The 57,500-nt window shown below is 36.5% G+C and overlaps 1 protein-coding gene across 1 annotated transcript; it reads right to left on the bottom strand.

The window, feature by feature from the left end:
- Positions 1–15,125: 15,125 nt before the first annotated feature.
- KIAA1715 (KIAA1715 ortholog) lies at positions 15,126–54,008 on the bottom strand. Its single transcript, XM_009706097.1, has 12 exons — positions 53,982–54,008; positions 52,683–52,724; positions 51,294–51,481; positions 47,855–47,913; positions 44,586–44,626; positions 37,604–37,684; positions 37,464–37,515; positions 29,908–30,126; positions 24,670–24,775; positions 23,890–23,960; positions 22,451–22,621; positions 15,126–15,319 (listed from the first exon to the last, which is right to left on the bottom strand). The coding sequence occupies exons 1-12, from the start codon at positions 54,006–54,008 to the stop codon at positions 15,126–15,128; spliced, it is 1,251 nt and encodes a 416-aa protein (XP_009704399.1).
- Positions 54,009–57,500: the final 3,492 nt, after the last annotated feature.

Genomic DNA, 57,500 nt, shown 5'->3' with positions numbered 1-57,500 from the left:
CAACACGTTTGCTACTCAAGGCTGAGGTGAGCACAAGGGAGATGTCAATTTGTTTAGGCACTCTCATTGTTTAAGCCCAAGTCCAAACCAAGAGAAACCTAAGGGAACAAGCCTTCGGAGTGCTGTGTGTGCCCTACCGAAAGGGCACACACTCAGCACCAGGCTTAGCCACTTGCTCCTGAAAAGCAGAGGACTCCCAGATGGCTGGGCATGGCCTGCCTCTGCTGCAAAGAGGGCACAAGCACCGTGCAACAGCGAAGTCTGTGTGTGTCCTTACAACGCCCAGCTGTCCACTCTTAAGACCTAAAGACAGCTCCTGCCATTTCACAGCATTATTTATAAGTACTCCTGCAAAGTAATGAAAAGAGCAGAGGTGTGATAGCCTGGAATTGGGCACTGGCCAAGCCTCAGGAGTCAAAATTGGCACACCTTCCTCTTGGGGATTTTTTGTTTCACGCTACTGAGGCAACACTGCCAGCAGTAGCTGCTGTCAGTAGCCCACAGCTTCCTCAGATGTGCTCCACCTTGCACAGACAGGCATTGGAGGTCTCCACAGTGCAGAGAAGTCCAAGTCTGACACAGCATTGATTTTGCTGTTAACAGTCTTCAGAGATTTACTTGCTCGTTTGTTTTTGTTTAAATGTTCCAACAAAAAGTAGTAATTTAGTTATGTGAAGTGCAAAACAAGAGCCAAGCCCTGCATTTTCCCACTGCAAGATAAGAAACTTGTCTTTGTCCAGTGCAAACACTTTCTCATACCAGAATAGCCACCACAAATACCATGTAATTGTTGACATATGAGAGCTGCTTCCTCCAGTAACTGCATTTCCCAGAGATTCCTGTGATTTCTTAGCTAAAATACTCTCAGTAACTTTTACACAGATTGTATTTTTTCTCCAAACAGAAGTTTGCCAGCTGACTTGAAATGATGGGCGGCAATCAACCTTCTCCAGTCAGATGCTGTCTCCATATTTAACCTTTGGAGAATACCCAAATTAATTCAAAAAGACCTGTATACGGTCCAGCAGGGATGGCGTTAACTTTTTTCATAGCAGCCCCTCTGGTACTGTGCTCTGGATTTGTGGCTAAAACAGCATTGATAACACAGCAATGTTTTGGCTGTTGCTGAACAGTGCTTGCTCAGCCCTAAGGCTCTTTCTCGGCCCTACTCTGCTCCCCCTGCCAGTAAGCTAAGGGTGGGCAAGAAGAAATATTCTAGAAGATTTATCTGCTTTTGACAGATTACGAGCAAATGGGACCCACCAAAACCCTTTGCAGATTCTCCACTGCCACTCAGCTCTTCAACCATTTGTAGTTCCTCAGCTTGTTACTTGAGCCACCAAGGAGATCCGGGATTAAGTATAGGTCAGGTTGTGTGTAAAAGTTTACAAGTATTATTGATAGACACTTTAATAAGTTAATCAAGTCTCAGACAGTAGTGGCTTTGGCTACAGAGTTACCACTTCATTTCTTCCAATAGTGCATATCACTTTATATTTTACCTTACAGACATCTTATTAACTCTTTATTAATCATAACTGGAACTTGACTATCAAGCATGGCCAACCCTGCCTGTGACAGACGAGTGACACGTTCTGCAACAGCCAGTTCAAATCCCAGAGGACTGCCTGCCCCAGCACGAAGAGCTTCCAGGAGAACCACCACAGACCCCTACATTCACGGGGTTCCCTCTACCCGGGGGGACATAGCCCTAGAGACTGGTTGGGGGTTGTTTTGGTGCCTTGTTCTTCTTTTCCTGTCATCATCCCCACCCCCCCCAGTATTTTTTTCATTCAGTGAAAACAAATTCATTCAATTACATTCTCTAGAGACACTCCTTGGAACTCCAGTGAGTAATAATTTAAAAAATAATTTACTTACAGTCCTAGCATACTTTCAGCATAACAGACAGTAAGCAAGCAACTGAAAAGTGCCTTTTCTCTCTAAGATCTCCTGGTCTCCTAGCTTACATGGAAATTGCACCCATTGCCCATAACCAAGGAACTTTCAACTAAGCATTACAGAAACCATTAAATGTTTTATAAAAAATGCTAAACAAGTAATTCAATTCATAATTACTTGGACAAATACCACATTAGGACAAGATTTCTGAAGAAATAAATGATGCAATAAAGTCAGGCTCAATAAAATCATGGTGATATCCCTCCATGGCTATAAATAATGTCCCTGTCATTAAAAAAATGAAAAATTACTGGTAGACAAATCATGCTGTATTGAAGCACTTGAGCCTTTTACCAAAGAAAAACTTGAAATGAATCTTGGGTGGATTAGTAATGCTTGAATTTTTTAGGACTTAATATTACCATGTTCATTCCTTCTTGTATTTGCTATACAGAAATATCCATTTGGATTATTCAAAGAGTGTCATGTTCTCAGTTATCACCACCATCATTACACACGGCAGTGAACACATACAACCATAACACAAAAATTAACTTTTCTAGAATTCCAGCCCTGACCCTGACAAAAACTCCTTACCCAAGACTTTTTTTATTCAACGGAGAGATCCACTCAATTAAATGCTATTAGTCTAGTAAACCCCATCTTTTGTTCAGGTATTAAAATAAAATACCAGGTAATAAGCTCAGAGAGAAGATTTTATTAAATCATTATTTTTGTAAAGGCTGAAAAATAAAGACAAATGTATTTTGTACTCTGTGGGTGTACCACAGAACTTAGCCTCAGATGGAGTTCATTGACTGAGAATCCTTACAAAAATATTAAAGTTGGTTTTAACCAGCTCTGTGGAGAACAGAAGTCCAAAGCATAACAAGAGAGCCTTGAAGACATACATTTCCCAAATGCAGCTGAAGGGCCTCTCCCTCGACAAGCAATGCTTTGGGAGATGTACAGACACACACTTCCTTGGCCAGCCTTGGGCAACAGGGCATTTGTAGAGCCGTGACATCAGATTTCTCAGCCCTGCTGCCCAGAGAATTTTTTTTCCAATCTCAGCTTTTACATTGATGAAGGAAATCAGAGTGGCATCAGCATCCTAACACTGAAGAGTGCGCTTCTGGAAGCCACAAGACCCCGAGGAACTTCCCTTCATCCTCCATGTGCCAGCCTTTGGCAGAACCTGCAGAAAGCAACAGCCAGGCAAGGCGCTTGTGTCCTTTACACCCCCTGACCATAGGTGCATCACCTGTGGAAGGCTCCCACAACCCTTAAGCTTAGTTTTCAGTGGGGCCCTAATGGCTGAGGGGGAAATCTAAGGCTTTAACAAGGATACACTGTTCCAAAACGGGTAGCTGGATGCCCCACTATCAACGTGAGTGTTCAGCTATTTAGCACCTTATAAACACATCTGTGTTTAGCAACTGAGCTTTTTGATAATTTTATCAAGCTACCTTCGGAGCCCAGAAGCAAAGATAATGGAGAATCAGCATGAGTTTCTTTGAGGGAAGGCAGAAGCAGAGCAAGATATATTCTTGTACATTTGTTATGCATATTTTTGGGAGTTAGACAACTTTAGTTTTGCAAAGCAATTTTCTGAACTTTCACTGACAAACAAATCTGATCTGAAAAATCTTACATCAGCAGGGTTGGCTTGCAGATGTTATTTGCACCATTTATTTATCAAAAATAACTAGAAAATGTTTTTAAAACATCATTCCAGACTGTACAAATAGGAATGTGACACGGGCTGTCTGTTTTACTTATACTGTTTTACTGCTTCATATTCTGAGCAAACAGAGAGGCTATTTTCCCCAGGGGTTCAGGAGGGCATACTATTTCATTTCTTCAGAAAATTGTTTCTCTGGATTTCAATCTTTTTAGCTAGATATGACAAAATATAATATCAAGAACACTTATGCTTTTTATCAGCTCTATTTTCAAAGCATAAATAATAGATCAGTATATATTTAAGTCAGGTGACCAAGTCTTATTTCAGAAATCAAATAAGCATTTCGCAATTTTTAAATGATGCTGTACATTTTCACTACAGTATCATTATGCCTTTAAAATGCTTTCAAAAGACCAATTTATAAGCATGGAGCAATTTTGAAGATATTTCACTTGTGTTAATAATACCTCACTCAGGTGACATTCAATTTTCTGAATCCTTGGGTTAATGAGGCAAATAAATCAAAATTAAATTGGCCTTGGAAAAAAAAAAATCAAACAAAATTGCATCTATCACATTATACATCCTGAGACTCCTTCAGTAGTGTTCACAATGGCTAACAATATTCCAGCTCTCAGAATCATTACACTTACTCATAACACAATCTGAGATTTTAAAATCAAATAGATCAGACTTCTGATTAAATGAACATAACACCTTATTATATCAGGAATATTCACAATAAGTTGCACAGTCTTAGTTGCATACTTTCCATTAAGTGTCCCCAAATTTCAGCTGCCCACCATTTGTTCAATAATCCAACAAACTTCTTCCAGGAGGATTCCACCATTGCAAACCAGTAAATTTTAAGATAAGCCTTAAAAAGCAAATACATTCTGTAAACAGGCTGTCATTTACCACCTCTTTTAAAAAGCCCCAGCAACACACAGATGTAGCCAAATAACTGAAACAAAAATCCTAGCATTTTTGAAAAATAAATACTTCTAGTCATATTGCTGTAGTAGAAATAGTAGGAAAAAATACTACTTTCACTCCGTTCTCTAAAATATGAGAGAAAGGAAGTATTTTCCAGATGCTATGAAAGAGAATCTACTGGGGAATACCAGTGTTGTCAGTTCTTTAAAAAACAGTTAATAATACAGAATACAGAGAACTAAAGATGTCCAAGTTGTTACCAGAAGTAATAAATTCAGCATGAGCAAACAACAATCAACAGATACTGACATGCAATGACACAGCGATTGCCATTGTTTTGCCATTGTTACTTGCAGAATTTGTTGTTACAAATGCACTTCTCTACCCATGAAGTCACCTACCTGCACAAGGGCATCCTTTCACGATAAGAAACTTCCTACAAACACAGAGCTCTAGTTGAAAAACAAACCTCCACACCGAGTTGTTGTAACCACCTTCATCTGCTAAATCGCCAGCATAGATCCAGGATTTCCCCATATACAATTTACATTTTTTAATGGAAAACACTGCACAGAAGTAGGTTGGGTATTTTTTCCAAAATAAGTTAGTACTATTAACTTTTAAAACTTAATGAAAGCATGCAAAAAAGCTCAAGGGTGGGTTTTTTTTTTTATTTTGAAGGCGTTAAGGGTCCAAGTGCCTTTCCGTGGCACAGGTTGAAAGCAACAAGAAACAGCACAGAAACATGTTTGCACAATTTCTCCAGGCAGCACCTTCCTTGTGGCTTTGCAAAATAGTTTGTATGGCCAAGAGCTTGATTAGGAGTAATTTATATGATGATCTAATGTATTTGTTTTGCTTTTCCTCCCAGAGAACAAACCACACCACAGATAGTCAAGAATTTTCTAACTGTTGCTAGAAAAAAAAAAAAGCGAGAAAATCTGTGAGAGAGACCCTTCCATGAAACTTGCATTAGAAAAGTTTTTAGGTTTATTATCAATCTATAACTAATGTGTATCTACAGCAAGCAAGCAATCTCCACAGCCAGGAGTTCAAAAGAGAAAGCTACTCTAGAGAAAGCACCCTTCTGCTCAGTGCAGATTTGGGAGAGATGAGCTCCATTCAGTCCCCATCCCACATCAGTCACTTGGGTCAGCTGCCTCCTGCACCAGAGTCCCAGACCAGCCTAACGTTACTGGGGACTAGGGGTTCAGATTTTTAACAGTTTAAAGAAAACCATTCCAAAAGGTGTTGATTTCACCTCAGTATAGAACAAAATAAGCATTTTCCCAGCTCCTGAATTAAAGTTCAATGGCTAACTCCAGCACGTCGACACCGTTCAGTGCTCAGCTGCTGACGAAGCAGCTATTTTAGAAGAAGAACAAGTTCTACTTCAAGTTAGTCCTTCAAGTTTTGGTTGTGACAGACAGCATTGATAGAAAGTCACCAATCAATGGTTACTCAATTGCTTGCTCAGAATGACACAGTAATTTTATTCTCATTTTCAGTCCACAGAACAGAAGTCACAACTGCTATTGGTCCTTTCAAGACTTTATGCTCTTTGGCAAGGAGTATTGATTTGTGTTTTTATAGTGCCTACCAGGTAGCAGTTGTGCACTATTATTATCCAAATAATTTGTAACAACAGGTGAGAAAGAAGACTTGGAAACTAAACCAAGTGTATCTTGATCTGCTCAGGAAAAAGACAAAACATTGCTGGAACAGCTAAAACAGCCTTTTAAATCCATACGTGGCAGAGGTCTCAGATGCTCTCATGTGTTCTGAAAGGCACTTAAAGGCATGTAAACTTGCATTATTGTCATGCACATAACCAATTCTTATGAGTATTACCATGGGAGCAACATGAACACAGTGACATGTCAACTGCTTGCAGGATCAGGCTTTGCCCATAAATCAGAATATGAAACTTAGATTACACTGGAACACAACAAAAAGGGTTAAGGAAACTCTCCCAGAAAAAAGTATTGTAAAAGAAGCCAACGGCACAAGACTCCTTTTTACCACACAAACAATGTTAATTTAAAAGCCAAGATTCATTTTAAAACATTCACCTGTAAATCAAGAAGTCCCCAAAGATTAATTTCCACATTTACACTATTTGCAAAATATATTTAACTTCGAGGCATCCTTTTTTTTCTGAAATAATTGCTTACCAGATGAGAACTAAAACACAATCTCAAGTGTAGTAAAGGTAATTGCTGCACTTACTGCTTGTGTCATGTTGATGTATTACTACGTATCAAAGGTCACAGTTCTGTACTCATACATTATCAAATTTGAAAGAGCAATATTCGATTCTGACCAACCTTTAAACTGCCCAGAATGTGTGTGAAAATGGATGTCGGGCTAACTTGGGTTTTAAAAAAAATGAATGCATGTTTCGGAAGCTGAGGGGTCAATCAAGCCAGACTGACAGGGTTAGGTGTCACTTCTGTGCGTCTAATACCCTCTTAGATTATCAATGAGGTGCAGTACACTGATCACAAGCTAAAACAGCTGTACTAATGAAAATGAAACAGTCTGAAAAAATTAGGTAATACAGGCCTGTGACACAGGGCAGTACCTTGTGGACAATAATGCAGGAATAAGGACATAAATCACCATTTAGATACAATAAAACCTGTAATACCCACCCCGACGTGTCTATGGAATCACAGGCCAAAGTTAGCATCTTCACAACTCCACAGTCCCCTCTGAAGTTGCCACACAATTATTTTTCATACTGAGTCAAGGCAGGTTTTCCATGCCTTTACTTCAGTGCGCACACAAAATTTTGCAGTCATATGCCAGCCTGCCCTTTGAGAGTGGGTAGCTGGCTGTTTATGCCATGAGCCAGGATTTCTCACAATTGGTTGTAGCACAGATAAATGGGTCTTATCAGAACCTACTCAACCTTGAACAACTTTCTTTTCCTACATATGCCAGTCCAACTCAGGGGCGTGAGCTGCACTGAAGAAGCTAGGGCACCCTCATCTTTGTTTTGGTAACATATAAAGTCCTTTAAAGAAACCAAAAAAAAAAAAAAAAAAAGAAATCTATGAAACCCAAGCTGACTGAGTACAGCCAGCACAAAATGAACTACTAGCCAGAATTATCACCTTAAAACTGTAAATAACTACTATGTAAAAAGCAACCTGACTCTTATCCCAGCCATTATCATAATCCAGGTCAGATTAATATTCAATAGCTTATTCAGAATCACGTTTTTCCTCAAGAAAACATACACCACAAAGGCAGCATATATTCAAACAACAAGCTATACAATTTAATTTCATACTCTTTAAAATTTGCTTCATTTGGTAAAATACTAAATTTCAAAAGGGAAGCACAAGTTTAAATATTTTCTCAGTTACAAGCACAAAAGCTAGGATAGACATTTCATGAAGTCTATCAGACCCTAAGAATTTACACTAATTAATATCTTTGCCATTGATTTTAATGGAGTTTCAACTGCAGGTGATGTAGCTACTGGCCAAGGCCACAGCTAGGATTACAACCATACTTCTGATTAAAGGTACTATTTATAGTACATAAACACACATACCCTTTAGTAATGCAACAACAAGGCTATTACAACAATAAAAACTTAAATATACCGGTTCTCCTGTTTAAATAAAAGCTCAATATACAAAAAATATAACTTCAAACATTCCTTATGAAATACCAGCTTTAACATTTCTTCTAAAACATAATTTAAAATAGTTTTCTTAAAATGAATTTTCTTGGTGGTTTTGTAAAATGTTTTTCTTTGTATGCTGAACAAGTCAAAATTAAGTTTCGTCAACTGAGTAGAACTTGAAGCGACGCAAGGAATTAGAGGGCAGACCATTTCAGGAGAGCTGGAAGGTCTTTGTTGCTTGAGTTTTCTACAAATCCAGCATCTCTATTTTCATTTAGGCAGCAAAATGGAAAGAGAAAGAAAGAAAGAATTATTTCAATATAAGTTACAAATTTAGAATTGAATTTGAATTTACAAATTGAACACCCAAAACTGCCAGATCTCCAGCATTTGCACCCCTTGTTTTCTCCTATATCTGCTTATTTCAGGACTTTGCTGCATGTATTTCTCTCTGGCAGTTGCAATCTCCCTATTGTAAATGATTCTTGTCACAAAATGAAAGGAGAATACATGATTTCACAGTGGCAAAGGCTTACGAAGCCCTCCTGAAAAACATTAGTAATTGTTTACTGAGAGTTCTAGCAGTGCAGTGCTGGGTACATACAGCAGCAGTCCTGAGGTAGGTTTGCTCTCACAGTGACTACAGCGAGAAATAACTAGTATTAGGGGAATTGGTCAAGACCCTCTCTGTTATGCAAAAATTAAGCCATGATCAAATTGATTTTACACAGCCTTGAAAGGGTTATATTATGAATCAGTGCTTTAGATTTTGCACTGTTGCCAAGTTAATCTATCAAGAATCTTAGACATGTTTGCTTTAATCTCAAAGCCTCATGGTTTGGGAGCAAATTATTGTATAATCAATACATTTCATTTTAAAACCCTTCTCTTTTATCCTGCCCATCATACACCTCTCTAGGTCTTATTCTTGCAGAGAAAAGATTGAATGTGACCTGACAGGACCCTACAGAGGTTCACAAATCAAAAGCAATGGTGAAGATAAGTCAAATTCCTTGAGACTCACAATCTTAAGGGACAACTCAATTTATTTTATTATTTTTTTTTAAATGCTGGAGGGGAGCAGTTCCTATTGTTAAAAGTTATTATAACATTTCTTGTGTAAGCCAATTCCCAGTAAAGACCAAGCGCTGAGAAATTCCCACCTACTCAGGATGCCACCTTTTCCCTCCAAAGAGGCAGAATTCAGAGCATGAATCACTGAGTTTCAGACTAGCAGATACAATCTCAAGTACAGCGCACTTCTGATGGAAGTTTACAGTTTGTCCTCTGACAGAAGCTGTGATGCATTACTATGCACCAAGACGTGGAAGGCAACAGCCCTATGCCAATCAGCCCTCTAGGAGCATTAGCATTAGAGGAGTTGGTTGTAATTCCTCACCTTCATCACCCTCATAAACTTCAGACCTGTGAACTCCACCTAAAGACCACATGTTGCAAGAGAGGAGCACTGCTATAGATCAGTAATAAACAGTTTCACAAACACTTTCCTCTCAGTGAATCAAAACATTTGAATAAGCCAAAAATCTCTTCCATGAACTATCACAAAGATCCTGTCATTTAATACATTATTAAATAAACAAGAAAGGCACACACCATCAGAAAGAATCCACTGTTCACCAAGCAATCTCCTATTGCCTTCTCCTTCTCAAACTTCATTTTAAACCTAATGCCTCCTGCAAGGCTATTTGTCTAAATCATTAGGACAGACTTCCAGTCCGAGTTTATTCATTAAAAACTTATGTTATTCCAAGTGTATATGCACTCAACGTGTTTGTAGACTTCTCAAATTTTTTTATTAGGGATGCGTCTTCTATACAGTATCCTATAGGCTACAAATATGTATGTGAAACTTCAGAGGCTCACTATACCAGAAATCTGGACAGGTTTGCATTCAATATTTCAAGAAAATAACTGAAACATGAGATGATGAGATCTGAGGCCCTAACTTTTAACCACATGACTGGATATTAAAGAACGACTTAGAAATATTAGAAAAAAAACAATCCACAAGACATGGAAGGACATGAGGGCCTGAAAATTTTGCTCGAGAACACTCAATGAACAGGTCAAATGACGATTTGCCATCAAAGATGCAAAACGAATCTTCAAGGTTATTGTTCTAGTGAAACATTCAGAAAGGGCATTCTTTACCCCATGGATAGTCTTCCTCATTGTGGAAGATCTAACAAATCTCACTCCAGAAGCAGCTTATTTTTAAGAACTTCATTTACATCCAGTACTCTTGTATGGAATATGTTCAGACTTTATGAACATTAAGACTTTTGAGTTTTAATAACACAAAACTATTGAACAATGAACAACTCCCTCTATGCTACTCACTTATCCATCACCACAGATTCACAGGTGTAGAAATACTGCTAAGAAACTACAGTTCAGAACCATACATGAAATAGGGAGAAGTGTTTCTCCTAGCCTTTGAAGGTAAATAATCTGTTATAAAAAGTAATTACCATTACAGTTTCACTAACCCTAGAAGTAGAAAATAATTTATAAACTTAGAAACTCAGAAAACATAAATGCCTAAATAAAAAGTGTAAGAGCAACTTGCTACTGTTGTCTCTACTAATAGCTGGACAGTCTTAGTCTACCAAGTTATCTTTGTCATCTGCTTAATTCTGGAATTAATTCTAAAAAGCAAACAAGTTTCTCCAATATGATTTGTTGTCAATTGCATCATTATTTCTGACATAAGAACATGATATTAACTCGGGATACGTACTGCCATGTAGTAGCAGGGTTTGGCTGTTATGTTTTCTGAAAAAAATGTTTTCAAGCTCTTTCATCTCTTAAGACCTTGTTCCAACAGTCAAAACCACTCTCCCTTCTCCCCTTCTCAATCTGTTTCACTGTGTCATTCTTTTCTTTAAATCCTTCCATTGGCTTCTACTCATGCTCTACATGGAGTTCAACCTTCTTGTTCTTGACTTCAAGGCAAGCGTACATGCTCCTAGTTACACGCTTTTGATAACCTCTAGATCAGTCCATAAATGAAGTCAGCTTCCACAACATCTTTGTTCACCTTTCCTTGCGAGCTTCTGCTTTTCCTGTCTGTAGGCTCAACAGCTTTCTTGAAACAAATCATCTTCATACCAAGATTCCACTAAATGATCTACTTCTGTCAAAATGTCTAAGGGTAATCAATTGTCTTCTCCTTTAGAATAAGCATTAGAATTTCAAGTAGCATTACCTCATTTCCCTGTTCTACAAGCTTCTTAGTAAAACTTAAATTTGACCAACTGACTCATTTCAATTTATTTTGAACTAGAATGCTCATTTGTCTTTGATGGTAAATTTTACACAGCCCAGATAATTCCTGCCTGAAATATAAACTACATTTGGATAAAAGGAGACCTCTGCAATTACTCACAATATTTCAGAAGCAATAAAAACATGGCACAAGCTTGCCAAGTATTACTTTAGTATCCCACTCAATTTTGCTTTTCATCCAGGCCATAGGAAGAAAACAGGCTTGCATAACTGTGGCACTTAATGCCATGGTCTAGTTGACACGGTGGTGTTAGGGCAAAGGTTAGACTCGATCCCAGAGGTCGCTTCCAACTAAATCGATTCTGTGATTTCTCAGAAGCAAGATTTTCACCGGACCAGACTTTTAAGTACTTTTGGAAAAAAAAAAAAAATTAAGATTCATGTACATCCTAGGAAGTCAGAAGACAAAACATGGAACCACAGCATTTGTTGTATTTTTTCCCCCCTTACTTTCTTCCATCTCCTCATCTGTTGAGAGTCAGTCTGTAATAGCATTAAATATCTCTGATAATCGCTGTACCTTTTTTGCTCTACATACTCCTACTTCCAAGTTTTTGGGGGTTATAAAGACATGACTAAGTGTGGTTACTGCTGTTCACTGACAGGTATTTTTGGATTTCAATCCAATTCCTGTTGGACAGGCATATTTTACTATTGCCACACTTGCAGAAGCCAAGAAGCAACTGCTGCAGTAACAGAATCTTCTTCTCACATTCATAGCAGGAGTAACATGTGAATGCTTACTGTAAATTGAAGACAGAGGAGAGTCTATTACTCTCTCTAAGCCTGAATTCACTTACAAATTAATTAACCCTCTACCCTCATTTACTATAGCTGCCCTAAAACCCTAAAAAAAAAAAAATGATAACGTTAACAGATCTTTCTCTACCAAAATACCAGGACACTCTTGACATCTTTTTCAAGACTTCCGAAGCAAATAATGCAACGATTGTCTGGACACTTTTTTTAGTATGAAAGTCTTCCAGGAAAACTCTGTCATGTGCTTAAAACTCAGTTATTCTTTCCCTCCTCCAAAATTTTAGGTAGTCTTAGGTCTCATAAAGCTAGGTTTTCACATTTTAACAAACATTTGTCTTCACATCAGGTTGACTGTCTCTACTTGATCCTTCAGTGACATATTAAACAGAAACTATCAATCATTCCTGCAGCAAGTTGCTAATGTCACATTTAAGAACGTTGCGAGAAATAACACCCCACATCAGATACTGAATCTCCTTTTTCAAAAAAATTCAGATTCCCAACAACCTAAGAAGCATCAGTTTCCCTGACAAAAGTAGGACATCTGAAAATAGACATCTTCCAGGCCAATGAAAAAAATTTAATCTATAGCTCCAATATCAACAGTTATTTTCTCAGTCATTTCAATAGATATTATATGCATTACAGCTCAGCAGTTGTTTGTCATGGGAAGGACCTAAAACTACTCTACAAAAAACTTGACACTTAAGATACAAATTTTTAAAAGGAAATAATACATAGGCCTAGAGTAATCTTAACTTCTGAAGTGACAGTAATTCATGCATTCACATCCCATATGAGGGATCATAACATCAAATTTTACTTGTTTTCAGTGTAAGTCCATCCAACAACTTACTGTGCTGAATTACTGAAGTATTCTGTGACTTGTTTTTTCCCCAAGAAATCAGCCTTTAAACAGATAAATGAGTGAGGTACAAAATGGAATGTATACATTAACATCTGAAAGTCTTACAGAATAATGAGTAAGCTTTGTCACCTTTCAGGTAAAGTTATTTCTATTTTAAAGAAGTTCTGGAAAATAAAATACATTCTTTTAAAATATTAAAGAATTCATTCCTTTATCACTTTGTACATGGTATTTTTCTCATACCACAAGATACGTTTGGAAAAGGGACTGTTTTCTTCGTATTCCCAACTAAGATAGTCAGGCACAAGATTTTTCACTAATTGTTTATACAAATATAGCCAAACACTTACAAGTACTCCTTTAATCACATGCCTACATTCTGTCTATTAAGACTACTAATTAAAATATGAATTGCAATTTAGTTAGTGAACCAGAAAAAAATATCTTCATTTATCAAAATACAGACCAAATTTGATTCTGACTGATGTAAGGGTTGAGCTTCTAAACTAACCCCAAAGAATCAGAAAACAAAGCATATATTTGGAAAAGAAAATTAATCATTGTTGTTCACATAATAATTATGCCTCTCAAAGACATGGATACTAAGGTCACATTTAGAACCGTGTTTTTCTTGTAGAGGCCTTTTGAGCTACTAAGATTTAGCTTTTTGCTGCCTTTACACTGTAAAACCAGTTCACTTTGGGACCAAGATAACGGATAAAAAAAATAGTTCTGAAGTTTCTCCTTCCCTCCATATAGTGAGGTACACAGAGAACTTCACACACAATAAAACTTTTATCAGAACTGCTACCAAATCAACCAAGTTACACATCATCAGCATTTATTTCTAAAAAATCTGATTGATTTAGGTACCTTACTTCCAGACACTAGAAAAGCCTAGTCCAGGTTCCCAGTTGTTTAAATTTAACAGGAAATGTGTAACAAGTATAGCTTTTCAAGCTAAGGACACAAAAAAAAAAGGATAGTTTCAGGAATTCCGCAGCAAATATTCATTGTAATTTTAACAATAAATAGTACCAACAGACTTTAGGCACAGTTAGGAAAGTCTTCTGACAAATACACATGCACTTTGCCTATTGATCTGGGATCTATTTCCATTCTATCAAAGCCACCTTAGCTACATATAGACATGCTCCTTTTAAGGTGTCATATTCCTTCTGAACTTCCACAAACTAACTGTAGAATAGCTGCATACAGCAGAACAGAAATTCTCCTCAGTTTTAGGAATCACAAAGCAAGTATTGCTGCTAGATGTCTTTATTTTCCTTTAACAAAATACACAAAGGCACAAAATTCACTTATATGTTGTCATTATTGTACAGGTATAAATAGTGCTCTGTATTCAAGTACAATCAAGTGCAGAGACTTTCTATATTTTATGTAAACACAAAACAGTTTTGTATGTACGTGCCTTTGGTTCATCTGCAATGCAAGTACCAAAGGAGATGCCATTTAACTGAGTGCCATTTAACTGAATTCTGTCCAAAAGTTAGAAAATGAGTAACATTCACACCACTATAATGACACTTTCGTACGCTTAAGTCAAATGTCGGATGACACTTTAGCTTGTAAACATCTGTGTACTTAAAATGTACTCAATTCATTTTAACAGGGAAGCATTAGAAAGTATCTTAAGTTCATTAGACCAAACTTACTAGGTCAGTTGCTGCCAGTAATTGCTCTTTATGTGTGAGAGCTAAAGAGATGTCAAATTATAGGTCACCCTTAAAAGCTTATAATTCTAAGTTTTTAAATACGCAAACTGAACAATGGCTACAATTGTCAGACTTCAACCAACTATACATTCTGAGTTAACTTATTTAAAGACACATGCTTAATTTACAATACTGACTTTTACACATAGCTTTGACGTACTGTGGCAGTTGAGGCAGTTTAAGCTCAAGCGAGATTTTTAAGTTGTACCATTAAAAAAAGCTCACCTGAATAGTAACAACAGGCATGAACAAAGCTAAAAACTAGCTACAGAAGGCACTTGAAGTTCTTTATTCTGCTTTCATTAAAGATTCTTCACTTTGTTCAGCTGAAATAGACTCTGAAATAGAATCTTCAGTTGTTGAAATGTTTTCTGTTTCTTTTTCAACTTCTTCAGCTAGCTTATCATTTAGCTGCTCAGGACTTGGTGCTTTATCATCTGTCTCATTTGTCTCAATGATCTGGGCCTTGTCTTCTTCAGATTCTGCAAAAAGAAAAATGATGAAATAGCCATTCCCAGAAATTAAGATGTAGCTAATATTCTTAAAAAGCAAATGAAACAACATTTTGCCATCACACACAGGTTTTGACTAGTCACTGTATGAATTTCTCAACTGCTAAAAACTTTTATTTTTCTAACAAGATGGTCACAGGTAGAACCTGTAAAATTTAAGAAGAAAATACTACAGAAGAGAGTTCAGATACCACTATGAAAATATTATGTATTATTTGTATATTTTCACCATCAACAGAATCTTTCTATGATTGTTCATTAATGTGAGACAGTGTCAGAAATAAGATATGATAGTAATTCAGCTTCTTTGTGCTGGGTAATGGAAGTTTTACCAACTACATAGCTTTTTCTATAAGAGTTCAATCTGTACACAGAACCTAAACATTCTATTTGGTGGAAACTACTTTAAACATAAGGAGCCAGATAACCAGGAAAAAAAAAATATTAGAATAATCTAGTTCTCAACATCTCAAAACAGCCAATGAAAAGTACTGTGTATTCTCAATCCTCCCACAGGAAGTGTGGGAAGAATGCACAGGAGTATCTTTACTCTCAACCTCAGACGGGAGTTTCTTTGATAATAGGTATTTTTTGAAGATCAGTCAAAAAGTGCTCCAGCCCTCTGATCATCTTTGTGGTCCTCCTCTGGAACTGCTCCAACTGGTTGATGCCCTTCTTGTGTTGGGGGCCCCAGAGCTGAAGGCACTACTGCAGGGGGGGTCTCAGGAGAGCAGAGTAGAGGGGAAGAATCCCCATCCTTGACCTGCTGGTCACGTTGCTTTTGATGCAGGTTGGCTTTTTGGGCTGCAAGTGCACATTGCCAGGTCATGTTGAGCTTCTCGTCAACCAGCACCCCCAAGTCCTTCTCCTCAGGGCTGCTCTCAATCCATTCTCCACCCAGCCTGTATTTGTGCTTGGCATTGCCCCAACCCAGGTGCAGGACCTTGCACTTGGCCTTGCTGAACTTCATGAGACTCACACAGGCCCACCTCTCAAGCTTGTCAAGGTCCCTCTGGATGGCACTCCTTCCTTTGGTGTCGTCAAACAAACTTGCTGAGGGTGCACTCAATCCCACCATCCATGTCACCGACAAAGATGTTAAACAGCACCAGTCCCAATACCAACCCTTGGGGAATCCTGCTCATTCATATTTAGCAAAATATGTTGGGTGTCTGAAAGTATTTGGACTGCTTCAGGCTGATATTCACAGAATTAGAGGAGGGCTGAAATTTTTAGAACCACTGCTCTGGTTTCTCAGGTCACAACTGACAAGAGTAGCTGCCACACAACCTTGTCCAGCAGACATGGTACAACCGCTGTCTGTCACCAAGAACTCAAGACCCCTCCTCCCACACACAGCTCCACCTAGCTAGTTCCAGGTTTCACTTCAGACTGCTCAGTGCAGCCCAGCTTCTCCACTTCTCCCACTGACTTGATCATCCATCTTAGCAAGTTTGCAGCCAACTTACCTCCTGATTCAGCCTCCTTCCCTGCTTTCTCAATCACAGTCTGCTCAACACCTGCCCTGGCTTCTTCTTCCCAAATTTCTCTGAAGCCATCAGTCAGATGGTCAATCCTCCTATTTCTGCCCAAGCAAATTATGTTCCCAGTTTCTTTCCAGACTATCCTACTCTCCCTTCCTGCTCTTCAATTTCCATCTTGATCCCATACCAGCCTATGCTCAATCTTTATCTCCCAACTGTCAGTTTTCTTTGTCTGATCTCTGCATTTTTTTCTTCAGCCTCAAATTCTATGAATATGTTTGTGCCTTTCTCTGCTACAATCCCTCCACACTTGAGTTACATTCCTTATTTATTGCTGCTGTTCAGGCGCGAGTCAAAGAAAGTATAGGATGCGAGAAAGAGACAACTCCATGCCCTCGCAACTCATTTGTAGCATAGCCTAACCACCACTTATTTAGTTTCAGTCCTGCAGTCCTCAACTGAATGATACTTAGCACTCTGCAGAAATGACTCATTCTTAGACTGATTAAGGTAAAGAAACTATTCATTTAGTCTGATCAGGAGGGTGCAGAGCATCTACAACAGGACAGCTCCAGGGACAATCAGCCACTAGTAGAAGCAAGCTCCTAATGAAAAGGCAAAAACCTGATAGAGTGCATGTTCTCACTATCTATATTCAAAGGAACAGGAGAAGGATGCTGCTTGCCTTTTTATATTCTGCTAAAAGGTATGAAGACACTGCTTCTCTAAAACAAAATTGTCAGGTATTATATGACTTTTCCCTTCATGTTGTTTTTGATTAAACTTAGTGAAACTCTTGAAACTCTCCAGAATACATAGTTAAACTTACATGGAAAATTTTAGTCTAATAATTAAGTCTCACAAAGTTATAAGGAACTAAAGAGTAAGTCCTTTAAATGAGTAGTCATGGCAATCATAGTAAGTGGTGCTTCTAACTCCAACTATAAACATGACGAACTTTCACTAAACATATACAGTGATTCCATTTTAAATACAGCTTGCCTAAAGTCAACTTGATCTCAATATTACATGATTTAAGTTATTGTAAGAGCAGTAGCTAAGAAGAGAAAGTTCTGACCATAAACTTAAAGACGACAAAAGAAAGTTAGTGTCCTTGATGATTAATACTTAATCCACGATTTAACTGAAGAAAGTAGCTACACATACATGATCTCAACAGCAAACAGCCCTATGCTGGCCTGAGGCAAATTTAAGAGCTTTATCAATGCAACTTTAAGAAACCTGCTCCCGGCTAAAGCAGTTCCTTTTTTCCCCTCCAACACTCCTGCTTAATGCTTAGTAAGCATACGTACTTCACATTTTAAGTAGTCAGCTACTTCCCTTCTTGTTGCAGAGAATATTTCACTGTGTAACCAGTGAAATCACAATACTGCATCACTATTAAGTCGATGTCGTCCGTCTGTTATCCAGGAATTCACAAAAAATGGTAAAAAATAATTGCACTAAAATATAGCTACTTTACTTGTACGTTCAAGACCTTTGGGACAAGTTTTCTTCACTACTGCAGCTCTCCATTAGGACAGACTTCCACACAGTGCCATGTGTCTGAAATATCTTTAAGGAACATGTGCTTCACAGTAGTCTGTATTCATGGCTTTGGTATCACAGAAAGCTATTGTGAAGCCTTTGAAAAAGAAGCCTGATAATAGCATAGCCTTTGATTCCCTGTACCCTTTACATCCTACCAAAAAGGCAACCTATGTTGTTCAGCAAAACTGAACTGTAGTAAACTCGAAACATAATACATTTTTAAACCAAAAGAACATGTTTACAAGTCATTAAACTCAAGGTGAGTTAATTCATGTCTGCTTGAGAAATCATTGAATTCTAGCCATATTAGCTGAACTAAGGAAAGAGCACAGCAGGCAGAAACCCACATCTTTGAAAAGAAACAATGGGTTACCAAAAATACAGCAGGCTCATGCTGCCTTATGAAACTGGAGCATATTTGGTAAAAAGGCAAGCCAACCCTCTGAAACAGAAAATGCCTCCAGTCCAATTTTAAAAAACAAAAAAAAAAAACACACCAAAAAACAAAACAAAAAAACACCACACAAAACAAACCACTGAACTCAGACCATTTTGATCAGAACAAAAGCTTATTTCTTAGTCCTTTGTCCTAAACCAGTTTAATTCCTAGATAAAGTTTCTGCTCTATCTATAACATTTCCCCAAAGCCAAGCTCTACTTTTGGCAGAACTCCTAAATAAGCATGCACTTGAAGTGGCATTATTTCTGGAGGACAGCATTACTGTGAACCCTTCTGTTGAACAACAAATCAAGTTTCTGCATCTGCCTTGTAAATGGAAGTCCTTTCAAACATACTAGCTGTTACTGTATTCTAAATCTTTAAAAGTGACACAGCATTAAATCATCATAAAATATTTCATCAAGATGGTCAAGGAATTCCATAAAAATCTGGAGACACCACAGGAAGCTGTCTCCATAAAGTGCTGACCACTGTGGTGAAATCTGAAGTTTGAAGGCATCTAATGAAGACCTCCAAATGTCAACACCAGATATCTACCACAAAACACTGAAATAGTCAAATTTTGTTTCAACCTTCAAAACATTGCTAAATACTAAACCGGAACCAAGAAAGCAGCGTAACAGTAAAATATAGACAAGGCAAAATCAAGAGGATAAAAGTGGTTCCTGTTGGCTTTTTCAGTATGATCCAAACATCAGTATGTTTAAGAGAAGTACATAAGAGAACCAACTAGCCTTTGATGAAAAAAATTCAAGACCAAGCCACTTAAGAAAAATGCAGGGAAAGAACTGAAGTATACTGCTTCATTCTGGTACCGAAATTTCCCAAGTTACTCTGCTGAACAGGGAAGCAAGACGTTTGTGCCAGTGATCTGCATCAGACTGACAGCTGATGACCCCACACTTCCAGAGGATTAAAAAAATCCAAGGTTCAGTGCCAACAGCACTCCCCATAACAATTCTTCAGATCTCTTATCCACAGGAGTTGCATGTAACATGCTTGTCACTGCACGCGCACACAACTGAAAAAAGATTCAGCTTCATGCTTTACTCATTAGTAAAAGTAGCTGACTGGGAAAAAAATATTTATAGCACTTCTGTATCACATTAGCTTGCAGTTTCTTCGAGCTATACAGCTGTGGTTTAAATGAGTTACAGATAAGAGCTGGATCTCCCTGTGTTGTCAACATTGTGGTGAAGCTAGTTTCCCGATGTTGATGGTTGTCTGCAGCGGTAAGTGAAGATATTCTCTATTCTTGATATGGCAGCAGCTATATTATTGTAGCTAACAAAAGCCTTCCCCAGAGCTATACTTCAATGATAGCTTCATACCTTAAACTTACAATCAAGGAATATGTTCATTTATTAATAAAGCCCGACTGCCTTTAAGTAGTTATGTTTCAAATTAGGGTCCTGATGGAAAAAGTGATTTACTGAAAATGAGATTTTGCTCTTCATAAGACATTACTTTGTGGCAAGTCGTAGGCAGTTAATGCAGTGACAAACTGATAGGGTAGCATTGATGTCTTCTACATCAACACGACATTTCTCAGATATTAGTTATGTACAATATCAACACATATTCTATTTCTGTCTGCTTAGTAATTATCATAACAGAATGGTTTATATCATCTTGGAAACAAAATATTCAGAAAAAAATCAGATATTTAAGCTAGATTAAATCAAAAGTCAGTATACCATTTACTTATTTCTTATGCCTCTTCTGAAAAATTTCACCATACACTTCTGAGCAGGAAAAGAGAACTGGGGAATGAACCCCACAGTGGTTTCTTTTGTTGTTGTTTTAAATAAAGCAGCACATTAATACAAGACCACCCCAACAAAAAACAAGTAATTTTCAGCATTAAATTGGTAAAAACCACATTTAATGCATAAAACCATCCTATTTTTATCCTGAAATACTTGATAAAATTCTGCTTTCAAAAAAGCAAAAGTTATTTTGCAGAATTTTCACTCCTACATGTCAAGTGCCTAACAAAAATCCCACACTAATTCTTAAGGTTTTACATTTTTTACATCTATAAACTGACTCAGCATCTCAGACCCATTAAAGGCATAGTTTGATGAACATTTCCTTCAATGATAATACCAGTTTAATTAGCACACCCCTCTCCCAAAACCCCTAAGAACCTGCAGTTATGGATAATACTCAGACACCCTCAAGGCACATGGCTCCAAGAGCTGAATATCCATCTTTAAGGGCTTCCCCATTCGATTCACACAGAGGAAAATAAGCAGAGTTTTGAAGACCCCAGTAACAAATTATGTCCTTTCTATAAGAATCTTCTAACTTTAAAAGTAGCCAAGAAGACACTAACCTACCCTCCACTCACCGAAAAGATGATTAGATCATTTCAGGGTAAAGATGCCGTTTTCATCATCTTAGCTTCACGCATCTGATTTCAGTCCTACTTTCATGCTAGTAATAGTAAACAGTAATAGTAAAAACTTTTAATGAAGTAAGATGGCACTACAGCACAGGAAAAGATGCACCCGCATCAGACCACACCCAGAGATGGCTACAGTCATATCTGACTTCCCTACCAGTCTCACGCAGCCTTCTCATGCCAGAAAGAAAAGGTCAATGCCATTTTGCACTCCCTGTTAAAAATAACCAAGCAGAAACAGTCTTTCTGTTACATTCTGACAGTTTCCCACAGCTGGTGTGTTTCTAGCCTGAATCTCGGTACTGTACACTATTCAATAGCTTCCCCCCATGATCCCTGGGTAAACTAACATAAAATGCCATCAAGTACTCAATAGCACATCTAACTGGAGATTCTCTGGTTCGAAATTATAATTCCTGGAGTCTTTCAAAACACTACATCTTCCTGTTGGCTGTACACCAGATGCCTACTGTATCTGCAGACTATAAAATGTCTCAAAAGGAACTATGTTAAATTAAAATTGACAATTTGTCTTTGAACTCCCTGAAATTAACAAGGCAGTTTTACTAGATTTTCCTGCCCTGAGGAAAACAGCAAAAGGAACAAAGGCAGAAATTCCAACACACCTCAATCAAATGATTTGCTGAACACCATGAAAGTTAACCACTTCAGGACATATTCCCTTCTTAACTATTTCTGTAATTTACAGTGCTACTTTCTATCTGTTTATCAGTAATATTAGAGTGAAAAATTTTGTTATGCCATTGTTTGCATGAGACGTTGTATAATACAAAGAAATTCTAGGGTATAGGACAGAAGACAATAATATCAACAAGCTAAGCTAGAAGCAGAGACAAGAAGAATTGAAAAAAAAAAAAAAACATAAATTACACCCATAATGAAGTTAGAATAGACAAGATGATTTGAGCTGGAAGGGACCAACAACCATCTAGTCCAACTGCCTGACCAGTTCAGGGGTGACCAAAAGTTAAAGTATGTTATTAAGAGTATTGTCCAAATGCCTCAAACACTGACAGGCTTGCTGCATTTATCACCTCACCATGTAGTCTGTTCCAGCATTTGAGTCCCTCAATTCTTCTTATTCTTATAAAAAACCTCATCTAAACAGAGAGTGAGATGACGGGGGGGATTTCATTAGACATTAAAAAAAGAGCAGACTTCATGAGATCAGCACATACCTTCTGTCTGTTGAGTCTCCTGAGGCTTTCTCTCTCTAGGTTCTCGAGGCTCAGTTTCAGATCGCAATTCTGCAGATTGCTTTTTTTCAAAACTGAAGTCTGGAAGTCGTGGAGCCTGAGGCCTAGTTTTTCTTGCAGGATTCAGGAAAAAGCAGTAGGCACACCTAAATGCTACACAAAAGCATACCCAATAAGTAGCCTCACTAATTAATTTCATGTTTCACCTTTACTCTTACACTATATTCTGACTGTCCAAAAATACTAAAAACAGAGAACTAAGTAAGTGACTATCAGTATCTGAGAGTACCTCCACCAAATTTACACAAGTTGTTCCATATAGCTCCATTTTTAACTTCAGTATACGTTTGCCTCTTAAAAACCTGTTTGTTTTCAGCTCTGCTGCGCTTACGAGTACTTCCCACCACTGTGAAAGATTTGATCACAATGAACAAAATGCAATTCAGTACCACCAGATGTTGCCACATTTTCTTATGTTCCTTCCTACAAAAGAATTAAGTTAGCAGATGATTTTTTTTTTTTCCCCCCTTAAGATGCCACTTTCCAGTAAGGAGATGCTATGGATTCTGCAAGGTATGTGTGTCTGCTTTTTGAGGAGCATTCTGCTCCAGTGCTGCTTAATTAAGAAAAGGCAGTTTTGTTCTGGAGAAGTACTGGATACCACTTAATAGTTACATGCGTACTTCCCTCCCAAGACAAGGGGGAAGTGGCAATTTCTTGTACAGTTGAACTGTGAACTCACTTGAGCTAAGATGACACATAGACTACATATCTTTGGTTCCATAGGAAACATTCAGCTTATTCTTACAATGCTGTATATTTACTCATAAAATTAAACAAAACAAAATTAAATAGAAGATTTATCTAAGATTGCCTCATTTCTTAAGTGTCAGCCTTACACGTGTGGTAGAAAGGAAGCAAAATAAGACATCTGTGTTCAATAAAGAGCTGTGTCTGTCTTAAGTTATTGTCAGCCATAAATTCATATATAGACCCCAAGGGCTTGTTCCCACTTCTTTTCCAATACCTTCCCCAAGATCTTCTTGGCAAAGCAAAATTTTGTTTAAGTTCTGGTAAAAGAGGCACACTTTAATGTCAGATAGTTTCTCAATATAAAACTCTTCTGAGAACCACTCATAGCCAGTAGCAATTCTCAGGGATGTATTGGAGGACACTTATTTCTACTGAATAGTTTTCTACACATAAAATCCTTGGCCTGAAGGTTGCAATAAAGTACTTCCCTAAGTCTTGAAATTAATCTTAAGATACAGAGTAATAAGTTACCATAAAACTGTTCCCGTATGAAGTGGCATTTCACAGTGTCAGTTAAGTACTTAACTGCAACCAAAATGAAGTATGATGCATGTTAATTATGAAACGTAAGCCAACTAAGAGAGACTCCACCACAGATTAGCTCTTACCTATGTATTCAAACTCCTCCTTCAAAGCCATACCATTGTGAGAAAAACATTGCTGACATATAAGGGCGTACCTAGAAAACATGAATAATAGATAATTACATACCTTTAAGTAATAACACACTGAAGTGAGATGCATTTTACCTTAGATATTGACTAATAGCTTAGATATTTACTCTTAAAAGGTAATTTCCACAGTGAAGTTATCCTTTAAGGCAAACTAAATCTGTATATTCAATAACAGGTTTTAAAGTTGGTTTAAAAACTGTGACATGTTTTTAGCTACATTTTAAACCTCATGGTTCAACCTATTTTTAATATCATCATTGTCAGAAAGTAACATCCAAATTAAGGTTACATTTCATTACAATACAGTCAATATGAACAGTGACTGTGGTTAACATGGAAGTTCAGATATGTTTGGACAGTTCTGAAGGTAATCTGAAAGCATTTATAACAGACTACAAAGCTGAAGTGCTAAGATAACCAAATCATTTTTTTTTTTTTAGTTAAAAATATAATTCATTTACCCACTTGAGCACAGATTTTTCTCTTTGTATCACAGAGCTAATACCACCCAAAGCAGAGGTTAATTCAAAGTGTAAACATTTTTCCTACAAAAGATATTTCAGATGAAGCACTGAGAAAGGACCATTTCATTACGAAAATTTTGGACAAATTAATTTGCAATTCTTCTAACCTTGACATATCTGGCTTAAAAAGAAAAGTTAAGAAGCTTCCTATCACTTACGTGTTTAGGTGTTTCCTTTAGCAACATTTTACCTGTTCTGAGGACCATCGCCAACCAAATATTCAATAACTCTATCCACAACTCCTCTTTCTCGAGGAAGAATAGGTCTTGCTAAAGGAGGGCCTGGAGGATGAAGACCTAGGAAGACACAAACTATGTCAAAACTATTTTCGACTATATTATTATATATAATACGATATTTCACTGTGGTGCTAGTGTAATAAAATAATTGCACCTACTTAATATACATGGCCATATTTATTAGCCTACTAGGAAAGCTGTAAGATTTTTAAACCCACAATAGTTGAAAGTTCTTCTTCTGCTCCTTTAGCTTATCATCTTACTAAATCATTCTACTTTTACACTTTGGATATGTAATTAAATTTATAATTTCTCAAGAACTTAAGGCATCAATGGTATTTAACAAGTAATCACAAATAAAGGCTTTTTAAGCAAAGAAAAACTCCTTATTTGAGTTTTCTTCATATACTCTCAACTCTGCCTATTCAACACTTCAAGTTTATACCAATAATTCTGATAAAATCAATTCCAACAGTAGAAGAACTAAAGAAGCACCCACTGGTTTCTGTGTAATTACAATACCACATGAGCTTGCCCTCAGCATGCATTCAGTCTACACATTAAACCTGTCTAGCCATTTGGCATTTTGGTAATCTCAGGTTTAATGGAAAGTTGGATACTTTCAGATTTATGCTTACTGAAAGAAGCCAGAAGGTCACTACTAAGATATCACTTTTCATATCCCACATGTTTAACAAACTACTATCAAAATAAAACTCCATTAAGTACAGGGAACAGCAATAGATCGTAACACCTTTTTCACCTCTGTTTACATATGGCAGTTAAAGTCAACCAGTAGTACAAACTTGTCTTTCCACAAAGTTTTAAAACAAGACCACCACAAGCTGCCAATTTCCATTTATGTAGCTTTGAGTTCCTATGTCTACCTTCCTTTCCAGCCTTAAAGCAGAAAATTCCAGGCATGACGAGCAAAACACGATTTGGTAAGAAAGTAAGTCTGAATCATTCAGATGTGACCATTCAAATAACTAAGTATCTGAAACTTCCTCCCAAGGCCACACTCCTGGCCAAGAGACATTTTACACAGGCACAGGAGGTATTAAGTTACAGTACTTTCAACAAGCAGATAACTACATCTCACATTCAAGATTACATGAGTACTTGGAGCAGGGGGGAGACTTAAAATGTATTTCCATAAGACCTTCATGAATTACATTCAAAGGCCACAAAAAACAATGTTTGAGTAGGACAATGAACCAGTCCTTTCAGAACTCCCTCTGAAACTAGGACAAAATGGTCAGCTTCAAGCTACCTGAAGACAAAATTATGAAATCTGACAGATAAGACTCAGTTTAACCCAACAGAATTATTTGCAATAATGCAAAAGTTCTATTCCAGCTCAAGATTATTAAGCTTAGACAAAAAAAAAAATCAACTAATATTAGCAGGTTTCGTACTGAGATAAGCATATGGTAACCTGAAGCCATGCAAGAACTAAGTACATTTAATTCACAGAAGTAAAATTCTCTAGGCGCAAACACTGACCAGTGGTTTCTCATGAAAGAGTTCTGACTTGTAGCTATTCTCTCTATATCCAGTAAAAACAGATATACAGAAGGCATGGCTTCAAAGAAAGGCTTTTAGTGGCCACAGATTCAGTCTTCAATTCTCTTTTCAATTTGCTGTATGTTTCTAGTATTTTTCTTGGGAAGGTGTTTCACAGAATCCCTCATAGTGCCCAAAAAACAAAGAGGAAGCTAAAGGGTAAAACAGATTAAACTCACTGTCTGAAGATGCAAAAATGATTTAAAAAAATCCAAATAAAGGACTACCAAGATAGCAGAGTTTGTTACCAAGTTGATCTATTTCAGAAGGACATTTAATTGAAATATACCATGGAAAAAAAAACAGTGGACTTCAAGCTTCTCAGAAGACAGATTTAGCTTTCTTGTAGCACCTTAGCTGGGAACAGCACCAGGACATGCAGTCACAGCTTCCAACACAACTGATACCCTTCCATAAACATACACACAGAAGTAACATGTACCTCTTAAGTAGAGTATATACAGGCAAAGACAACACAGCAAGTCTTACTATTTGATAAGTTGACCCAAGATGGGCTTTACGTTTAAATACAACATTAAATGCAACTGCCAGCAACTACTATCTCAAGTCTCCCACATTTTAACCTTCACAGGTTGGAACAAAGGAAAAAAAACAGCAACTTAGGGCAGAATGTGCTATGTTGTAGTACCCTCAAGCTGAATGCCATGTACCTCCATACTCTATGGCAAACGTCAGAAATATTGTAGGAATCAAACATTTTCAGCAGTGCCCTCTAAGTGCTACACACAGAATGGGACTAATCTTGCCATTAAGGTTGCAATATTTTAACAGCACAGCCTTTCAAAACATGTCTCATCAATACAGGATAAGTGACCTAAATGGACTGTCCTCATCTTTACAAGCACAGTAAAATCTGATCAGAAAGTAGTGCAATTTAAAACCCTTCAATAAGCACAAAAAAGTTTCATGCTCAACACAGATGTTTTTAAAATAACCCTCATTTTCACAAACAAGAGAACTGAATTCAGGAGGTATGAATCAGTGAATGCATTCCCAAGTTATTCCTGCATTCTGTCAACAAGCAGGAACCCAGACTAAGAAAACCCTCACAGCAGCAAGGCAGAACAAATTCAGTGCAACATAAACTGGACCTAATGCTTCATTTTGTAGATTCTGAAAAAACTGTCCAGAGAAGAGTTCAGGCAAATTGCATTTCCTAAAGCTTCACAAAAACCTGAAAGACCCAATACTTCCATTTAAAAAAAAAAGTGAATGAACAATGTCTGACATAGGTGTGAAGTAAAGATCTGGAGCACTGATACAATCTGCAATAAAATTAAAACTCTAGAATAATTTTGTGAATACCTGGCTAACACTCAAATGTGTATTTAGCCCTATATTCAAAAGGCCAAATTTTCAGATGACCTGTATACCACTAACATATGAAAATTTTCTAGAAGTTAATAAGCAAGGTAAAAATTAAAGTTACCTAGAATGGAACACCACAACATGCTCCCAGAACAACTTCAATTACCTGCCTACTAATAACTCAAAGCAACCATCTTAGTTCTCATGCTGTTATAGACACCAGTAATTAATATAAACATCAAAAGCAATCATTGTAGAAAGACTGGTCATTTCTGCAAAGCTTGGCAAACTCTCAACTACCTGCTGGTTATTAATTTTCAAACATATGGGAGCTCTGTGGTAATACACATTAAATTGATTCTCCTGTACAAAATATAGTATAATGAAAATGAATTATTAATCTTCTCTAAAGTAGAGATAATTAAGGCTATTCATATTTGTTGCAAGCCATGCATGATATTACTTGTATAGATTCTGAATTTACATACTTTTCACTACGGCTACATGACTGAGATTTTACATGCCTGTAAGGTTTGGGGAAATTCAAGACAAAACAGGGCTTCTACATTAACTGATAATTGCAGTGGCTTCCATTGCCATCTACAACAGAATAACACATTTGGTCAAAATACCAGTTATGAGTGGAAAAAAAGTGCCTATAAAGCATTGTCACAAAAACTACATAAACTATTTTAATTAACATGCTTGGCAACTGTCCTTTCAAACAAGTCCATTTTTTTTTCCTTCTTTCTCTAAACCACTTCTGCAGTAAAGGCTGAATTTCATTCAGCTTATTCAATGTGCCCGAATCTTCCCCCAAGAATAGAACTATTATATAGCTGATATTATTTTTTTATATAGCCAACTTCTTAAACAAGAAGGAGCATGCCATTTTAAACCCATTAACGAATTTCCAGTAAGTAGGTTTCAGTAAATGTAGTTTGTAACCAAATGACCAATTTCCAGGTGCAAGGAGCTGATTTTTGGTACTTCAGGATAATCAAGACTTAGTAATAATTTGCCTTTACAGTTCACTTCAGGGATAAAAACAAATTTAGCAGTTTCATAATAGAGGTAAACAATTGCTAACAAAAAATAAGGCTCTGCAGAGAAGTGAGAGATCACAATTCTTCATGACAAGTTCATTCCACTACACTAAACAATACGAACAGGCATTTTAACATTCAGCTGCCCAAGATCTTCCATTAAAAGAGCAGGTGTCAATATATTATGTATAGTCCTAGTTTTAGATTGTATCATGGAAGTTGGTAAGAAAGGACATGTAGTTTATAAGACTTCAGTAACTTAAAAATCAGGAACACAGGGCAGAGAAAAATATTCTTGATCACTGTATGAAGAGCAAAGAACTACTCCACATTACAGTGGTGCTCAGAAGATCCTTGGCAAGTTGCATCCCTTCTATTTTGAAGACAGTATTTCATCTCCTTTCTTGCCTTGTGATCCAATTTGCCAGACATCCTGCAACAAATAAAAGGCCTGGCACTAACCCATACACAGCTTTACCATCCATGAGGAGAATGAGAACACCACCACCACCACCACCCCCCCCCGAAAACTCTCAAGTTTCGCTATTCCTCCTATGGAATTTAGTTCATGTTCTATTTAATGAAGTCCATCCCATCTGAACACCAAGCCAGAAATCAAGGGAAAAGCATTTTCAGGATATGAAACCAAATTTTAAGGAGCACTCCTTTCTACAAGATTTCAACCTGTTGTTAACCTTTGACTCTTGTATAAAAATAACAATGCGATTTTAGAAGAATTCAGCTACAACACAGACAACTTTTCTGGTGTATTTGGTATTTTACACTTTAATCTATGAGTATGGATTGCATGACTATACCTCCTAGAGTAAAAATTTAAATAAACGTCAAGATGCTTGTTAAAAAATATGTGCAGGGTTTAGTGAGAAACATGAATGTATTCTGAAAGTGTTCTCCTCTGTACCTGATTTATATAAGTCTAGAGCTCTTCTAAACTAAGAACATAAAAAGGTATGCTATATTGTTGACTACAGAATACTGCAAAGTTTTATTGCCATTTAAACAAAGAAGCCATAACAGTTAAATGAGCTCAGGCAATAGGTTTCAGCATCAAAAGGTGCCAGCTGTAAAGAGTTATGGCTAATTGAATATGGAACTCCTGCTTAATCAGATAACTGCTCTGCTATTTCCAAATGAAATGCCATTTCCATACTGTCTGAAAATGGCCTATTTTATTGGTAACCAGAGAAAACAATATAAACTGTAAATAACATTAAGTGCTCTGTTTACCCATTCCAGGTACTGAAGTAGCAGGGGATCCAGGGCGTCTTGGTAAAACATTTGACTGCAAGGATGGCACAACAGTTCTTTCTGAGGGTCCACTCAGAGCTGATGGGTCTCTCTGCAGATTAGGAGATGCTGGAACCAGTGATTTTGGAGAGCCTTGTTTAGGAGTTGCAGGCAGGGGTGTAGAAGCATTTCTTTGAGCTGTGGTCCTCTGACGAATCTCTGACAAGAACATGTGCATACTGAATTTAACATCTAGCATTATAAGCGAGAAGTTAGTAAGAGTACATTAATATCATTATTCCAATCAGCAAATTAGAGTCAAACAAAACCAGAAAGGTCTATAACTAAAGATCGCCAGCTGCCTGGCTGAGCATGCCATAGAAATAAACCCCACACAGAATACTAGATTTTAATACCAATAATCATTAACTGATAAATACTTAGGGCAAAATTCTTCTAGAAGAAAATTAGCAGGTATCTACCTTATGATTCTTTTCTCAAAGGCAGAATGTTGGGAGATATGAACAGCTACAGTCAAACCACAATGTACAGAAAGAACTGAGCACGGTTTTTATTCTATGGTTTAAACATGCTTCCAAGTATTTAGGTTTCCATGGGACCAAAACCTATTCAGTCAATGTCTAAAATACCCAGGCTAAGTGCTCAGAATTATTAAAAATTTTTCAGACTGGATAAAAAAACAATTCTAAAGCCAGAAGAAAACTTAATGCTTCATTCAGATCCTATAGTTTCATTCATTTTTTTCAGCAATCCTACCAACAAGCCACATGTGTGGATTGCCACAAAGCAAGAATAGGCTCTGCTGGAACACGTCCTTACCTTCACCTCTTCTCACTCCACTATCAGAGTTACTATTAAATCACTATCATGAAAAACTTAATAAAGCCAGTGTTCTCATTAACACCAACGGGAATATCATTCCAGTAATAATATATTATGGTTTGGCTATTATATTATTCATGGAAACCTGAAGTTCCATTGTATTTATGCACAAGTTTGTTCCTCAAAACAAGCCAGGAACAGTGCTCATGAACAGCAGTCACTATCATTTATTTCTCACCTCATCTACACCTAATCACCTCTAGGGAGCCTTCAAAATATACTATTGTAACAAATAAAATTGATCTGTAACCCTCACTTTAGGGCTACGGACATTAACACGGTTAACAAGTGACAGCTTGGTCTCTAAAAGGTACACCCCAAGAATGCCTACACCTAAGGCTACAGTACCCTACAGAGTCAGTGTCTAGCGCCCACATAAGTTTGAACAAGCTTGCTTGTCTTCCCTCACAACAAATGGAATTTAACACTAGAATTAGGCTTCAAATTCATCTCCCTGAGCTTCAAGATGAGAGACGTTTTATCTGCTGACTTTGTCTCAAGCTGGAAGAGTTTAAATCCTTAGCAGGCAGTTTAGAGGTCCACTGGCAACCAGCCACAGGGAGAGAGGTGTGCTGAAGTCTGAAGAAATTATCTGTCCGCAAAAGAACAAAACGACCACACTAAGCTTCTGTATGGGCTGGAGGAGGCAGGGAGCACACATCATCAGCTTATACTAGGTAAGAAAGAGTTGCTATCACTGGAGTACTAGGTCAAACATAAATTTGCCAACATCTAGTACCACGAAATTGCAACATGCATAGGCTATATTGTTGCCTACTTATCTGTACATATAAATAGGATCAATGTATACCAGAAGAAAGAATAAAAGACTCTTTGGTGTCATCAGCCAGAAGACTGCAACTGCACAAAGTCTTACTAAAAATCCACCTAGTTCAGTTTGCAACAGAGCAAAACAAATTATTAGCTTTCCCCTGCCACACCTTCATGTGCATGATTGCATTACTTCACACAACTTTATTATCCAAGTTAGACCACCCAACAAGTATGAAGACTCTGTATTTTAACTTTGTTTTAGCAAGTAAAGTTTGTCCCCTCACTATTTAAACCATTCAGAATCCGGAAAACAAGATAAATTGGCAAGACAGTTGCAGCAATTCCATTAATGTTTCCTTGGTGACTTGCTTCTATCTTGAAAATTGCTCCTGTGTTAAAAGTTTTATTTTAATCAAGAATTCATTTATGATGAACCTCACTATGGACATTTCTTTGAGAGCTTTTTGTGAGAACCTTAGTGGTAACCTTTCAAGTCTACCTACACTAGAATAATTGCATCATCCTCTCCATACCATCTGACCAAGAGGCATGACTTATCTACAAACAATATATTGATTCTGCCCCATGATTTATTTATCCATATGTTCAATTTTGTGTTACAGTTTCCACTTGTGTACTAGTTTCAAAAATCAAGCCAAAGGTATGCAATTTCTCAACTCCTCAGCTCCACATATCTCTAAGAAATAAGTAATAAATATGAAGCCTAACTCTACTTGTTCCAAGATAATTTTAAATATCTATAAAAAGACATTTTAATCCATTGCTAAGATTTTCTTCATTCTTTTTCACTACAAAGCCTGCTTTATTATGGTTTTACACATAAAAATGTCAAAGATCATGACTGTAATTTCTACACATGGATGTTACCTCTACATTTTGGGGCCTGTCTTCCTATACCATGTGCTTTAAGCATGTCAATTTTGGTTGCTTAACAGCTCTCAGTCTGTTTCAATAGGTCATGGATATATCTACATTTATTCTGAGCCCATAATACACTATTCCTAAGCAATTGCCATGCCACTTACAAGAGCTTTGACCCTTTTGCCTCTTCCTTCAGAAGGTTCATTTTTGGCAAGCCTTCTTTAAAAAGACTCTGAATTTTTAAAGAGTTACTGCTACTTTAATTACTTTTTCCCCCATATTTTTGCTCCTACAAAGATGTTGAACCCAAGCACTTTACAGTCAGTACTAAAGAGATGTGCTTCAGTAGTTTTAGTCTCATTACAGAGGGAAGAATGCAAGACTGCTAGTTTCCACAAAATGGTATCAGGTTATTCACAAGGCGCTTTCTTTTCCATCCCACCCCCCCACTTAGAAGTTCATTTGGCTTTCACTCTATTCTTACTTCAGAGAACTTGCCAACACTCTGTGGCTCACCAAGTAATAGAAATTACCAGAAGAACTTACATTATGAGAAAGTGAGAAATGCTCTCTTTGGCGAGACCAATAGCCAATCCATCTCAATATTCCATCTTTTAGAGTGGTTGTAGATGTTATTTAACGGCAACACACAAACCTGAATGATTTCTGTTGCCTATATCTCTGACACCACCCCCAGGATCCATAAATGCATTGCCAAAGACATTAGAGAGCACAGCCCTGTCTAAACATTTTAGTATCACATATGGACCCTGTTGCCCATGAACTCCTCTAATTCCTTTTAAACCTGCTCTCTGCTTCCACAGTAACACCCTTAATATTCTTCTGCAGTAACTGGAATGATCTATATAATTCTCAAATTGCTTATGTTGAGATGCAAGGTGTTAATAATGAGCCTCTTGCAAAGTTCCAGATTTCCGTAACTCAAGTTCCACAAGCGAGTAACACGTTCGTCAGGTCTCAACACTAACACAATACACAGCTACCACTGACATAGTTTTAATGAAGTTTTGCAATTTTGCAAGTTTTTTTTTCTTTCCTCGATTATTTTTGTGCATCTGCAAACCAACTGTGTGAAGACAGATAAATAATTTAAAAATAGAACTTTTTTTTCTTCAAGCACACTGGAGTCCAAGTTCCACAGTTACCCGCACTGAACAACAGATACACAAGCAGACACATTACTTAACAGGGCTACTACTCACAACTGATGATTCAGTACGATCTCTTAAAGAATATTAAGATATTGCCAATGGTGAGACAGCTGTATCTTTCATGTTTACAAGCATAGTTATTTTATTTCTCCACTTCAAAACTCCTTGGTTTTTTTTTTTTTGTCAGTTTTTTAAGAGAAGAATACATCATTCTTAAAGAGCTGAAGCACAATGCAGGTCAATATATAGTTCACATAACTTGTTGGCTCCAGTGGCAAAAAACAATCAAGAATTTTCTTTCTTCCTCCTCAAGCCTGTACCCATCCCATAGCTTGCAACCATCTGTTACTGCATTATTTCTAATTCAGGTCATGGAGTGATCTCATTTACAATACAGCCCTCCTAACAGTTGTATTAGCACAATGAACGGAGCAAGTATCAACAACAGGATACTGTTAATAAATATGGATTCCACTGCCAATATATACCTATTCTCTTTTTTTCATATGGCCAAAGTACTGAATATCTATATGTTCAATAACTCTATCCTTCAAAACATTTCTGAATAGATAAAACTGCACTTAAGTTTTCAAATTGTTTTTCTTCTGGATTTCCAGGTGCTTTCTCATGCCAAACGCAAGATTCATCTGAATCATCTGTTAACTACAATTATTTAAGTGCATGTCAACAACCACAGAAACTGCAAAAAGTTCTAAATACACAAGAAAATTGAGGCACTACCAGTTGTTTTTCCAAGAACCAATTATTATGCAACGCTGATGAAATCTTTGTACTAATTAGTATGATGCACAAGTTTCCATTTCAACTGGTAAGTCAAAAACATATCAACGAACTAACCTTTCATCAGCTGCCTCATACACAACATTGTCCAATCTGATTACACACTGGTCATTATTTACCCTCTTTTCAAAAAGACTCAATTACAGAGCTCAAGATAATGAGTTCTGCTGCCTGGTTAGTTTGTGTCCAAAGTGAGCAAAGAGAAGATCTAGGACGCTTTAATGTCAACTTGTTAACAGATATTTTATTATTCCAAATCACTATAATCCCACCACACATTGCATACACCAAATTACACCACAACCACATCAAGATGTCATCTAATTACAGGAAGTTATATACTGCATAGAAGCTATTATTTGTTTTGGGCAGATATTTAGTGCGAACAGCAATAAGTTAGTAGTTCTTTTGACAGCTAAAAACTGAAATAATTACTGCACATACCAAGAACAGGTTATTTAGAAAATAGGTCTCTACAATTTCACAAGCCAAACACAGCGTGTTCCTCCAGAATTGGAATGCATGTACAAAATACAATAATCTGAATATTCACTTTTACATGGACGAAAAGCAGCACCAATTCTAAATTCAATGTGTTAGAGAACAGATTGGAAAAAGACAAAAAAGGAAGTTCTGCTGTATATGAACAAAATTATATAGAATCATAGAACCATTTAGGTTAGAAAAGACTCTTAAGATCACTGAATCCAACCATAAGCATAACTTTAAAAATTTATTTTCCAAGGCTAAACTGCACTGTTATTCAGGATAAAGTAAATTGCTTACTTTAATGCGGATGCACCCAAAGAAGTTGAATAATGTTTGAACTGGAAGTGTACTTTACATTTTCTCAATTGTACCCCCACTTAGAGGTGTCTCGTTCACACCACATCACAGTCTCACAGAGCAGCACTTACACTCTTCTCAAATGAAACTAAACTGAAAGGTGCCCTCCACCAGGTCCATGAGACCAGTTTACAACTAGCCCTAAATAAAAACCCCTAAACATATATAGTGTGGGCAAACTCCGTAGTAACAATGGCTTCACTCTACAAGTCTACTCCTATTATACCACACTTATTAATGTGGACCACAGCCTACAGTGCCGGTTCTCAGAAATACTTCTAACTCTCTCAGAACCTCTCCTCCATAGCCTTTCTATTAACAGACAAGTCAAAAATCAACACAACGCACCATACGCTGGATCCAACTAACCTGCTTTTGACTAACTCGGAACCCTGGATCAAGAGCATGTGCACTGTGCTTTGTAAACCCAAACACACACAAGACCAGTTAACTAATAGAGACTAACTCACTTGTCACCATTGCTACTTCAGAGCCCGGGCAGAGAGGAAGAGAACAATCATATAACTTCTTTGGAGTTTCAAAAATGCTGGTGATATCTCTTAATAAAGCCAGGGTGACTAGAGACTTCTCTTTTTCTATTTAATTTATAGCTAGTTATCTCTAGATCTCTACATAGAAACATGCATTTCCAGGCAGTTTCATCCCCTGGTCAGCATTACTTGCATTCTACAAATAGATCTGTCACCCTACTTCTGGAATCATTTCTAACATATCTCAAGGATAAGGATGAATACAAAGAGTTTAAGAAAAAAAACAGACTACCTAAACATTACAGATATGACAGAAAATACTTGGCAACCACCTATGAGCTGTATTAAGACAGAGAACAGAACAGGGTGTCAGAATGGCCCTTCAGCCTTAAAAAAAACTATAAATGTCACAGAAATGGAACAATGGGAGAGACAGGTAAAGAGCAAACTTGAGAAAAAGCTGTTCTGCCTAGGATACCAGAAGAGATAAAAGCTTTACTGCTAACTTAGTGCACTGCAACTATTCACTGTCAATGTCAACAATTAAGGATGGTTTAAAAATGTTTTCATGACAATTTGAAGCTAAGCAAGAATAACAAAACAGTGGATTTGACCATGCAGCTTATGAACACCTTTGTTAGTAAATCATGGTGCTCCGCACCCATCAAAGCCAGCGCTCCAAGAGCAAAAAATAAGACAAATACAAGTTTGGTTATTCACAAGAATTAGACACAAATTTGACAATTCTAATATATGCTCTAAAGCAATCTGTTCCTTTTACGGAAAATTATGCACATCAGATTCTGAGTTTATTTTGAGCACGAGCCCCTACAGGTCTAAGGTGGTTATAACAGCAAATTAATACTCACACTTTAAGACATATCTTTGTAGCTATCTTCAGTATAATAATACAAGGTGGCCTTTATACTCTGTTAATAGCAGCATTTTCAGTTTAAATACATTATATTATACTCAACTTTAAGAAAAACTTAACAGTAGTTTGTTTGCATAAACATTGTGGTGTTTGGGTTTTTTTAATTTACAGTCCATGTTCTTAATGCAAATATTCTACTGGGAGAATGTGGGGGAGAGATCTTTTCAGTCTTGAAATCTACGTGTGCAATCTAGAAACAAGGCTTCCTTGAAACACATGCAAGTTTTTCTACTTTTATTATTTCATTCAATAGCACCTTTCAATGGAACATCATAAACTAGTAAAGAACAGTCCATTCTTTGCATCTAGAAAATACCTTATTTCTGCACTAGCTTTGTGGAATCTCTCCATTCACCATATAAAAGTAGTTTAAGTGCTGCATTAGGAAAGGTCTAACTAGACAGAAATAGGAATAGAACTGAAAAGCTAAGTCAGTGAACATTACATAAGATTTGAAAGCACCTCAGTATTCTAGAAAAATTGCAGGTATGCCACAAGAAGTTAGTTTTCTCTCTGCTTTAGAATCAAGCAGCATTAAACATCCTGCTGTCTAGAAGAGCATCAGCCTTTAGTAATAGATCCCTTGTCTGAAAAATACAGAACAGTAATGAGCATAGTCTAATAAACAGTCTATTAACCCTAAATAAAGGTCAATTGATCTACAAATTTTATCACAGAGAGACTTCTAGAGTTGAAATTGCTATGAAAGATGAGTATCTATGCTAAAGAGCAGCCGTTTTATAGGGCTATTACCTTGTCCAGGTCTTGGGGTTGCAGATGTTCCAGCAGATGGCAGTTCAGCCTCCTGCCAATTAATTATAAATAACATTATCTGAATGTTCGGCTCCATAGTACCTTTCATATTAAATCAGTATCAATATCAAGATTCTTACCTTTGCACTTGATTCTGGATCAAACCTTTCAAGGATTAATTTAGCGGTCTTGTATGTTTCTTTCTCCATTACTTCCTCAAGCTGGAAACAAAAGGTTCCACACATCAATACAGAATTCTTGAAAGTATTTCCCTCCCAGATCCTCCCATTTACAAGCAACTTAATGTCACCAAAAGGTGAAGCTCAGTTCAGTGAACACATAGCATGTTCAGATACCTGCAGATTTGCTGTATTCAATGGAAATGAAATTTTGCTTTCAAAAATAGTTTCTAAACTCTAATGGGCTACTTGTATTTAACAGCTTTATTGGAAGGAAACACCAAATATTGCTAATTGTTTACATATAATGAGGAGAATAATTACATGCACCAATTTCAATAATGGAATGTGCAAAAATCTATCAGCCATCATTATTGGAAGTTATTAGACATGACAAGCGAATGACAGGCAATTCCTTAGATTTATTTTCTCATAGCACTTAATGCTATTAATTTAAGGAAGGTCGTTAGCCAAGTGCTTTACAGAATAAAGTCTCTGTGCCAATTAACTGCTGTCAGCATCGATTTTAGATTATTTATTAGCAGAAGCAATTAGCTTGCTGCAAATGCTGTGAAAACTGACTAACTAGAGAACAGCCACGGAATTTGCTCAAATGACTTTAAAGGCTGGATCTCCATCTTTACAGTGATTCAAATCGCTTTTCAGAAAAAAGGGAACATGTTAAGAATTTAAATAAAAAAATTTACTGAGAACTATGCATACTTTAGGGAGTGTAATTAAAGCACTTCATTATTACAGCATTTTATTTACAATGCACTCAAGTGGCTTTATAGTTAATACATGGGCTTAATTAAAAAAGTAATCACTAGTAAAGTATCATTTTAGTGGTTAACAGTCAACATCGGAAGCAGCTTAACTTTAAAACGGAGAGAGTTGAAGTTATGACAAATAGCTCATATGAATAGAAATTATAATGCATTTTATAGTATCTTAAGCAGACCTTTTCTCCTAGATATGCTGACTAATGGCCATGTTCAGCTAAAAGTAGGGGGTTTGTTTGTTCTTAGGTTTGCTGTTGGCATAAACTGCAAAACTGAAAAGGTCAGTGGTCAAAAAATTAAGTGTTCTCAAACTCATTTATCACTGCTAAAATAACAAATGGTGCAGGTTAACATGACTTTTATGCCGTTATTTAGTTAGTGAGAAAGTAAAGTTTCAGCCATTCTGCCCATACAGACCTTGTAGGGGTTTTACCTTTAGACAGACCTCAGAAGCTAAATAAAATTCACTCGATTTAATGGATACACAGTATCCATTTAACACTCACTCCTACCAGAAGTTTAAGGCAAGGAATACTATCCAGGCTGTTAATTAAGGACTGTCGAAACAAAAGGGAGTAAAGAGGGAAGTAAAAAATCAATTTCCTAAACTTGTTTTTTAGCAGGACTTTGGAGTTAACCCACTAACTTCGTAAAACAAATGCCACATAGTGCAGTAAGTTCAGAATTAAGGGTCTAATAGGAAAAATAAAGTATTTATTGCTTATAAAAGTGAAAACCATAAGGCAAACCTTTATATGCAGGGTTAGTGAGGTGAAGCTGCAAAGTGGGGAAATGTTAACAGTCAGTGTCAATATCTGCCCCCCAAATCAAAATAAAAACCCCCGACTCAGTTTACATCAATGAACATATAATGCATGCAATTGTCTTTATAGCCACACAGGAAAATGAGAAATAACCTTCTGCAGGACAAAGTGACCTTTAGGAAGAAAAAAAACAGAATGCTCCACCATCACTTGACACTTCCCTTATCTAACACACTTCCTGCTACAGCAGTATTAGATAGGACGGTAGTTATTTGTGGATATATAAGTTTTGCAAAAACAGTAACATTATTTTGAAATGGAAAAATTTAGCTCTCATCACAAGATTCAGATAAAGTTATTCTTCACATTATTTAGTTATTGGATAATTCAACAAGTTACTCTTCATATTTTGAAATTCATACATAGCTTTATAATTCTAGTAAAGCTGAATCTGAACAAGAATTTAGTTTCACAACAGACTCTTTACAAATTTCTTGAAAATGTATAGAAGTTGTCAAGATTTCCATAAGCACACTCACAGTTCTCATGGTTTCACTTCTAGGATATACTTCTCTAAAAACAATTGAAATTTGGCAGAAAATACCATATAAGGAATCAAACAGGTCAACGTTTACTCACTCTTTGAGCAAATTAGTATAATTACTAGAAGCAAGTAAGGGCCTGTGTAAAATTTAAATACTATCACTGCATTTGCATAGCACAAGAAATTGGCTTGTACAGTGCCACAGCAAGCTCATTTATAAATGCAAATCAACATACTGACTTCTGGATTATTCGCCATCCTGAAGCACAACCTTGGAAAGGTTAACCTAGTGCTGAGTACTGGCTCGCTAACACAGCAAATTGCTCAACACCTCTCACACTTTTTCCATAATATACTCTTCTTTAAGATCCAAAACTTTTCCCACAAAAACATTTTCTACTTTCTGCCAAAGGGTAATTCATAATCTATTATTATCAAGCTTAAATGCTGGAGTAACCAGGATCACAAGTAAAGTGTCCAGGAAAGTTAATACCAGCCTAATCACGGATTTTTCAAACTTATTTCATGGAATTAACCACATCTTAATAAGCAGTATGGTCATGTACCACATTCTCTCCTATGAATAATAGTGTGGATGGCCTCCTTTCCAACTGGCAACCAAACAGAATTCCTGTGGCAATGACATCAGCTGTCTATATTGAAAAGTAATACGAGAAATGTATTTTAAGCTTCTTGTAAATGCGATTTAGCAACTGGGAATCTGAAGTACTGGCACGGTTCAAACTATTTACTTGCTATACTACCACGTGAGTTCTTAAATTGAATTACTTGGTATGTCAAATCCAACTATGGAGAGGTATTTCTTTATGTTCCCACAAAGCCACAAGATTCATTTCAATCTATCATGTAAGATTCACCAGCATCCATAGCAAAAGTTTCCTTAAAATAGGAAATAAATCATTTGAGCCACAATAATCAAGTTTACTCTGGATAAATCCATGAAAACAGTAAAACAACCAAAGTAACTGTTCTGCCTGAACACTGCATGAAATAAATAACTCATTTGATAACTCATGAGTAAATACGATTTTTAACCATGTTTTGAGCTCCCAGCTGCATGTCTGCAGTACCCTAGCATACACTGGGTACACAAGACTGGGCTTATGTAACAACCAACTCCTAGCAGAGTTTTTGTCACATACTGAAGGTTATCAAAATATCTCGTTTTCTATGCCTGGAAGGCTAAAGGTATAAAGTTCATTAAACAGTAGTTATTTTAAATAACAAATTCATATGCTACATTTTTTTTCCATTATTAACATAAGTCCAAAGCAGCCCTGAAATCAGACCTTTTTTTTCCCTTGGAAAATTAACAGATGCAATTTCTAAATTCTTCCTGAAATGGCTAGGAAGTCTGTACAAGTCTAATATTACACTCTGCCTACTGTAACAGAATAGCTGAGCAAACTTCAGCAAAGTTTAATTTTAATATTAGCAAAGTAATTACTATACTATTTTCACAACTCTGTCCTCAGGCTAAGAATTATCCCATCTTTAAGAATGCTGCTCCAGGTAAAGTCTCAACTAATTCCCACTTGTAGCAGCTTAAGACACGTCCTGTGCCCTGCTTTAATATGCTTAACCTTCTGAACTTGCTCATCTATACACATTCAGGCTTAAGGGCTGACATCCTCATTAACTGAGAACTCTAAGGCCAAAATTACAGCTACACAATCACAAACACAACCAGAGAATCCCTTATGATCCAGGAGGGGAAAAAAAGTTGCATCTTGAAGTAGTGCCTTGATTATAGCTAATGAACTTAATCCCTGTCCTCCAACTCAAAGAAATACGCAAAGTGTTTTAAAGCATTCACTAGGAAAAAAGTAGCGTAGAGAGTCAGCTCTGTGGAAAATAAGTATTACATAAACTTTGAGTCAAAGTATAGGACAGACAATATAAACAGACATTTCCAGGTGAAGTATCTGTATTTGTCAAGTATTTTACCCACATGAATATCCATGTGATTATGCCACCAAAGACTGAAGCCTTTTGAACAGAAATGAAGTTCTATTGAGCAGCTCACGGCACAGCCACCAAGGCATTATATCTAGTAGGTGATGAGTTTACTCCATTACAGGTAACCTTCAGCACATAAGTAATGTCACTAGGGAAAAGGTGGACCACATGCCTGTAAAACACAAGTACTGTAACACTTTTCAAAGGGACAATTGTCAATATAAGATTTCTCCAGCAATCCGGTAGCTGAGCTGCAACAAAGTGAAAAACCATACTTGTTGTTGCAGGCTGACAGTGTCTAGACAACAATTTGCATTACAAATAAACAGGAAATACATAATTTACTTATCCCAGATACTTTGAGGACCACAATGTAAATACCTTTGTAACTAATCCTATGTGCAAACTCAGTAGCAAACTAGAATCCAACAGGGAAAAAAAATCCTCTCTCTCCCCCTTCCCATTATTTCACCTGGCAAAGGTTTTTGGTTTGTTTTAGTAAAAAGTAAGTGTTGCTACAATTATTCATAGCCACATAGTCCTAAGGAAGTTAATCCAAAACAAAACCAAATCTGAATATTATCTAAACCAAATTATTACAGAATGCAATTTTGAGTGTTTCTATCTAAAATGCAACTTATATTCTGTCTCATTACCTGCATCCACTTTCAGCTCATTTCAACATGCTAGCTTTCACACATGACGATCTAATTTTAATGCTTAATTGAATACCTTTAAATTATAGTGAAATTCCTGAGTCAATCTTCTGAGTAAAAAATACCAACACTGTGCCGATTCAAGAGGTTGCAATAAGTCTTCTGTTTCTGGTTCCTTGCTAGGAACCAGGCACCCACAAGATCAGGAGGTAATCATGGACTTTCTATTCCTCTCAGATTGAAAAATAGCTGAGTTATAGGTTATTGGACTTCCCAGAACTTTGTTTTACTAATCCTATTTAGAAGTTTGTCTTTTAATCATTAAATCTTGACATACATATATACTAATGGCAATTTACATTTCCAGGTTTAAACTCTCCATAGTTAGACTGTAATTTCTATATTGTTCAAAAAGTATTTATGCAGTTTAATTTTTAATTGCCTGCTCTTCTATAATGTTGTCTTGATTTTTTGCATATGCAAAATACACATTTATGTCTTGTTTCAACAGCATCAATTCCAATCAAATCAAAGTAAAAAACCTCCCTTTTATAAACCAGCTTTTTCCTGACTAATCTTTTATTCATTGTCTTTTCTCTAAAGTGCTTCTCTCACACAAAATTCAGCATTACTATTTCTTCTAGAATAAATACAAAGATTTTCATGACTACAGAAACAAAAATTCTAAACTGACGGGAAGGCTTCACATTTAAGACTCCAAAAGCTGTTTTGTTCTCCATTGTGCTTTTTCTGTTCCAAGAACTTTCCCTCCAAAGCTACCCAATGACTATGTAAATTGGAGAGGTTAACTAATTTGTTAAGCAGCTTTCATAAAATAAAATTTAAAAATATAGTTGTCACACTGATTTATTTTGTTCTCAGAAAAGGTAAGCCTCTCCAACTCTTTTTTTATCACCTCTCCAACCAAAGGATACTTCCATTTAATAGATTCCTTAATATAAAAATTAACAGATACGAATATTAGCAAACCCTCTTTACCAAAGGACAATGACATAATTAGGTTACAGGTTATCATTTTTACATCTACATTAAAAGCATAAAAAACAGAGCGGAAGATCAGTGAAATCTGTTTCCCCTGTAAAGGCCATATAATACCAAACTCTCACCTGACTCCTTTTTGGTAGCTTTGTTGTGGGTTTTCTATTAATTTAGCTACAACAGCAAAATCCAGAAAGCACGAGGTAAACAGTTTGGGAAACTCATCGACAATAAAGTTTCCTAATACAACTTTTGGAGTTTTTTTGAGGGAGGAGGGACTGCTTTGTTGAGGGGTGGTGGTGTTTGGTTTTTGGTTGGTTGGGGGTTTTTTGTGTTGTGGCGGTGGTTAAGTTTTGCCTTACAAGGCAAGAGATTAAGCCAACATAAGTAAACAGAGAACTTCCTTATGGAATGATTAGGTAGAGAGGAAACAGCTTTCAGTGTTACAAACATCAAAGAGTACAAGTTATCCAAGACTTGGAATCTTTTCCATCCTAAATTGGTCCTACTGAGATTAAGCGTTGATCCAGTTGAAGCATACACCAGTTTTATACTGTTAACCCACCCACACAGCTCACAAAATAGATGACCTCAAGACAACTGATGGGATTGATATATGGCAAGATAAATTTTTTAGAAGAAAGAATGGAAGAAATAGGTAGTACAAAAATAAGATGGAAGAGGATGGGAAATAAGTGGTGATGCATTTAAGACACAAACAGTAACCTGTTACTTAATGAAAAAGTGAATCCAGGCAAGATGGAATACCTTTTTGCTATTTATGAACAAGACATTAAGTGACAGCGTAACTATTACAGATATAGTTGGAGTATACGTTCTTAAATTTCAGTGCCACATCTAAAACTCTTTACAATCCTAAAGTAAATGAAGTAGTCAGCAATGAGTAGGTTAAAGCATACATTTTCATTTTCTGACAAAACAGAATCACTTTACATAGATCTAGCAACACTAAAACAGTAGGTTTAAGTTAAACTACAAGGAGACAATTTATTCATACACGCAAGCAGTCCTTTGTAATTTTGGGGTAAGGAAAACCTTGTGTAATACTAGAAAAATGTATGAAAACAGAGGAATGGTAATAGCTTCACCTCTCTGCCTCCACTCTTCATCTATATATTACAATCAAATTCCACTTGTAGAGATGTAAAAACACTTTAGTAGACCACTATAACTAGCTTTTCTTGAAGTTTTACTTACAATTTTTTTCTTTTGAGATTTTAAATCTTCCAGTGCATCATCTAAAAGAAGGACATCATACATTAGTTTTCAAATACAAATAACCAATAATTTCAGCACACTCTAAACATTGACTTCACTGTGTGAGATCAGGAAAAATTATGCATTGACCACTACCAACCGTACAACATTCATAAACTTTGCGTGAAATGACTAAAGTTTTTATGTGAAAATAAATCATTTTAAATGCTGAAACTGCTTATAAATTATAGCCCACTGTTATCACTTTACAGTTATAACTATTAAAAAGTTTTATGTACCATTTCCTCATTAAACAAACCAATTCTAGCCAGTGCCCCACTTTGACCTACATTAAAACTGGTACAACAATGGACCAAATACACTTAATCTCATGAGTCAAACTATAGAAAAAAAAGCTTGGGGTCTAAGTATTAATTTATCTGAGTACCAGATTTAGTAGCTTCAGTATTTCTCATAAACCTCTTAACACATGCAAGTTTCAAATGCCAGGTCAATTGAGCTTCAAATCTCAATCTATTTCACCCTTTCAATAGTTTCACACTACAGCAAAACCCCCAGATTTGAAAGAAAAGCTACTAGAAGGTCATTTTACTATTAAATGTCAAGAGACTCTGTTACAACTAGTAGTCACAGCACTAATCTCTCTAAAAGGAAGGGAAAGAAGAAAGGTCAAATGCACATGGGATTTTCCTTTAAGTCAATGCTTGCAGCTTGGCACTCAAGGAAAACTCTCTGTAACAAACCATCACCTAATATAGAAGATATTCTCTTGATAAATCCATTTTCTACTACCTCCTTCACCGCAAGAGTTTAACAACAACTTTATAACTTTTTCTTGTTCTCAGCTCTACTGGATACCAGCAGTTCACTTCCTGTAAGATATAGCTATTTTTGCCCATTTTTCAGGTTTTTTTTAAAAAAAAAAAAGAAAAAGCTTCATAGAACTACAAGAAACAAAACAAAACTCACACTAAATACGTACTTTTTTTGCATCTTTCTTTACATATATTTAAGTATACTATACAGCTTTTAGTTACTTCAGGAACACTGAAAAGTTACTTTCAAGTAACAGCAAACACATCATGACTTGAACTCTTCCAGAATGTAGAAACTCATTTTGATAGAATAAATCACTTTATTAAATGCACAAAATACTGAAACTCAGCATGTACATATTTGAAAGTTTATACAATGAAAGGGTAACTACAACAATTCCTTATTAGTTAATACAAATAGGACAAGGAACAAGACCATATCTACCACTGGGCTGAACCACAGAAGACAAAATTCCACAAACTGTGCATCTTCAAATTAATAAGGTACCTCCCCCTATCAAATTTTATATCTATATTAGAACACAGTCTGTCTTGTAGCCCCACACAGATTAACACCTTGAAATTCATTGCAATATGGTATCATGCAGCCCAACAAATAGCACAATACGGTCAGCTATTAAAAAGTTACTTAAGAAACAGAAGCTGCTTTTGGTACGGAAATGCCTAGAACATCTTCAAGCATAGCCTCCCACAAAGCAATGCAATCAGTTTAAAGTGTGGGCATTTGTTTCTCATCACTTTACCTCCTGTGTTCAACAAGAACCTCAGGAAACACCGGCCCCATCAAACATGGCCAAATGGCAATTACTGCAAAGCACACTCAAGAAACCAATATCTCATCTTAATTAAACCTAGTGGAAAAAAGAATTCATACTAGATAAGTCAATACCTGCAAGATACTTCATTTATTTTCCCCACACTTTGGGACAGATCAGCCTAAATCTTTCTCAACAGTTGTTTGCCTGACCAGTCTTAAAAACTGAAATTCCATAATCTCTCTAGATCACCTTTTCTAGTGTCACTCTAGGAATTTTCCTCATTCACAGCATAGTTCCCAAAACTGGTGTATGCTGGTTATCCCGTATAGAGCTTTACAGTATTAAATAATCACCACCAGCGACTCAACGTGTTATATTAACTTATCCCAGAATAAAAGGCAAGCTTTGAGCCACTCAGTTGCCAGTTTGCGCTCTCAGCTACATTTTCTCCTGCTTCTCTGCTGTAGCTCTTGCACCATGCACTTGATTTCTGTTTTCCAAATACAGGACTTGTATCTTTGAGGTAAAACACTTCATTTCTATCTGATCTCTGGAACAATGCAGAAATAACTCCTTTTGGCATGTTGGAATATCTACCAAAACCCTTTATACACAGGTTCAACAAAAGCACTAGACTTGCTTGTATGCTAAAAACAGCAATAAAGATATTTAAACAGACTAGAAAGACATACATACTTTTTTTTCTTATTCAGCTGTGAAATGCAAATATATATTTGCCTTAGAAATGAATCACACAGCACCACAGAATATATGGACAATTTTATTTCTACATAAAAATGTATGTCCTATGCTTGCATATCAAATGCAAACATTAAGTTTAAAAAAAATTCCAAAAGTGATGTTTAACTCATAAGCTGTCACAAATTAAATACATCATGTTGTTCTGTAAGTCATAAAACATAGTGTAACGTTGAGGTTTTCCTGTATTATTGCTCACTTCACCATGAGATATTGTTGCAGGCTGGACTGCTTTCAAAGAAAGTCTCAAATTCTAAGTACTGTAAACAAGTGCCCCAGATGCAGTTTTTAAATTTTGCATTAGAATGAATCTGCATGTTCTTTAACAACTTTTTATTTATATTTGAACACCTGCATTACTTTTTGGTTTTGTTACATGACTCTTAATTTTCCTTAGCTCTTGAAACAGCACAAAAACACCTGCTTACCCTTTTTCCACTCAGGAAAACATATGCATGCTTTGGGGAGAAAAGCTATCTTGACAAACAAATTAAACACAACTGCTATAAATCTGTACTCTTAAAGATAACAGAGTAAGACTGCTGGAATGCTTGCAAGTATTAAGGGAACCACTACTATTGTTTATATTATCTTTCCCTCACTCTTATTTCTACACTACATTTTATTCCATTACACTTTGAAGCATGCAAAGATGGGAGAAAGTTACTACAATTTTGTGAAATGAAAGATTAAGCAGTTTCTTTCCTGTCCTTTCAAGAACTGTGTGGTAGAAACAAGAATTGAGCTAATGCTACCCATTTCAGCATCAACCAAAAGGCTACTCTTTTCCTGGAAGGTAAATTATCCGAATCATTTACATTTTCATAGCAAGCATTGTTCCCAACTACTTCCATATACCATATATCCAAAAAAAAAAGATGGAAAATATACTTACTATTCCTTTCTGTCCTTTTGGAAAAGAAAAAAATGAGCAGTGTTCTTATAAACCAGATTCTTTAAAACAGAAAAAAAAATAATATTAAAATATATTACAGTAATGATTTCTGAAGTCATTTAGCAAACAGAAGACTTACCAGATGAGATTTAACTTTGCAAATGCAAAGAACAGAAATCTTCAAACAATCTCTATACAGAAAACTAAAAATTAAATTAGTGTCTTATCAACAAGACATCAACATTAATCCAACTAAAATTCTCCTGTCTATTAAAATGTAACCACATATTACTATAGGTAGAAATACTAAGAAAGCAGCAGCAAGTAACATCAACGCTTGCTGAACTGTTCAGTGGGAACTTTATAAAATCAAGGTATGTGCAGCTACCTGAAAATTACTTAGTCGTCACTTCTTATTTGATAGATTTATGATGCATGTTATCCAGAAAACCAAGCTTACCAGCTAAGGCCCAAAAGTAAGACCCAGGAGATTTGTGGGAAGAATTCAATACCAATGAAAACCATGAGATACAGCTATTGTACAAATGTTCTCCCAAGCAGAGTTAACTGCCCTGACTCCTGGCGATTTTACAGAGCTCTGAATCCACTCAATTTCCCTAGGGTTTCACCTGACTTAGCTCAAACAACGAAGCAGTTTATCTGTGCTCAAGATAAAGTTAAACCAATCTACAACCATTTCACATTTGAAAGGTCTCTCTGCAATCATCAGGACTTCATTTGTTTCAAAGCTTAGAATTGCTTATAATTATGAATTTGACACTTTTCCTGGCAAGTTATTCAGCCTAAGCCAAGTGGCAAATCTCATACTTCAAGCCCTTCCAAGCATCTTATCCAAAACCCTCCTAGTGCCAAGCACTATATAATAAAGCCCAAAGTAGCAATGTTTCATTTAAGAAAAAAAAAAATCTTAAAGTCTAGAAAGGTTCTCTGAATATCAGTTACGCAGGCAAAAGGCTTTAAGATTTTAAATGGAGTTTCAATTTAATTCATAAGAACATCTTTTGCATTTATATAATGGCTGCCCAGTTCAAAATGTTTTCAAGTATTAACACCACAACCTGAGTTAGGTAACTTAGACAAGACAACTGGAATGCGAGAGTAACCTATCCAAGGTGAGAGAAACGGAAAGAAGTTTAACTCTATTCCACATTCAAAGGTGTGCCGTACTAACTACTTTAAGAATACGGAAGGCTTTGCCCACTTACACAACGCGAGATGTGTCTCTTCATCAAAAGTATCAAAAGAAGTAAATGTTTTACAGGGTTTGATTTGCCTTAAAGACTACATTACACAGGCAAAAGCATTATTTGTTTTTTACTATATGCTTAATAAAGAGTCTTCTACCTAAACCTGTATTCAAAGCTAACAGATATATGGTAGGACTTCATGAAATAAAAAACATTTCCTCTTTAAGAATTCTGAGGTGAAAGTTTAATAGCAGACTATTTCAGACCAATTTTACAAAATAAAAACATATTTCTCTGAAAATCAGAACACGCAAGATGAAACAATTTAATTCAAATGAAGATCATTTCAAGAAGAGCATCCATTTAATATGCTAAAATGTTTCAGATATTTCAGTATACATTTAAAATTAATGATGTTACATATTCCTAGAACTTAACTCTCTCTACCAGCATCAGTAACTTGCTGAGACCCTGAGGGAATGACCTAAGGCAGAAATAAGTTGGTGACTGACTGCAAGCTGGAAACGGCAGACATATTCCAGTTTGCTTAGGGCTGAAAAATCTCTAGAGCTATTACTGGGTGGCACCAGGCATTCAGCATGGAGTCACCTCTTGACCGAGAACAGAGATGAGCTGGCAGTTGCTTGCCATTCATATCTGCCAAAAAAAGCTTAAGGGGAATAGCTTAAGAGAAAAATCAGATAAACAGTTGCAAGCGATAACAGAACAATAGTCTAATTCTAAATGTTAGTAAGCTGGTATCTAGTTCAGAAATTTATAGAAACCCACCTTTCAAAAAAAAAAAAAAACACCACACAAACAGAATTGGAGGACAAACTAAAGAATAAAAACCCAGTGTGATAATTCACACCACAGCACTAGAAGCCATCACCTCCAGTAATAAAAATTTTCATTTCTACACTAATCTACACACCTAAGTGAAGGGAGGCTGGTAACACTTCCTCTTCTACAAGCCTTCCCTGTTAGTACAAGCAAGCCTCACATGCTAGCAACAGACTTCCAAATCCTTGTCCGTAAGAACAAAAAATCAATTCATATTGCTGCCAAAGATTAATTTAAGCTTTAATTTCTATATTAATCCTTTCTAGTCAAGATATTGCTGCCCATGTATCTTCTCCACAGGATTCCTTAACAGAAGCATATTAGTACATTATGCATAACAGAGTATGACATACAAAAAGCACCTTCAAGTATTTTTTTTGTATGTTGTGTTATGCTGACCCACACTAATCAAACTTGCAAAGCCTTAAATATTTACATTTGACTTTGCCTTTCAAGTCTAAAGCTAGGGCACTGACAAGTCATGTTTTCATACAAAGATGCCATATAAATACGGACAGTACTTCTGATGTTCATTTCAGCAAATTATTAAATGCACTGTACTCTCCATCAGTAGGAAAGATGCTCAGTAGGCTGCTTCTCCTCCTTGATAGTCTGGCGCAAGGGAAGACAGGTAAGCAGCTGTTTAGTGAGGTGGGAGCCCATTTTGTTATTTTTAGGAAAGTAGTTTTCTTAGAAAACAAAAGCCACTTGTGAGCATGAGCAGCCAATCAGCTCAGTGGAACAAAAAAGCAGACAACCCTTTTTCCTATTCACACCTAATGATGTTAGGATATTTTCTGGTTGAAGAAAACAGTCACTGATTTTTCCAGAAAAATAGCCAATTATATAAAACTATTCCTCAACATATTTAGGCCAATGACCTTTCAAGTCAATTCTGTGTTAACAGTCACCCAATATGTAAGTTTCACCATTCATTCTTGTATTTTTTCCCCAATTTTATATGCTACATTTTACACACAGGTGACATACCTTAGGTCATTTTCATATAGTAGTGTTAAGTTTTCCAAATAGCAGTAGAAATAAAACCGAAGATACTGCTCTTCTGCATACATCACATTACTTTGCAGCTGTTCAGATACAGGTGTCTCTCTAGTCCTAGTATAATTTTGATAAGCCAACTGACTTTAGATGCTAACACCTTTTGATGGTAAGACTTAGTTCTACACTAAACCCAGACCCATGAGAGCCATTTCCCTCAAAGAAAGTGTCTGCCTAACTACTTGGATTTATTTTAAAGGAAAAAAATTCAGCAAGTTATGACAAATCAAAGATTGTCAAAAGCAAACTCAAACCCCTGCTGAGATGTATTTTCCATCTCCTTTTATCAAAGAGACAGCAGTTATGAAAAAAAAGGCATATTTACTTACATCAATGGAAATGCAAAAAAAGGAAGTGTCATAATCAACCTTGCCGTCCATTCATCAGGAAGACACCACAAATATACAATTAAGCAGGTGATAAGGTAAAGAACTGAAGAGTAGAGAAGCAGCCTTCCAACCCATAGTTTCTGTAGCCTCTGATTTTTTTCTCTAAATTCTTCTAATGTCTGTATTTCCTGCAAATAAATAGGATTCAACCCTATTAGTGAAATTAGTAGGTGGTTTGACTAAGATGCCTTTAAGTGTCTTCTAAAATTAGCCATATCAATTTGATATTTGATTAAAAAAGTCAAGCAGCTTTTTGATAAATTACAGTATTTGCCCAAAGATAACTTTCATAGCATAAATACATCACACTACTAAGGTTATGATACAGGCCACTTGCACTGTATTAGCAGTAACACATCGCTATTGGGAAGAAGTATTAGAAATCAGTACTTTTTCCTATTTGTAATGCGTTAGTATACTTGGGACAAGTGGAAAATGCTAGGATCTTACAAATGGCGGTCTTTACAATCACATAAATCACTACCAACCATACTTTGCATCCTAAAACCTTCATCAGGCACCTGTGGAATTTCAAGTGCTTCTAATACTTTTCTACTAACATGGGAAATTGCTGAAACCTCTGTCATTTCACGTGTTTTCATTTCAGTATCTTCCTCACATTAAGAGTGAAATCCTGAACATCTGAATGATGTTTTCGGCATAAAAATAAGTGCTCAAGCAACGCTCTGCTATGTTACCATTTTGACTGCATTTCAAGTGACAACAGGAGTACTCACACTTTCATTAAAAGGAAAACAAAAAATATCAACAGCATATTTCAAAACAGTTAATTTCCCCATAGAGTACAGACATCTGTCACAAATGCTGGCTAAAAGTCACAATTGATTACTGAACCATCTATTCAGTTATTCTGCCCCTGACCTTACTTACTACCACTACAGTTACAACTCTTACAGTTAAAACCATATATTGAAGCTTTTCTAATGAGCCTGATGAATGGTACTTTGCATTAGCAACATTTTCTATTACATGGGAGTTTAACCATTAGTTATATTTAAATTGTGTAATCAAGCCAACTTCACATTCATTCCCATTTCAGGCTCTCTAAATAAATATTTAAACTGTAGTTTCTCACTATCTATTACATGGTTGGTTTGGGTTTTTTTAAATGACTAATAGTAAGGGGAAAAAAAGGTAGCAGTCCATCTGAAACTCAGAATCTCTAGTACATCCAAGTGGAATAATTATCAAAATAATTTAAAAATCCATGACAATATTTTACCTAATGTGAAAGAAATACATGGCCAGCAAAAAGGATGCCTATTTCTAAACAAAAATAAAACAAAACACTAAAAAGCAAATACATACCTTATCAATTTTTTCTAATACTTCAACAGTGGAAGGCTTTGCCTGCTTACAAGGGAAAGAACAAAGATGTTAATCTCACAAAAAAGAAGTCAACATTTTGAGGATTACTGTACATTAACAGTTTCCTAACAAAAAGATATATTCATAATAGATTAATATATAATCTATTTCACATAAAGGTAAGAGTTTTCCTAGTTTAATAGTGGCAAATAGAAGAGACTGTAATGAATCACTATTTTACAGTTGGTATTACTACTAACTGACAGTTCCTCTCCTACACCACAAAAGATGAAAACCTGTAACGCATGCACAGCAATAACGGATGTGTGGGTGGGAAGTAAAACAAGGAAAGAATTGATGAGTGGAGGGAATAGGCAAAACAATATATACAGGAAGCCTTAACCTGAGAACTTCAGCTTTTTATTACTATTCACTCCACAAAGACACATCCTCTAAATAAATTACAAGCAACTGCAAATAAGCGTTATCATCTCCAGTAAAATTCCCCTTAGGAGCAACTTGGAATCCACGGTCTAGGAATCTTTCCTAATTTCTGAGAAGTATAAAGCCATTATCTTTCCCCACCCTTCAGGCCACATTTTCAAAAACCATAGCCCACACTGCACCACCATGAAAGTGAGTTTCTTTCTATTACACAAAACTGACATTTCACCTAAACTTTTTCCTTTATAAGAGTTTTGTATGGGAAGCTCTGAAATCAATTGATAATAAGTAAAGGCAAACTTAGACTCAAACAACTCACACCTGCCAGGAGAGCAGTCAAAAACCTCATGCTTCTTCCTCAAACTCAATACATCATTCAATAACATACGAGCCAATAAAAACAGTTAGGAAGAAAGACCTGTATAGCTGTAAGTAGCTATCAAAGTATTTATTAAAACAGATACTGAATGATATTCTGAACACATCCATTTTGACCTAAAACAGCCACCAATATTTCAAGTCACAGATGTTGCTGTATCTATCCCAATGAAGCACCACAGAACTATTTAGATTTACAGAAAGAGTTAAACTTCTGGTTTTGTAAGTTAACTAAACCAGTGCCAGGCCCGGTACCACAATGGAACAGCTGCAGTTTCACAGTTTAGGGATTTGGCACAGAATATTTTTGGTCAATATGTCTCACTACTGGACTTCTAAGTGACATATTAGTGGGAAAAGTTTAGCGCTAACATTCAAACAGCATTAAGAGTCAACCAACAGGCATTAAGAAACATGTCCTGCATGCTCCCATCTTCTAGACTAAAGATTATTATATTGTTACATGATCTTACTTACCCTCCATCTTGAAATTAATCCACCCATCTTCTACTGTGGACAAGTGCTGGCAGAGCTATCAATCTTCTACAAGAATTCACAGCTAGAAGTGAAGCATTAAGCACTTAGGAGCAATCTAACAGCATAGTCGAAGACTCACAAATTTATTCCAATATCTAAAGGAATCCAAATATCACATAAAGCCATTGCCTAGTTATCTATATGTTATTTTAAAATCCAGTCTTCTGTTTCATAGGCCATCGTGTAAGTCAGTTGATCAGCCAAACTTAATTTTTACTTTGGAAATATTTAACCAGAGGGGAGTCCTCAAAAATAGAGGCACAAAATAACTGCTAAAAAGCCACCAAATCCTCCAGCAGAAAATCAATTTTTAAAACTTATTATTAAGCAGGATTACTTAAGAAACTGATTTCCAATTATTTCCTCTGCTGCTCATAAGCATAACTCTTAATGATCTTTTTCAGCTGTCACTGCAGACATTGAGCATTAATATCCTACTATTCATGAGAAAGTTCATCTCCAATAAATCTACTTCCTTTTCATGCTCTCATCAACAAGAATGTATTGGATAGCACTATTCTTCTTCCTCTGTATGATCAGTTTTAAGTTCAAATAATCAGTTCCAAAGAGATTTCACTTACTGTAGGAAAGCACAACATTGGCAGGTGTTCCCTGCACACAACACACCATGCAGTCACTGGCACATCAAATGGCCCTAAAGCAATTCCAAAGGTGCAAAAGTAGCTCACCTCACCCTACACAAACCCAGAACCCATGAACAGCACTAATTTGATGATCTGGGTCTATGTTCCTGCCACAAAAGCATAGCAACTTTCCATCAGCAGATAGCTGGAATCAACTGACTTTGAACCTCAGGATGGCAGAATTTCTCTCCAGTCAGTTAATTTACAAGTTTTTACCTAGCAAATGAAAGAGTGATTGGTTCATTGCAACCCCAACAGTAAACTAATGTTCAATCCCAACTAGGGCTCAAACCTTTTTAACTCTGGAATGAAACAGTAAGACTTATTAAAACAAAGCACTGATTCAGTTAGGCAGAAATGTAAGTGATTATTATCTTGCTTATTAAGTTACCTTGGGCCAAAAATTGAAAGACAAAGAAACCTAATCTCAATCCAAATTTGTTTCCAAATTGTCTGAGGCCATCAGAACAAATTAATATAATATAGGATATACATTGCTTACTAGCATGAATGCTACTGTACTATGGTAACCTCTTCACCTTTTAAGAAAGCAAAGAACTTCAGAATCCAGAACTATAGGCCCTATGAGTTAAAAAACCAGTCCTTAAAGATAAGGAAATCTGTATTTGAAATGCCACCAAAATGAAGCTAGAACAGATGGACAAATTAGCTCTGCTGCTACCAAATTACTAGCACAAAGGAGTGAGCTACAGAAAAAGCACGATTATCCCTTGGAATCTTGAGTAAATTCTCAAAATCATCACTACTACAGCAACTCACTTCAGTAAACCAGCAGCAATATTTTTATTTTTTCAAACACACAACCTGAGAATTTTATACAATTATCACTCTGCAGTTATAGGCAAGTTTTTGCATGACAGCTAATGCAGTAGATCTGAGCAGACACTTTCTTCAGAGGTATTTCTACAGAGACAGATAGTATCTTTATTACAAAACAATACAAAAGCTATGTCAAATAGCCAATCAAGAAGCTTGTAAACTTAGCACAAGGTTCTCAAACTTAGTTTGCTTCCCTAGTGTTGCCACTGCTGTTAGGAGCAACAGTAGCTCTCAACCGTGGACATGCAGAGATGCTCATGCGACCTTTTTGTGTGCCATTTTCTTTCAGGCCATAGTTTGAGAACCTCTGCAGCAGAAGTGTTAGAGGATCTTTCGGGCATAGGTCATCCATGAGCCATTGATGACGCCAACCTTTGTCAGTAACACATTCACAGTGCTATCTCTACATATGGGTTTTTTTTAACGTCTGGCAAATACCTGGAAGAGAAACAGGTTTGACAAGCGTCACTGTGCACATAATTTTACATGAACTACTACGCTGAACGGGCTTTACGTATGCTGCTCTGCAAGTCAGTAATACTACTAAAACCCTTCCCCAAAGAGATATTAAGGGATTAGGGCCACTAGATTCACAATCACAGTTTAGTCATCAAATCCTTACTTAGGAGATGGAGAATTTTCTGTGGTTTCTATGGAGTGCTTCAGATGTTTTCCACCCTTTCCTTCTTTTTTGACATGACAACATAAATTATCTTCAAGTGCTTCAAACTCTCCTCACCTGCCACTCCACATACCTACCACTGATCCCTACTGTTCATCGTAAGAGCCCTCCTTCCACAAGTCTCCTTCCTTCCCATGCTCTAACCATCAAATTATTGCACAGCACTTTTTCCTCCTGAAGACTGCATTTCTTTTGCACAGAACTGTCCTTTCCACTCACTAAGCACTGCTGCAATTGAATTATTTCCACAAACATTATCACTGATTTAATACATAAATAAGATGCTGCAACATTTCCTAGCCCTAGGCTTAAAATAGACAACAGAAGTGTTAAAAAATACTTAATGTAGAAGCTTAAGAAAACACTATTACTAATTTTATTACCCGATTCTCAAAAAAAAAAATGCTAATTTCCTGATAGCATCTCATCTACCCCAGAAACTATGCAATTTAATTAGTAAGAAGCAAAGCGAAAGTGCCACAGTAAGAGTACCAGAGCAGGAAAAGTTCCTCTTTTGAAAGAGGGATGAATCATGCACAATTACAGAAGTCATCCACCAACCTATTCATCCAGATGGAAAAAACAGTTTGATGATCTCATTACACTTTTATCAAGTCAGCCTCAAATTTCTTCAAGCTTGATGTTTTAAGATGAAAAGCTCTCCAAAAAAAATCATAGTTTCCAAAATAAATCCTAATAACTGACATGCTGAAATTCAAGACTGAATAACATCAAGACAAGTCATATTAAAAGAAAAAAGGTTAGAAACTTGAAATCAAGGCTTTGCATACAAACATATAGACTCTTCCACTGAAGAAAGGGGTAATGCTCTTTAAATAAGTTTTTTGTAAACTTCATTTTATGTAAATATTTTCAGATATTTACCATTGCAAAGAACACAAGTTCTACCTTTCAAATTGAATCTCCATTTCTGCTCACAATGTTTCCACCCAAAATTCATATCCTCCCACAATTTACCAACCTCAGAAGCTTCCACAGTGACTATAAAAAGTTTCTCCAGCTACGAGCTCCGCGGACAAGAAAACAAGCAAAACAAAACCAGGAGCATCACCCACCACCCACTGCTAGCCTGCTCTAGCACCTCTCAGTTAAAACAAGAAGCTGAATTTTCTTCAATTTAAACTTCATTTCCAGCTGTTTCTGTTTGGAAGCATCCTATGGAGATCCTATGGTTTGCAAAGCCTTAAAAAGGCAAATGAGCTCCCACACAGAGACCCCAAAGCGATGGAGCAGGGAGTGGGTGGGTCAGGCACTTTTTTTGAAGCCCAGCCT

Source organism: Cariama cristata, unplaced genomic scaffold, assembly GCF_000690535.1.
Source record: "Cariama cristata isolate BGI_N322 unplaced genomic scaffold, ASM69053v1 scaffold13598, whole genome shotgun sequence".
Lineage (NCBI taxonomy): Eukaryota > Metazoa > Chordata > Aves > Cariamiformes > Cariamidae > Cariama > Cariama cristata.
This window is presented reverse-complemented; position numbering and strand designations above follow the sequence as displayed.

What these genes read in the sequence shown, in the direction of transcription:
- KIAA1715 (XM_009706097.1), bottom strand. Translation starts at nt 54,008, where the DNA reads ATGGGTGGATTAATTTCAAGATGGAGG. An exon ending in TATTAGAAAAAATTGATAAG is followed by an intron (nt 51,482 to 52,682) that starts GTATGTATTTGC and finishes ATTTATTTGCAG; the next exon opens with GAAATACAGACATTAGAAGA. An exon ending in TACTTCAGTACCTGGAATGG is followed by an intron (nt 24,776 to 29,907) that starts GTAAACAGAGCA and finishes GTGTCTTCCTAG; the next exon opens with GTCTTCATCCTCCAGGCCCT.